Below are 50,809 nucleotides of genomic sequence, written 5' to 3'. Positions count from 1 at the left end.
CACCCTGTGCTTTGTGTTGTGTGTGTGGTGTTTTTTTTTCGTTGTTGTTTGTTTGTTTGTTTGAGACGGGCTCACTCTGTCACCCAGGCTGGAGTATAGCAGCACAGTCATAGCTCATAGCTCATTGCAGCCTCAACCTCCCCAGCTCAAGCAATCCTCCCGCCTCGGCCTCCCAAAGTGCTAGGATTACAGATGTGACCCACCAGCCTGCTTTGTTGTTATTGTGGTTTTGAGACAGGGTCTTGCTCTTTTGCCCATGCTGGAGTGCGGTGGTGCAATCTTGGCTCACTGCAGTCTCCTAGGCTGAAGCCATCCTCCCACCTCAGCCTCCTGTCTCAGCCTCCTGAGTAGCTGGGATTACAGGCGTGCACCAACCATGCCCAGCTAATTTTTTGTATTTTTTATAGAGATGGAGTTCCACCATGTTGCCCAGCTGGTCGGGTGATCTGCCCACTTCTGCCTCCAAGAGTGCTGGGATTACAGGCATGAGCTTACTTATTTTAACCCAAGATGTTCATAGGGGGCTGGAGCCTGTTTAGACAGAATTCATGGGAGGGGCTTGACCTCAGCTCAGCAGATTTGGAGAGGGATGAGAGAAGAGAATAGGATATTTAAGATTGTGCCAAACACAGTATTAGGTTCCTATATACATTCTGCATGGTAGATACTATTGAGTGAACTGGTATCGTTTTGACTACTCCAATAGTAACTCCCCTTCCTGTGGGAAGCTAGAGCTTCTGTTAGTATTTGTATGTTAACCGTCCCAATTTTTTTTTTTTTTTTTTTTTTTTTGCAGTGGGGTCTCACGTGTCACCCAGGCTGGGGTGGTGCAGTGTGTGATCTCAGCTCACTGCAGCCTCCGCCTCCCGGGTTCAAGCAATTCTCCTGTGTCAGGCTCCAGAGTAGTTGGAATCACAGGTGTGCACCACCACGCCTGGCTAATTTTTGTATTTTTAGTAGAGATGGGGTTTTGCCGTGTTGGCCAGGCTAGTCTTGAACTCCTGACCTCAGGTGATCCACCTGCCTTGGCCTCCCAAAGTGCTGGGATTACAGGTGTGAGCCACTGCGCCTGGCCCCACTGTCCCAATTTTTAAATGTTGGCATCTAATTGAAAACAAAAAAAATCATGTGGGCCAAGCAGTGCAGTTCTTGACAGCAGGTGGAAGGAGTTTCGGCAGCAGAGCTCCTGCAGTGCCAGGCTCTGTGCTAGCGTGGCTGGGGACAAAGGCACGTCGGCCAGGACTCCCTGGAGGCTTTGATCCAGGGATGAGAGCAGCCTTCTACACGGGAAAGGAGCACTATAATAGGATTTGCTGTAATGGGATTTGACCCACGTTATCCTTGAGCTCCTTAGGCGTGAAGCTGCAGAATGCGTTTTGTAGCTGAAATGGAAAAAGTAAAATAATTTGCAGCAGGCTTTTCTTCCCCCAAGGGCTTTTGAGTTTCCTGAGGGCTTTCCCTGTTTCATTTGAGTTATTCCATTAAATGAGTAATAATCCCATTTTCCTGGGGGTAGGGGTAGCCGGCGACTGAGGCTCAAGGGAAATAAGTGTCTGAGAGTCACACGGGCTGGGATGAGGGAGAGGCCAGCCTGGGACCTAGCCCTCCTGAGTTTCCCAGCTTGCTGCAGATAGGGAGGGGGAAATGGGGACAGCTCAGAGAGATGAGACGACTCATCCAAAGACACACATCCAGGAAGCTCAAGAAGGGTTCCCAGAGTGTCCACGCGCTCCTCGAGGTAATCTGAAAAATGTTTTATATTTTTCTTTTGTCTGTTTCTCAGAGTGAAAGTCCTAAAACTTTGACAGATTCTCAAAGGGGTCTGTGATTCTCAAAGAGTTAAGAGCCACTAATTTAAGCCAAGGCCTTTGTGACTCCAAAGTCTGTACTTGGGGGCACCCTTCACCAGATCCTGGTTAAGAGGCTGTTCTTTAAAATTAAACCCATATAAGATCTGGGTCTGCATCCTGAAGAAAGTGCACTCATGGTAAGTGGTCTGGCTATCTATTGCTATGCAGCAGATCATCCTAAAATTTAAGGGCTTATGACAACCACAATCAACGGATAGTCTTATGATTCCACTGTGAGGAATTCTGGAAGGGCTTGGCTGGGTGATTCTGGCTTGGGTTTCTCTTATGCTTTTATTTAGACAGTGGCTAGACCTGGAACAGTGGTGGAGCAGGCCAGCTGGGAGCTGGCTGAGCCTGTCTACCTCTTCATGTCAGCTCAGGGCCTCGCTGCATGGTTGTCTGCATGAGCAGTGAAGGCTTCTTAAGAGTGTGACTGCTCAAGGTCACTGGATCATCCACAAGCTGCTCTGGGCCACGGTGGGAGTGTCCAGGCAGCCAGGTGGAAGCTGCATCACCTTTTCCCATCACTGCCACTGTAGTCACAAGGTCTCTTAGGATTCATAGGGAGGGAACACAGACCCCCACTCCTCAATAGGAAACATGTCCAAGACACATTATAAGGAAGAACGTAAGAGCTGGGCATGGTAGTTCATATCTGTAATCCCAGAACTTTGGGAGGCTGAGGCGGGAGCATCACTTGGGTCCAGGAGTTTGAGACCAGCCTGGCCAACAGAGAGAGACCCCATCTCTACAAAAAATGAAAAAATTAGCCAGGCGTGGTGGTGCACACCTGTGGTCCCAGCTATGTGGGAGGTTGAGGTGGGAGGACTACTTGAGCCTGCGAGGGTGAGGCTACAGTGAGCCATGATTGTGCCACTGTACTCCAGCCTGGGCAACAGAGCGAGACTGTTAAGAAAAAATATATAAGAACTTAAGGGGGGCCGGGCGCGGTGGCTCAAGCCTGTAATCCCAGCACTTTGGGAGGCCGAGGTGGGTGGATCACGAGGTCAGGAGATCGAGACCATCCTGGCTAACACGGTGAAACCCCATCTCTACTAAAAAATACAAAACACAAGCTGGACATGGTGGCGGGCACCTGTAGTCCCAGCTACTCGGGAGGCTGAGGCAGGAGAATGGCATAAACCCGGGAGGCGGAGCTTGCAGTGAGCCGAGATTGCGCCATCGCACTCCAGCCTGGGCAACAGAGCCAGACTCCGTCTCAAAAAAAAAAAAAAAAAAAAGAACTTAAGGGATGGGAGGTGACAAGACTGTGTTTGGAAAGCACAGCATGCCACAGCGTGAGAGTGCAAGTGGCAGCCAGGAGTCCAGTGTGGCTGGAGTGGAGTGGGAGGAGTAGAAGTGGGTGACCTCAGAGAGGCCGTATGCAGCTCTGTCAAGTTTGGGCTAGTAAACCAAGGTGTGGGCTTTTCATTTCATTCTAAATGACATAGGAAGCTAATGATAGGCTTTAAGAAGGGGTGTGATGTGATCTTACATGTGTTTTAATAAACTTACTGGGGCTGCTGTCTCTGGAGAGAAGGATGGAAGGGGACAAAAACGGAAGCAGGGAGACCAGTAAGGAGGCCACTGCAGTCATGCTGGCCAGAGATGATGGTGACATGGACCAGGAAGGGGGCTGTGGGATGGAGAGGAGTGGATGATTGCTGATATATTTTAGAGGTAGAATTATCAGAGTTTGCTGTTGGAATTGGTGGAGGATGGGAAGGTCGAGGGAAAGTCAGCTGAAGAGTGACAGTTTGCAGGACTGTGGCTTGAGTACGTAGGTTGATGGTGGTGCCATCAACCTGATGGGGGAATAGATGTGTGTGTGGTGTGTGTGTGTGAATTAGGATTTCAGTTTGGAATGTTAGGAGACTGGATTGCTGATTAGGTCGTTGCACAGATGACAATGAGGGGAAGAGGTCTGACCTGAAGATGCCCAGTTTGGAATGTCTTCCCCTAGTTTTGCCTGAAGGCTTTAAGTTGGACATACGCCTCTGATTTTCCTACGGTAGCAGATCTCTGGACCGGTGGGAAACTGGCAGCAGATTGGATGGGGTGAGATCAAGGGCGACTCGTTTTTGGGAGCTCAGTGGCTCCATGGTGGGGTCTAAGTGGTATAAGTGAGATTCCCATCTCAATACATGGCACTGCTATTTCACATTCCCACCAGCAAGATATGAGGTTTCCATTTCTCCACGTATTCGCCAGTACTTGTTATTGTCTTTTTGATCATAGCCATACTTGTGGGTGTGAAGTGGTATCTCATTTTCTTTTTAAATTTGCATTTCCATAATAACTAATGATGTTGAGCATCTTTTCATGTACCTACTCATCATTTATATATCTTCTTTGGTAAAATGTCTATTCAAATATTGCACCCATTTTAAAATTATTGAGTTGTAAGAGTCCTTTATATATTTTGCATAAAAGTTCTTTGCCAGATACAAAATTTCCATATATCTTTCTCCTAGTCTGTATCTTGTCTTTTTACTCACTTAACAATGTCTTTTTAAATTTTTAATGAGGCTGGGTGCAGTGGGTGCTGCAAAGTAATCCCAGCACTTTGGGAGGCCTAGGTGGGTGGATAATTTGAGGACAGGAGTTCAAGACCAGCCTGGCCAACATGGTGAAATCCCTTCTCTACTAAAAATACAAAAATTAGCTGGGCATGTTAGTGCACACCTGTAATCCCAGCTACTCGCGAGGCTGAGGCAGGAGAATCACTTGAGCCCAGGAGGTGGAGGTTGCAGCGAGCTGGGATCGTGCCACTGCACTCCAGCCTGGGCGACAGAGTGAGACTTTCTCTAAGAAAATAAATAAATAAATAAATGCATTTATTTTTAATGAATCTCAGCTGTGTCAGGCTGAGAAAAAACTTTTAATGAAGCTCAGTTTCTTATGCATTGTTCTTTGGTGTCATGACTTAATTGTATGTCATAAAGATTTTCTCATTTTTTTCTGAAATTCTATAATTTTGTTTTATACTTAGATCTGTGATACATTTTGAGTTAAATTTTTTATAAGATGTGAAATTTACACTGAAGATCATTTTTGTTTGTTTCAATACCAGTTGTTAAGAGCAATGTGCTGAATTGCTTTTTTACTTTTTGTCAAAAAATAGCCACGTTTTTATGAACTTATATCTGAACTTCATGTTCTGTTCCATTAATCTATTTTTCTATCCCTTCACCAATACCACAGTATCTTGATTAGTGTAACTTTATAGTAAGCCTTAAAATCAGGTAGTGTAATTCGTACATGTTTGTTTCTCTCTTCAAAAATTCTTTTAGGTATTCTAGGTCCTTTGCCTTTCTATGTAAATCATTTTAGCTACCTAGTTTCTTTTCCTCTCTGTACAAATTTTAGAGTCAGTTGGTCTGTAGCTACAAAATACTTTGCCAGTATTTTGATTGGAATTTGTTCTATAGTAGAGGTGGGAGTAGATGTCTTTATCTTATTTCTGGTCTCAGGGGAAAAGCATTCATCTTTCACCATTTAAGAATGTTAATCTGGGCTTGGTGCAGTGTCTCACATCTGTAATCCCAGCACTTTGGCACTTTGGGAGGCCAAGGAAGGTGGATCACTTGAGGCCAGGAGTTTGAGACCAGCTTGGCCAACATGGTGAAACCTTGTTTCTACTATAAAAAAATACAAAAATTAGCTGGGCATGGTGGCACTCGCCTGTAACCCCAGCTACTTGGAAGGCTGAGCCACAAGAATCACTTGAACCCAGGAAGTGGAGGTTGCAGTATGCCGGGATCACACCACTGCACTCCAGCCTTTCAAAAGGATGAAAAAGAATGCTAGTCTGGGCAAAATGGCAAAACCCCATCTGTATCAAAAATGCAAAAATATTGGCCAGGCGTGGTGGTACATGTCTGTGGTCCCAGCTACTCAAGGGGGCTAAGGTGGGAGGATCCCTGGCACCCAGGAAGTCGAGGCTGCAGTGAGCCATGATCATGCCACTGCACTACAGCCTAGGTGATAGAGCAAGACACTGTCTCAAAAAAAAAAAAAAGTGTTAGCATACAGCTTTTTATTTTATTATTTTAATAGGTGCCCTTTATCAGTTGAGGATAAATTATTCATAGTTTGACAAAAGTTTGTACCATATGTGATGATGAATTTTGTCAAATGATTTTTCTATATCACTTGATATGATCATATTTTTTCTTTAGATTGTTATATGGTAGATTATACTGATTAATTTTGGAATATTGAACCAGTCTTATGTTATAGGGATAAACTACTTCATCTTGCATTTTTATACATTGCTGGGTTTAGTGTGCTAGTGTTTTCTTTTCTTTTCTTTTCTTTTCTTTTTTTTTTTTTTGAAACGGAGTCTTGCTGTCTCCAGGCTGGAGAGCAGTGGTGTGATCTCGGCTCACTGCAAGCTCCACCTCCTGGGTTCACGCCATTCTCCTGCCTCCGCCTCCTGAGTAGCTGGGACTACAGGTGCCCACCACCATGCCTGGCTAATTTTTTGTATTTTAAGTAAAGATGGGGTTTTGCTGTGTTAGCCAGGATGGTCTCGATCTCCTGACCTCGTGATCTGCCCACCTCGGCCTCCCAAAGTGCCGGGATTACAGGTGTGAGCCACCACTCCTGGCCGTCTGCTAGTCTGTCTTTTCTTTTCTTTTCTTTTCTTTTCTTTTCTTTTCTTTTTGAGATGGAGTTTTGCTCTTGTTGCCCAGGCCTAGGAGTACAATGGCACTATCTCCGTTCACTGCAATCTTCACCTTCTGGGTTCAAGTGATTCTCCTGCCTCAACCTCCTGAGTAGCTGGGATTACAGGCATGTGCCACCATGCCTGGCTAATTTTTGTGTGTGTGTGTGTTTTTAGTAGAGATGGAGTTTCACCACATTGACCAAACTGGTCTTGAACTCCTGACCTCAGGTGATCCACCCACCTCGGCCTCCAAAAGTGCTGGGATTACAAGAATGAGCCACAGTGTCTGGCCCTGCTAGTATTTTCTTAAGGATGTTTGCATCTTTGTTCATGATGATATTGATCTATGGTGGGTTTTTTAAACTCTTATTATTGAGTTTTGAGCGTTCTTCATATGTTCTGTATTGTAGCGAGAAGTCAGGGACCCCAAACGGAGGGACCAGCTAGAGCTGTGGCAGAGGAACACAGATTGTGAAGATTTCATCTTAATATGGACATTTATCAGTTCCCAAATAATACTTTTATAATTTCTTATACCTGTCTTTACTTTAATTTCTTAATCCTGTTATCTTCGTAAGTTGAGGATATACATCACCTCAGGACCACTGTGATAATTGTGTTAACTGTACAAATTGATTGTAAAACATGTGTGTTTGAACAATATGAAATCAGTGCACCTTGAAAAAGAACAGAATAACAGCAATTTTTGTGGAACAAGGGAAGACAACCATAAGATCTGACTGCCTGTGGGGTCGGGCAAAAAGAGCCATATTTTTGTTCTTGCAGAGAGCCTATAAACGGATGTGCAAGTAGGAAAGATATCGCTAAATCCTTTTCCTAGCAAGGAATGTTAATATTAATACTCTGGGAAAGGAATGCGTTCCTTGGGGGAGGTCTATAAACGGCCACTCTGGGAATGTCTTGTGCAGTTGAGATAAGGACTGAGATTCATCTTGGTCTCCTGGAGAACCCTCAGGCTTACTAGGATTGGGAAAACTCCACCCTGGTAAGTTTGTGGTCAGACCAGTTCTCTTCTCTGGAACCCTGTTTTCTGTTGTTTAAGATGTTTATCAAGACAATATGTGCACCGCTGAGCATAGACCCTTATCAGTGGTTCTGTTTTGTCCTTTGTCCTGTTCCCTCAGAAGCATGTGATCTTTGTTACACCCTTATTAGTGGTTCTGCTTTTTGCCCTTTGAAGCATGTGATCTTTGTACCTACTCCCTATTCTAACACCCCTACCCCTTTTGAAATCCTTAATAAAAACTTGCTGGTCTGAGACCCAGGCGGGCATCACAGTCCTACCGATATGTGATGTCACCCCTGGCGGCCCAGCTGTAAAATTCCTCTCTTTGTACTGTCTCTCTTTATTTCTCAGGGTGCTGACACTTATGGAAAATAGAAAGAGCCTATGTGGAAATATTGGGGGCGGGTTCCCCCAATACTGCATACATTTCCTCTGTTAAATATGTGGTTTTCAAATATTTTTTAATAGTCTGTGGATTATGTTTTTTATTCTCTTTTCTGTTATTTAAAAAGCTGGCAAATAATAATTGTATGTATTCATAGAGTACACAGTGATGCTTTGATACATATAATGTATAATGATGAGATCAGGGTAATTAGCATATCCATCATCTTAAACATTTATCATATCTTTGTGTTGGGAACATTCAGTATACTTCTAGCTATTCAAAGTTATGTATTATTAACTATAGTGATCCTACAGTGGTATAGAACACTGGAACTTAATCTACATATTCATTCTCTTAACAGTATGTTTTGATGACAGAAGTAATTAATTTTGATGAATTCCAGCTTGTTAAATTTTCATAGTTTTATGGATCATGCTTTTGGTATCATATCTGTAAAATCCTTGCCAAACTTAAGGTCACAAAGATTTTCTCCTATTTTTTTCCAAGAACTATTTTTTTTTAGGAGAATAGAAGTTCGCTTGTTTGTTTGCATATGAAGTAGCTCAATTTGTAAATGTTATAAAACAAAACATGTCTGTTTTGTTCCTCAACATGTCTAGGAAAGGGCTATGGGTTATCGGTTTTAATATATTAGCTTGTAGTATACTAAAAATCACAGATACGCAGCTATGTTTGACCTATAGAAACAGCAGGTTTTAAAATTGTAGACAATCAACATAGTCACATATGTCTTTGGCTCAGTACAGAATCTAACCATCTTTTTTTTTTTTTTTGGTCCAGTAAAGTCTTACCAATTAGATAAGCCATCTTTAACTCATGCCTAACTAGGGAAGCATCTTCCCCAGGGACATACAATAGACCTCCACTTAGGTGTATGGACTGTAAAGCTCAAAGTTCACGTACACTGATTTCCAAAGCAGAGGTCTCCATGGTCATTTTACTTGAATTTCGTATTTTAAATAACATTCAAGTAAGCATCATAATTAATGCAGTGTGAATCTTCAGATACATTGCATGCTAAATATTTACATTTTGGAGATGGCTAGCATAGTTTTTTTTATACCTCTAACTAGGCTGGGTAGATGCTTGACACTAAAGTTTTTCCTCCTATCTCTGTGTGATTAAAGAGGATCCTGAATACAAAATCAGTGTGCAAAAATCACAAGCATTCCGATACACCAATAACAGACAAACAGAGAGCCAAATCATGAGTGAACTCCCATTCACAATTGCTACAAAGAGAATAAAATACCTAAGAATACAACTTACAAGGGATGTGAAGGACCTCTTCAAGGAGAATTACAAACCACTGCTCAACGAAATAAAAGAGGACACAAACAAATGGAAGAACATTCTGTGCTCATGGATAGGAAGAATCAATATTGTGAAAATGGCCATACTGCCCATGGTAGTTTATAGATTCAATGCCATCCCCATCAAGCTACCAATGACTTTCTTCACAGAATTGGAAAAAACTACTTCAGAGTTCATATGGAACCAAAAAGGAGCCTGCATTGCCAAGGCAATCCTAAGCCAAAAGAACAAAGCTGGAGGCATCATGCTACCTGACTTCAAACTATAATACAAGGCCACATTAACCAAAACAGCATGGTACTGGTACCAAAACAGAGATACAGACCAATGGAACAGAATAGAGCCCCCAGAAATAATACCACACGTCTACAACCATCTGATCTTTGACAAACCTGACAAAAACCAGAAATGGGGAGAAGATTCCCTGTTTAATAAATGGTGCTGGGAAAACTGGCTAGCCATATGTAGAAAGCTGAAACTGGATCCCTTCCTTACACCTTATACAAAAATTAATTCAAGATGGATTAAAGACTTAAACGTTAGGCCTAAAACCATAAAAACCCTAGAAGAAAACCTAGGCAATACCATTCAGGCCATAGGCATGGGCAAGGACTTCATGACTAAAACACCAAAAGCAATGGCAACAAAAGCCAAAATTGACAAATGGGATCTAATTAAACTAAAGAGCTTCTGCACAGCAAAAGAAACTGTCATCAAAGTGAACAGGCAACCTGCAGAATGGGAGAAAATTTTTGCAATCTCCCCATCTGACAAAGAGCTAATATCCAGAATCTACAAAGAACTTAAACAAATTTACGAGAAAAAAATCAAACAACCCCATCAAAAAGTGGGCAAAGGATATGAACAGACACTTCTCAAAAGAAGGCATTTATGCAGCCAACAGACACATGAAAAAATGCTCATCATCACTGGCCATCAGAGAAATGCAAATCAAAACCACAATGAGATACCATCTCACACCAGTTAGAATGGCGATCATTAAAAAGTCAGGAAACAACAGGTGCTGGACAGGATGTGGAGAAATAGGAATGCTTTTACACTGTTGGTGGGACTGTAAACTAGTTCAGTCATTGTGGAAGACAGTGTGGCAATTCCTCAAGGATCTAGAACTAGAAATAACATTTGACCCAGCCATCCAATTACTAGGCATATACCCAAAGGATTATAAATCATGCTGCTATAAAGACACATGCATGTGTATGTTTATTGCGGCACTATTCACAACAGCAAAGACTTGGAACCAATCCAAATGTCCATCAATGATAGACTGAATTAAGAAAATGTGGCACATATACACCATGGAATACTATGCAGCCATAATAAAGGATGAGTTCATGTCCTTTGTAGGGACATGGATGAAGCTGGAAACCATCATTCTGAGCAAACTATCGCAAGGACAGAAAACCAAACACCAGCATGTTCTCACTCATATATGGGAATTGAACAATGAGAGCACTTGGACACAGGGTGGGGAACATCACACACTGGGGCCTGTCGTGGGGTGGGAGGAAGGAGGAGGGATAGCATTAGGAGATATACCTAGTGTAAATGACGAGTTAACGGGTGCAGCACACCAACATGGCACATGTATATGTATGTAACAAACCTGCACGTTGTGCATATGTACCCTAGAACTTAAAGTATACTACTACTAATAATAATAATAATAAAAGAGGATCCTGAAATTGCAAAGCAAGCTTTTAAGTACTGCTAGCCTTTTAAGTACTGCTATTCTTTGTGACCTGGGATTTTCATAATATTTGGAACAGCAACAAAGAAAGATTCAGTACTAAGTTCAGTACTGAAGTTTAGATGTGACTGCTTCTTTCATCCATCATATCTAGTTTCTTATTCTTTTTGATCTGTAAAACAACCTCATTATTCTCAATGAATGACCTGTTAAGTGTTGTAGAGTAAGTATACAGTACCATTTTCCTTTTCCAGCAGAGGAAGATTACATTTCCCACACTACCTTGCATTTGAATGGAAGCATGTGCCTGGATGCTGAGGGTGCCCGGGATGTGGATGGAAGTGGTGTATGTTCTTTTGGGGAAATTCCAGGGCTTTATTTTCCCTAAAGCCTGGCTCTACCCTGGGTTTCCTCCATCTCCCTAGATTCATAAGTTTGGGTAATGATTTTTGGTCATTTTTTTCTTCAAACCGTTGCTAGAAGCAATACTAGAAGATCAGGTCATTGGATATGTGAAATAACATTAACATTCATAGGAGAACTTTTTAGCCGTAGGCAAATCTCCAGCAGCCAGGAGAAAAAAAAACATTAGAAGGTCTAAAAACTCACAGTAGTGACAAAATCAGTATAGTGAAAAAAAAAAAACAGTAATAATACTGACAAAAAGAGTTGTCATTTGGAAACAGAATCCAGTTTCATCTTTGTTTTTGAGATGGAGTCTCTCTGTTGCCAAGGCTGGCAATCGTGCAGTGGTGAGATCTCGGCTCACTGAAACCTCTGCCTCCCCAGGTTCATGTGATTCTCCTGCTTCAGAAGTAACCAGGGCTACAGGAACAAATCACTATGCCTGGCTAATTTTTGTATTTTTAGTAGAGACGGAATTTCATTATATTGGCCAGGCTGCTCTCAAACTCTTGACCTCAGGTGATCCACCTGCCTTGGTCTCCCGAAGTGCTGGGATTACAGGTGTGAGCCACCATGCCCAGCCAGTAGAAGCAGAATTCAGGTTTTGAAAAGAAATTAGGACTGAGACAAGACAGATCCCAGTCCTGTAAGATTTGGATTATGAGATAGGGAACTGGGGCAAGGTCTCACACTCAGGAGAGAGAAGAATCTCAGTCACTTCCACCGGCTTGGAGACAAGAAATGTGCCAAAACCTCAGTTATTAGAACAAAATTTGCTTTAGTAGGCCCATTGATCTAGGTTAGTGGGCAATCTGAAGAGACTGGGGTGCAGCCAGGATGAGCCATAGTGCCCCTAAAGGATTATCGACTAAGGAAATTTCCAATTTCCAAAGTTTGGAAATCCACTCTCTTTATAACTGATATCTTCAGATGTACTTCGATGTAAAGGGTGAGGACAAAGATGCTGCTTGTTCCCACATGCCTGGTTACAGGGTCTCCCCAGAGGGGGTTGAAGTGAAAGGAGCTCTTGCTGGAAAACCTGGTGGAGGAGGTAGGAGATGCCAGCCCTCAGGGGAATGTGAAACGTGCAGGTGTGAGTGGTCCCTGCTCAGGAATGTTAGAACAGAGGAGGCCAACAGGGGTGCCAGCTAGAGATGAGCTCTCTGAAATGGTGTTCAGTCATGTAGAAATCACACCAGATTGGGACTTAAGATGGAGTCCGGCAATGGTAGGATAGAATACTTTAAAAGTGGAGGATGCCAGGTGAATGAATCAGGGATCCAAGGGGTGGGTCACATTTGGTAAGAGATTGATGTCATGAGACAGTGTGGGTTCAGGTGAGGCCATCCTTTTTCTTTACTCTGTTGACACTAAAAGACAAGAATGAAAGCCTGGGAATCAGTTCTCACCATCCTTTCTCTAGGCTAGAGCAGTCATTCATTATTCATGAATAATATGGTTTTTTTCATTGAATTCATGGATCTCTGTGTTCTTTTCTGTCATTCTTTTAAAGCAGATAAAAGTATTTTCTGTTGATTCTTTTTTGAAAATTCCAAATAAAGTGCCTTTGATATGTGATCCTCAGTTATCTTTCAGTCAGTTGCTCTCTGCTTAATAAGGGTGCTGATTCTCAAAACTCAAGATGCAATTTGCTCCAGCAGGTAGGATTCTGGTCTCCAAGTTCAGAGTGAGTTTTTGGCATCTGCTCAGAGAGTTTTGCAAGATCAGAATTGCTTTACAGATTAACCCTGACACAAAGGCTTGGCCTAAAGACCAAGACTCCATATGGGAAGGTAACTGAGAAAGAAGTATTGTGGGATTCTGTTCTGCTGCAAGTAGCCCGAACTTCCTTAATTATCCAATCCAGAATCTCAGAGACCAGAGATTTCCAGCCAGAGTCCTCTACACAGCCTGTAGATTTGACTGTAGGCTTTGAAACAAAGCTCTAGTTGCCATTCTAACTCCTTCCCACTCTATCCTGTTCCCCTAGAAGGGTGATGTTCTGCTGTACCTTGTGAGTTCCCCTTCAAGGCATCTCTGTAAATGATTTAGTAAAGTGGGAAGAGGAAAAGGCAACAAGAGGCAGTTCATTCTGGAGGCTACGTCTAGGGATCACTTACCCGATATCGATAGAAACAGATTCCTCTGGAGGGAGTGGAGAAATAAGAGTGTAGGAAATGAAATAAATAGCAGTTCCTCTTCAAAGAGCCTTTCTCCCAGTCTAATTAAGAATAGATAGTAACCTCTCTTAGAAGCAAAATTTACTCGAAGACCTGTGCTAATATTCTTACATTCTGCTAGCTGTAATAAAGAAATCAATATACTCTGTTCTTAGCTCTTACATTTTAGCCTAGATATTTGCCCTGGCATGCCTGAACCAGTCCAAGAAAGCATCAGGTCACAGTCTATTCCTCTTCCTCATTTGGAAGTGTTTTTGCCTCTCTCAGCATTCCACAAGTTACTTCCTGTCTTCCTTTGTTCTCCTCCGCCTTTGCCTCTTTTGGGAAGTTCTAAGTTGCTAGCCATTCGGGTTGAGTACAGAATGTGAGGTCCCGTTCCAGCCAGTGGAAACTGGACACAGCAGAAGGGTGGACGCGTCAGGTTATAAATGACCCTGTCTCCTTTGTTCGTGTATGCTCTCATGGCAAGACTGCTAGCAAGTGACATCGTTCTGCAGAAAGTAAACTAGTCTTGCTGAGAGATCCTGTGTCTCGGTGTTGATTTTTGTGACACCAAGCATTGGTTCCCAATACAGAGGATCCCCACATGACAGGTGATCTAGAAAGTAGAAAAATGTCCCATAAAGTCAAGCTTGAACTCACTCATGGGCTACTAGAGTTTCTCAAAAGAAAGAGAGAGTTCTCCATCATCTGAACCACACAGCTGCGTCAGTCACCTGGGCACTGAGAATGTTCATTAGCTGAGTTCCAGACTTGGATCACAGAGCTATTGAACAGTCACTATGGTCTCTTGAGGCTTGTGGAGGGGACACAAAGAAGAAAGAGGCTGCACCTAAAAGCACCTCTCTTACCCTCCAGCCTAGCAGATCTCACCACCCATCATGGACCATCTGCACCCCTCCACTCTTCTCTGAGCCTTGCTATTTTCTAACTCCAACCTTTCAGCACATAATACTTATTTTAGTGCAATTCTCTACTTATTCGTATAATCAGAGCTCGATTCGGCTTTAGCCCTTGAAAATTCTCAGCTTTGATCCTACTAATTCTATAGCTTTGAAAGTCTGGAGTTCTCCCAGGAATTTTTGTTAATTCCCCGGGATTTATACTCTCAGCCTGCTTTGTTTTCAACTCTGGCTTCTGTTTTTGCCTTGCATAAAGACAGACATAGAGTTCAGCCATGCCTTTCAGGTTCTCCCCAAAACAGCCACTTTTTTTTTTTTTTTTTTTTTTTTTTTTTTTTTTTTGAGACGGAGTCTCGCTTTGTCGCCCAGGCTGGAGTGCAGTGGCCGGATCTCAGCTCACTGCAAGCTCCGCCTCCCGGGTTTACGCCATTCTCCTGCCTCAGCCTCCGGAGTAGCTGGGACTACAGGCGCCCGCCACCTCGCCCGGCTAGTTTTTTGTATTTTTAGTAGAGACGGGGTTTCACCATATTAGCCAGGATGGTCTCGATCTCCTGACCTCGTGATCCACCCGTCTCGGCCTCCCAAAGTGCTGGGATTACAGGCTTGAGCCACCGCGCCCGGCCAAAACAGCCACTTTTACAAGAAAGCTTTAGTGACCAATGTGGCCTCTGTTAAAGATACTTTAAGATTGACAAAAAGGGAGAGAGGCGCCCATGGCAAATCCTTTTTTAAGAAAATTTGTTTAGATTTGTGGCAAAATATACTTAACAAAAATTTACCACCTGTGATACTGTGATTTCTAATAAAAAATACATATTTTAGTCTTTGTCCCCAGTTCCTGGCGCAGAGCTCCTAAAACCCTGGTAATTTCCTGAGCAATAGGGGTGCTAGGAGAATCTTTTGTTGCAATAGTTGGTCTTTGGCATCAGTCTCTGACAGAGCTCTTGGACATTCCTGGGTGATAGGTGTGTCTTTTGATCTAACGAGGTGACTCTTGGTGGGCTCCTATACAGAGGCTGGTCACCAGAAACATTAGGGGATGATTAGAAGCTTGGAATTTTCAGCCTCACCACCCATTCTCTGGGAAGCAGGGAGGGACTGGAGACTTAATAATGGATCATGCCTATGTGATGAAGTGAAATAGAGGGCTAGCCTGATTAAGCCCACCAAAACGTAACCTGCCTTGCTTGCTTTTCATCACTGACTTCTGGTTTACCTGAAAACCTGTACAGTTAAAAATCACATAGCCAAACAATATCTAAGTAAACTCCCACTAGCTCCTTGTGGATAACATTTCTGATGTACATGTCACTATGGTAATGGTTGCCTAAAGTTGTTTCTCAGGAACTAGGGGGAAGCTCTTGTCCAAATTGAACAAGTTGAGGCCAAAAATTCCTTCCTCGGATCATGCTAACACTGCCATTTTCTGAATATGTGTCTTCTAAACTGCCACGAACCCTGGCTATGCTTGTGCAGACCACCGATTTCCTCATTTTTCCCACCTCCAGTCACCTTTCCCCATGACTTAGACCACCCCACTTCTTTATCCCATAAATGTCCTCAAGCCCTGTATCCAGGGAGACAGATTCGAGAGCTGTTCTCCCATCCCCTCACTGGGCTGCCCTGCAAATAAATTATTTTCTCTGTGGCAAAACTTGTTGTCTCAGTGATTGGCTTACTGCACAAGGGGGAAGAGTGAGCCTGGTTCGATATCAGAAGCCTCTATAAAAATCCCTGAATTACAGAGTTCAGAGAGCTTCCAGGTTGGTGAATGTATCCACGTGCTGGGAGGGTGGTGCACCTCAGCTCCACGGGGACAGACGCTTTTGTTCTCGGGATCCTTCCAGACCTTGCCCTATGTCTCTCTTCATGTGGCTATTTATTCGTGTCCTTTATCGCATCCTTTATTATAAGATAAATGTGGGTAAATGTTTCTCTGAGTTCTGTGAGCTGTCTTAGCAAATTATTGAACCTGAGGATGGGATCGTGGAAACCCAGATTTTATAGCCAGCTGGTCAGAAGTACAGGTGACAGTGTGGGACTTGTGATTGGCATCTGAAGTGGAGCAGTCTTGTGGGACTGTGTCCTTAACCCATGGGGTTTGTGCTAACTCTGGTTAGTGTCAGAATGAAATTGAATGGTAGGTATCAGAGAATTGGTTGGTGTTAGAGAATTGATTGTTGGGGGGAACCCCCACCCCCACATATCTGCTGACAGAAATGAAGCATTGAGAGGAAAAACAGTTGATTTTTCCTTATTTACCTTTTTAGTTGTTTTATGATGCGTACAGTTTAGTGGCATTAAGTACATTCTCATTGTTGAGAAACCATGGCCACTATTCTCTCTAAAACTTTTCATTTTGCAAAAAATAAAACTTCGTACCCATTAAACAATAACTCATCTATTCCTCCTTCCCTGCAGGCCCTGGCAACTACCATTTTACTTTCTGTCTCTATGAATTTAAAGAATTATATAGTATTCATCCTTTTGGTACTGCCTTATTTCTCTTAACATAATGTCCTCAAGGTTCACTTAGCATGACAGCCTTGAGGTTGATGTTGTAGCATGTGTCAGAATTTTCTTAAGGCTGAGGAATATTCCATTGTAGGTCTATGCCACATTTGGTTTATCTGTTCATTTCTTGAACTCTTGGGTTGGTTCCACCTTTTGGCTATGGACTTGGGTGTACGAATATGTTTTTGAGACCCTGCTTTCAATTCTTTTGGGTATATCTCTTTAAGTGAAATTGCTAGATCAATGGCTGGGCATGGTGGCTCACGCCTGTAATCCCAGCACTTTGGGAGGCTGAGGCAGGTGGATTACTTGAGGTCAGAAGCTCGAGACCAGCCTGGTCAACATGGTGAAACCGTGTCCCTACTAAAAAAATAGAAAAATTAGCTAGGCGTGGTGGCAGGCGCCTATAATCCCAGTTACTCAGGAGGCTGAGGCAGGAGAATTGCTTGAGCCCGGGAGGCAGAGATTGCAATGAGTCAAAATCGCAACCCTGCACTCCAGCCTGGGCGACAGAGCAAGACTCTATCTTAAATAAATAAATAAATAAATAAATAAATAAATAAATGAAATTGGTAGATCATATGATAATTCTGTTTTGAATTTTTTGAGCGACTGCTATGCTGTTTGCCATAACAAATGCCTCATTTCACATTCCCACCAACAGGGCCCAAGGGCTCCAATTTCTCCACATCCTTGCCAACGTTTGCTTTTTTCTTTTGTTTTTCTTTTTTGATAATAGCTATCCTAATGGGTGTGAGGTAGAATCTCATTATGGTTTTGATTTGCTTTCTCATAATCATTAGTAATGTTGAACATCTTTTCATGTGTTTACTGGCCATTTGTATATCTTTTTTGGAGAAATGTCTGTTCAAGTTCTATTTTTTTATTTTTTATATTGAGATGGAGTTTCGCTTATTACCCAAGCTGGAGTGCAGTGGCACAGTCTCGGCTCACTGCAACCTCTACCTCCTGGGTTCAAGCAATTCTCCTGCCTCAGCCTCCCGAGTAGCTGGGATTACAGGCATCTGCCATCACGCCTGGCTATTTTTTTTTTTTTTTTTAATTTTTAGTAGAGATGGGATTTCACCATGTTGGCTAGGCTGGTCTTGAACTCCTGATCTCAGGTGATCCACCTGCCTCAGCCTCCCAAAGTGCTGGGATTACAGGCATGAGCCACCATGCCTGGCCTTTTTTTTTTTTGAGATGGGGTCTCGCTGTGTCGCCCAGGCTGGAGTGCAATGGTACCATCTTGGCTCACTGCATCTCTGCCTCCTGGGTTCAAGTGATTCTCCTGCCTCAGCCTCCTGAGTAGCTGGGACTACAGGTGCACACCACCACACCTGGCTTTTTTTTTTTTTTTTTTTTTGTAGTAGAGACATGTTTCACCATGTTGGCCGGGCTTGTCTTGAACTCCTGACCACAGGTGATCTACTCACCTCAGCCTCCCAAAGTGCTGGGGTTACAGGTGTGAGCCATCACTCCTGGTCTTGGTCTATTTTTTAATCAAATTTATTTTTTATTTTTTATTTTTGGTCCTTGGTGAGTTGTAGGAGTTCTACATATATTCTAGCTATTAACCCTTTATCAGATATATGATTTGCAAATATTTTCTTCTATTTTATGTGTTGCTATTTTACTCTGTTGATTTTGTTCTTGGATACCCAGAAGTTTTAAATTTTGATGTAGTCTAATCTATTTTTTTCTTTTGCTACCTGTGTTGTTGGTGTCATTCATAAGAAGTCATTGCCAAATCCAATGTCATGAAGTGTTCCTCCTATGTTTTCTTCTAAGAGTTTAAGTTTCTTCTAAGATTTACATTTAGGTCTTTGAGCTATTCTTAATTTTTGTTTATGGTATAAGGTAAGAGTCCAACTTCATTCTTTTTCATGTGGATATCCAGTTTTTCCAACACCATTGTTGAAAAGACTGCCCATTCCCCTTTGAATGGTCTTGACACTGTTGTCAAAAATCATTAGACTAAGCAATGGTTTATTTTTGGCTCCCTATTCTATTTCATTGTTCTACATGTCTGTCTTTACGCTTATACAACACTGTTTTGATTGCTGTACAATAAGTTTTGAAATCAGGAAATGTGGGATCTCCCACATTGTTATTTTTACAAGATCGTTTTGGCTATTTGGGGTCCCTTGGGATTTCCTATGAATTTTAGTATTTAAAAACAATTCTATAAAAATAGATATTGAGGTTGGGGCAGGGATTTCATTGAATTTGTGTATCACTTTGGGTGGTATTGACATCTTAACAATATTAAGTTATCCAATCCATGAACATAGGATGTCTTCCCGTTTATTGGTATCTTCTTTAACTTCTTTAAAATACATTTTGTAGTTTTCAGTGTGTCTTTTGCTTCCTTGGTTTACCTTATTCCTAAGTGTTTGAATCTTTTTGATGCTATGCAAATGGAATTGTTTTCTTAATTTCCTTTTCAAATTGTGTATTGTTGGTGGTTAGAAACCCAACTGATTTTTGTGTTTTGATTTTGTTATCCTGCAACTTTCCTCAATTTGTTTCTAACTTCTAACATTTTTAAAAATACAGTTAATAAAGTAATAGCTGTCTGTATTTTTTTAATTGGAAAATACAGAAAGGAAGAAGAAACTAATAAACATCCATTATCCAATCACAATTATGTTTTACATTTTGGTGTCTTTCCATTTAGTTGGTTTTCTATCCTTTTTAAAAACCAAGCTGCAAAGTAACATTTATATATCTGTCATATGAACCTCCCTTTACAGTTTTGAGGATCTTGATGGTTATATGATATTTAATTAAGTGGAAGTGCTATGGTTTACATAACCATTACTTTGCAATAGGACTTTTAGGTTGCTTCTAATTTATCACTGTTAACTAATACTGTAGGGAACAACTTTGTACATGAAATGTTTCTATGTTTAAAACTGTTTCCCTAATACAAGGTTTATTAATTGTAAAAACAGTTCCAGCAATTTAGAATTGTGAAAACTGAAAGTTTTCCTTTTCACTTTTTCTTTAGTGGTAACCACTGTTAACAATTTAGTATATATTTTTTTCTTAGTTTTAAAATTGTGATAAAATACAACATAAATTTTACCATCTTAACCATTTTTAAATGTATAGTTAAGTGATATTAAGTTGTGAACCCGAAGTATTTGAGACAGATCTCAATCAATGTGGAAAGTTAATTTTGCCAAGGTTAAGGATGCACCCGTGACACAGCCTCAGGAAGTCCTGACAATGATGCAGGATTTTTCTCCGCCTCCTTTGCTAGACTCACAGCAGGGGTGCCCCATCTACTTGGCCTGCCACACTAGGCTCCCTTGTGGGAGGGAGTATGTGAGTGAGTGAGTGAGTGAGTAAGTGTGGGATCCCACAGGCTGCTCTGGGTGCTGACACAGGAGCAAGCTCTATGCAGTGCCCATGCCCAGACCAGGCATGTTGCCTCGAGGGGAATGCGGTGACACCCAGACCAGGGTGCCTGTGACCCTGAAGCCCCAGAGGGGGTGTTAATGTGCTAATTAGCTCTTTTAGTTCTGCTGCCCACAGCCTGATGGACCACAGATTGTTAGCAGCTCATTCGACCCCTGGCCCTGTTGCATGGGGTGGCTGCACTCTGCCAGCGAGGGGAAAGGGCCAGTGTGACAACCTTTCTGGGTACCCACAATTGGTGGGTCCCGACCTCTTGTGCAGCGTCCAAGAAGAATGAGGTCGCACTTGCTGATTGAAGGATGGTGGGGGCGGAGAATTTTACTGAGCAATGAAAACAGCTCTCAGCAGAAAGGGGAGCTGGAGAGGGGACGGGAAGAGCAGGTCATTGTCTTCCCCTGAAGTCAGGAGGTCTTTGTCCTGAAGTCAGGCCATCTCCTCCCTGAAGTCAGGCTGTCTCCTCCCCAAAGTCAGGCCATCTCTATTCCACTGACTGAGTCTGGGGTCTTTAGAGACACAGGATGGGGGTGGCACAGGCCATAGGTAGTATAATAGTATAGGAAAAAGCAACATTTGTTTGGTTAAAAGGCATTTTTCAGAAAGATCCAATTGGGAGAGAGCAGGTAAACAGGAATAGAAGTTCTCACTCTGGTGCATGAGTTTCAGGCTGTTTTTGACTTGAAGGTGGGGTTTCACCAGGGACCCACCCTATCTGCCTATGATTTCTCTGCCTTCTGTCTCTGTTAATAATGATATGGGCCGGGCGCGGTGGCTCAAGCCTGTAATCCCAGCACTTTGGGAGGCCGAGACGGGCGGATCACAAGGTCAGGAGATCGAGACCATCCTGGCTAACATGGTGAAACCCCGTCTCTACTAAAAATACAAAAAACTAGCCGGGCGAGGTGGCGGGCGCCTGTAGTCCCAGCTACTCCGGAGGCTGAGGCAGGAGAATGGCGTGAACCCGGGAGGCGGAGCTTGCAGTGAGCTGAGACCCGGCCACTGCACTCCAGCCTGGGCGACAGAGCGAGACTCTGTCTCAAAAAAAAAAAAAAAAAAAAAAAATGATATGTGCCCAAGGTGGTTGGGACATGTGAAGGGGTGGCCTGCCCCTCCACACCTGTGGGATATCTCATCAGGTGCGATGAGAGACAGAAAAGAAGTAAGACATAGAGACAAAATATAGAGAAACAACAGTGGACCCAGGAGACTGGCACTCAGCATACCAAGGACCTGCACTGGCACTGGTCTCTGAGTTCCCTCAGTTTTTATTGATTATTATTTTCTTTATCCCAGCAGGAGGAATGTGGTAGGAGAGCAGGGTGATAATAGGGAGAAGGTCAGCAAGAAAACATGTGAGCAAAGGAATCTGTGTCACAGTTAAGTTCAAGGGGAGGTAGGTACTATGCCTGGATGTGCATGTAGGCCAGATTTATGTTTCTCTCCGCCCAAACATCTCAGTGGAGTAAAGAATAACAAAGCAGCATTGCTGCCAACATGTCTCGCCTCCTGCCATAGGGCAGTTTTTCTCCTATTTCAGAATTGAACAAATGTACAATCAGGTTTTATACCGAGACATTCAGTTCCCAGGGGCAGGCAGGAGACAGTGGCCTTCCTCTTTTACTAATCCACCTCAGCACAGACCCTTTATGGGTGCCGGTCTGGGGGACGGTCAGGTCTTTCTCATTCCACGAGGACATATTTCAGACTATCACATGGGGAGAAACCTTGGACAATACCTGGCTTTCCAAGGCAGAGGTCGCTGCAGATTTTCGCAGTGCATTGTGCCCCTGGTCTATTGAGACTAGAGAATGGCGATGACTTTTACCAAGCATACTGCCTGTAAACATTTTGTTAACAAGGCACGTCCTGCACAGCCCTAGATCTCTTAAACCTTGATGCCATACATCACATGTATTTGTGAGCTCAAGGTTGGGGCAGAGTGGCTGGGGCAAAGTCATAAATTAACAACAACATCTCAGCAAAGCAATTGTTTAAGGTACAGATCAAAATGGAATTTCTTATGTCTTCCCTTTCTACATAGACACAGTAACAGTCTGATCTCTCTTTCTTTTCCCTACATATCCCCCTTTTCTTTTTGACAAAACCTCCGTCATCATCATGGCCCGTTCTCGCTGGTCGCTGTCTCTCTGGAGCTGCTGGATATACCTGTAGACTAACAACAGAGAGAACAGACACACAAGGATTAATACAAAATTTGCAATAGTGGAATTTCCAGTGGTTTTAACCCAAGTGACGGGGTTAAGATTTGTGAGGCTATCAACAGCTTTTACCGTTGCCTCAGTTTCTGGCACCAGATTTAACTGGGCTTTTGATGCCTTAAAAATTTGTTTTTTTGATTTTGAAATACCTAAAGTAAGATTATTTTCTCTTCCTTGTAGATGGCATCTAACCATGTCCCAGTGATGTTCAGATTCATTATAGGCTCGAGGTGTAATACAAAAATCTAGCGTATTCCAGTCACACTGTAACTGAAAAAGATATTCCAAGCTCATGAGCCTATCTCCCATTGAAATGACAGTTTGTCTAAGATCATTAATTTGGTTTGCCAATTTTTGATCTATTTGGATCTGAGAATTCTACAATTTTGAGGAATTATTTTGCCAATTATTCACATATTTTGCAGTTTGAATAGAGGAGTGTAAAGCAATTCCAGCAGCCGCAGCAGTAGCTGTGACTGCAATAAGACCCATAATCACTGCAATCAAAGTAAAAATGAGTCTTTTGGATCTAGTTAGAACTCCTTTTAATACTTCTGTTAAAATATGGATGGATGGGGAAGCCTCCCACGGTTGGTTCATGGACACAGGGATCTACGCGCCCTCTCTTGCCCTCACTGGCAAAATATGGTGCTGCCAATCAAAAGTTGAATCAATGCAAGTAAACAATTTACAATTTTCACAAGTTATAGTTTGGGAATCTGGTTTAATAACTATGTTTCCTACAACTAGCATATAAGGGGGTTTTACACAACTTTGTAAAGGAATTGTCAGATTGGAATTTAGGTTAATAGTATAATATGGCTTACGATTTCTTGTTCCCATAACTTGATTTCCAGACCAAATTCTAATGTGGTGCGAGGCCACAGTAAGCTTCCATAATTCTGGATGATCAGGACCAGTAACAGGACTAACTAACTTTGGTCAAGGTGATGAAATTCCCTTTTCACCCCATTTCCATGGATAGGGTGATTCTAACCTTCTATAAACCTGGTCTAGCCTTTTAGTTAAATTACTATCATAGGCCGGATTAGAGGGCCAGACAGATGGGACCTGTGAACACGAGTAAGTCTGGCCTGTACAATCATAATATAATTGGCCTCGAGGGGCCCAGTCTATAATAATTCCAAATTTATTGTTTTGTAATACCACCGCAGTATCAGCCACACATTGTTCCCAAACTAACACTTCTGGGTCTTCTTCTGATTCTTTGGGACTTTTCTTTGGGGCAAGGTTTTCCCTTAGGCCTACATTTTAATGATCTTTGATAAGAAGAGTGCTGTAAATTATTTATTTGTGACCCGAGTGACATTCCACTTACCATGTGATAAGTAAATTTACTGGAGGCACTGACAGTAGGTACTTCAACCAACCAGTTTTGGGTTGTAGGCATTAAGCATCCTGGTGCTTTCCCCAGGCAAATAGGAGGATAATGATACCCAATGGAAATGTTTAACATCATTCCTTCTTCTTCAGGTTGGGCAGGGCTACAGTCATCTGTGGCCTGGTACCCATGCACTATTATTAACATATGCTTCAATAGGATTATCTATCCAAGTGACTGCCCGAATTAAGGGCGGGAAAGGCACACAGGCCCAGTAAGTATAATTAGCTGCAGCTGCTTCTGCAGACATAGGGAGACTTATCACTGATGATACAATCATTAAAGCTGCAAGTAGCATATTCTCTGGAGTTTGTGTTACCCTTGTGTTCTTCAGGCTTTTTTCAGCTAACCGTGTCAGGTTCTTCAGTTGGGCCCAGGTTGGCGGCTCCCGCTTCCTTGGTGGATAGCAACTTCTTCTGTAAGTCGTAGGTATCCAAACTGGAAGCTGCTTTTCTGCTGGTGAAATACAAGCCAAACCTCTCCCCCATATTATCACCTTACCTATTTCTTATGTCTTATTTTTGATGTCCTTTCACCAAATCAGTTTTCCCTCATGTGGGCTGTTCTTTTTACCTGTAAAAATGTTGTTCTGCAGAAGTAGTGGTCTGAGTTCTATAAATGTTTAAAAAATTTAAAGTATAGAGTGCTAGATTAAGTTGCATCTGGGGAGTGTTATACTCCTTACTCTCTTTTTCCCTTTTTTGTTTAACCAATTGAGCTTTGAGTGTTCTATTAGTTCTTTCAATTATGGCCTGTCCTTGGGAATTATAAGAGATTGCTGTTGTATGTGTAATTTTTCACTGATTTAAGAATTTTTGAAATGCTTTACTGCAGTATCCTGGCCCATTATCTGTTTTAATTTTTTCTGGAACTCTCATGACAGCAAAACAAGTTAATAAATGTCTTTTAACATGGGAAGTATCTTTTTCTGTCTGGCAGATTGTCCACATGAAATGTGAATAAGTATCAACCGTCACATGGACAAATGACAATTTTCCAAATGAAGGTACATGTGTGACATCCATTTGCCATAACGCATTAGGGCATAGACCTCTGGGATTAACTCCTGCCACCTGAGTGGGCAGGTGTAGGACTTCACACTGACTACAGTGTTGTACAATATTTTTTGCCTGTTTACATGTGATACCCAATTTATTTTTTAGGCCTGTTGCATTTACATGAGTCAGGGCATGAAGTTCTTGTGCTTCCATGAAGGCAGATGATACTAGCAAGTCAGCTTGTTCATTTGCCTTAGTTAAAGGCCCTGGTAAATTAGTATGTGCTCGAATATGAGTAATATAAAATGGGAAATTTCTTTTTCTTGGAGTTTGTTGTAACTAATTAAACAGCTGATTTAACTGATCATCCATACTATATTTGATTAGGGCTGTCTCAACATCCTTTGTAGCCTGTACTACATATGCAGAATCTGAAACAGTGTTAATAGGCTGATTAAAATCTTGTAACGCTGAAATGACAGCAACCAACTCTGCTCTTTGAGCTGAGTGATACTGAGTTTCAATGACTCGTTCTTTTGGCCCAGTGTCAGCTGCTTTTTCATTGCTGGAACCATCAGTAAACACCGTCAGAGCATTTTCTAAAGGTTTAAGTCTGGTAATTTTAGGTAAAATCCAAGTAGTTAATTTTAAAAACTGGATGATTTTTGTTTTTGGGTAATGATTATTAATAATTCCCACAAAATCAGCAAGACCAATCTGCCATGCAGCAGAATTGATAAAGGCTTGTCTAACCTGTTCTTTGTTTAAAGGAACAATGATTTTATTTGGGTCACTTCCACACAGTTTTACTGTTCGTAGTCTTGCCTGACCAATTAATGTAGCCATTTGATCTAAATACAATGTGAAAGTCTTAATTATACTGTGAGGAAGGAATGACCACTCCACAAGATCTATATTTTGAACAATAATGCTTGTTGGAGAATGTACAGTAGCAAAAATCAAAAGTTGGAGTGGGGCTAAATGATCTATTCTATTTACTTGTGCTGACCAAATTTTTTCTTCAGCTAATTCAATTTCTTTAGTTGCCTCTGGATTTAATGTTCTTTTACTGTTCAAGTCTGGATCCCCTCTCAAGACAGAGAACAAATTTGACATGGCATAAGTAGGGATGCCTAGAGTTGGCCAAATCCAATTAATATCTCCTAGCAATTTTTGAAAGTCATTTAATGTTCTTAATGTGTCTTGTCTTATTTCTATTTTTTTGTGGTTTAATTTTTCTTTCCTCTACCTGCATTCCCAAATACTGAAAAGGAGTGGATGTCTGAATCTTATCACATGCTATTGTCAGGCCTGCGTTTGCAACCTCTATCTGCAGAAATGTGTAACAGTCAATTAATTTGTCTCTTGTTTTTGCAGCACACAAAATATCATCAACACAATGAATGATATAACAGTCTGAAAACTTGTCTCTAACTGGTTGAAGAACCTGAGCTACAAAAGTCTGACAAATAGTTGGACTATTAAGCATTGCCTGAGACAACACTTTCCACTGAAACCTGGTGGCTCATTCTTTGTTATTTATGGCTGGTATAGTAAAAGCAAATTTTTCACAGTCCTGCTCCGCCAGAGGAATGGTAAAAAAACAATCCTTTAAATCAGTTATAATTAAAGGCCAATCTTTGGGGATTATGGCTGGAGAGAGCAGTCGGGGTTGGAGAGGCACCATAGGTTGAATTACCACATTAATGACTCCCAAGTCAGTTAGCATGCGCCATCTGCCTGATTTTTTCTGAATTACAAACACAGGAGAATTCTAAAGAGAGAAAGTGGATGAAACATGTCCTTTTTAAAATAGTTTTTTACTATTTTATGTAGCGCCCCCAACTTTTCTTAGGGAGCGGCCACTGTTTGACCCATACAGTACACTGCAGGGCGAGTCTGAATTGCTCCTTCACCATAGTGAACTGTAGGTTGGAAAATAATGAGTGCCACGAGCCAAGTTGCAGCAAGCCTAGTTTCAGGCTCCCTCCTCCAGCACTCACTCGGCTGAGGAGGAGGTGGCCATAATGGTTTTAGACCCAATGGCCCCGATGTTTCTGGACTTTTTTCCTTTTAATTTTAATGTTTCAGGATATATTACCTCCTGTAATTGATTGTAGTCAACATATTGCGTTGACCGAGCCATTACTAGCTGTGCTACATTTTTACAATGTGAATTTTCCATTCCTTTTTTGAACTCTGTCCCTGCCTCTTCTTCACAATCTATTACACAGCTTTCAGGGGCATCAGAAACTGAAACGCTATCTTCTATTTGAAATGGTTCTAAAGTTGCTTTAATAATGGCCCAATCATTTCATACTGTAAGTGGGATGATTTTACCTTCCCTACTTGCTTGTTTTAATTCCTTGCCAATTTTTTCTCAATCTTTTAAATCTAAAGTTCCCTGTTCTGGAAACCAAGGGCAGAATTGTTCTATTATTTGAAATAGCGTAATTAGATTTTCTGTAGAGGCTTTAACTCCCCTTCTTCTTAAAAGAATTTTAATGAAGCTGAGATAAGAAGAATATGTACTTTCAGTTTGCCCCACTGTTACCCTGGATTCCTCCGAGCACACAAGCTTACCGTAAGGCTGACTGTGGACATACTCGGGAATCTCTTGTCGGCTGTCCTCAGTGCTCACGTTCTTAGCGTACCTTCACCCTAGAGAAAGGCCCCACGTTGGGCGCCAGATGAAGGGGTGTCCTGCCCCTTGACACCTGTGGGATATCTTGTTAGGTGTGACGAGAGACTGAGAAAAGAAATAAGACACAGAGATGAAGTATAGAGAAACAACAGTGGGCCCAGGAGACCGGCACTCATCATACCAAGGACCTGCACTAGCACTGGTCTCTGAGTTCCCTCAGTTTTTATTGATTATTATTTTCATTATCTCAGCAAGAGGAATGTGGTAGGAGAGCAGGGTGATAATAGGGAGAAGGTCAACAAGAAAACATGTGAGCAAAGGAATCTGTGTCACAATTAAGTTCAAGGGGAGGTACTATGCCTGGATGTGCACATGGGCCAGATTTATGTTTCTCTCTGCCCAAACATCTCAGTGGAGTAAAGAATAACAAAGCAGCATTGCTGCCAACATGTCTCACCTCCCGCCATAGGGCAGTTTTTCTCCTACCTCAGAATTGAACAAATGTACAATTGGGTTTTATACCAAGACATTCAGTTCCCAGGGGCAGGCAGGAGACAGTGGCCTTCCTCCATCTCAACTGCAAGAGGCTTTCCTCTTTTACTAATCTACCTCAGCACACACCCTTTATGGGTGTCGGGCTGGAGGACGGTGAGATCTTTCTCATCCCATGAGACCATATTTCAGACTATCACATGGGGAGAAACTTTGGACAATACCCAGCTTTCCAAGGCAGAGGTCCCCGCGGCTTTTCGCAGTGCATTGTGCCCCTGGTTTATTGAGACTAGAGAATGGCAATGACTTTTACCAAGCATACTGCTTGTAAACATTTTGTTAACAAGGCACGTCCTGCACAGCCCTAGATCTCTTGAACCTTGATTCCATACAACACATGTTTTTGTGAGCTCAAGGTTGGGGCAGAGTGGCTGGGGCAAAGTCACAAATTAACAACATCTCAGCAAAGCACTTGTTTAAGGTACAGATCAAAATGGAATTTCTTATGTCTTCTCTTTCTACATAGACACAGTAACAGTCTGATCTCTTTTTCTTTTCCCCACAGGCATGGCCTAGTTTTATACATTTTAGGGAGACAGGAGATATCAATAAAGTACATGTAAGATGTACATTGGTTCAGTCTGGAAAGGCCAGACAACTTGAAGGAGGGGGTGCTTCCAGGTTATAGGTAGATTTAAACATTTTCTGATTGGCAGTTGTTTGAAAGAGTTATGTTATTATCTAAAGACCTGGAATCAGTAGAAAAGAATGTCTGGGTTGTGATGATTAGGAGTTGTGGAGACCAAAGTTTTATCATGCACATGAAGCTTCCAGGTACCAGGCTTCAGAGAGAACAGATTGTAAATGTTTTTCATCAGACTTCAAGAATCTGTTCTATCAGTAATTGTGAAAGGGAAGAGGGCATAATGAGACATGTCTGCTCCCTGCTCCCCATCATGGTCAGAACCAGTCCTCCCGGTTAGCCTTGGAATGCTCTTGCCAAGAGAAGTCCATTCCGATGGTGGGGCAGGGGGTGGTTAGAATTTTATTTTTGGTTTACAAAGTACGTTAACATTGTTGTGCAACCATCACCACCATCTGTCTCCAGAACACTTTTTATCTTGCTGAACTCGAACTCAATACCCATTAAACAGTAACTCCCTGGAATTCTCCCTTTCCCTCAGCCTCTGGCAACCACTAATCTACTTTCTGTTTCTATGACTGTTCTAGAAATCTCATATAAGTGGAATTATACAGCATTTCGGTTTTCATAACTGGCTTATTTCACTTTGCAAAATGTGTTCAAAGTTCAAACTCATGTTGTAGCATGCATCAGAATTTCCTTTCTTTTTAAAGCTGAATAATATTCTATTATATGTATTTATCACATCTTGCTTACCCATTCATCTGTCACTAAACACTTGGATTTCTTCCATCTTTTCGCCATTGTGAATAATGCTACTATGAACGTGCGTATATGCCAATCTCCTTGAGTCCCTGATTTTCAATTCTTTTTGGGTCTATACCCCAAAATAGAATTGTTTTATCATATGGTAATTCTATTTTTAACTTTTTGGGAAACAGCCATACTGTTTTCCAATGTGACTGCACCATTTTCCATTCCCACCAATAGGGCATAGTGGTTTCAATTTCTATACACCCTTGCCAACATTTTTTATTTTCTGTTTTTTTTTTTAATAGTAGCCATCATAATGGGTATGAAATAGTATCTCATTATCATTTCAATTTTAATTTTTGCTTTTTTTTTTCTTTTTTGAGACAGGGTCTCTCTCTCGTTGCCCAGGCTGGAGTGCAGTGGCGTGATCATAGTTCACTGCAGCCTTGACTTCCCAGGCTCAGGTTCTTTTCCTGCCTCAGCCTCCTGAGTAGCTAGACTTCAGACACACACCACCCCACCCAGCTACTTTTTGTACTTTTTGTACTTTTTGTGGATACCGGGTTTTACCCTGTTGCCCAGGCTGGTCTTGAACTCCTGGGCTCAAGCCAGTCTCTCACCTCGGCCTCCCGAAGTGCTGAGATTGTAGGTATGAGCCACTATGCCTGGCCTGATTTGCATTTTTGTAATGATTAGTGATTGTTCTAACATTTTTGTGTGTGTGTGTGTGGACTCTTCAGGGTTTCCTACATAAAATATGTCATCTGAGAAGAGAGATAATTTTATGTTTTTTTCCAATTTAGATGCTTTATATTTCTTTTTCTTCCCTGCTTGCTCCAGTTAGGACTTCCAGTACTATGTTGAATAGAAGTGGCAAAAGCAGGGATCTTTATTCTTGTTTGTGATCCTAGAGCTTTTAGTCTTTAACCATTTAACATGTTAGCTGTAGGATTTACATATATGGCCTTTATTATATTGAGGTAGTTCTCTTTTATTTCTAGTTTGCTGGGTACTTTTTATCATGAAAATATGTTGAATTTTGTCAAATGTTCTTTCTGAATCAATTGAGATGATCTTGTGGTTTTGTATTTAATTCTGTTTATGTGGAGAAATGCATTTTTTTTTTTTTTTTTTGATATGGCGTCTCACTCTGTCACGCAGGCTGGAGTGCATTGGCACGATCTCAGCTCACTGCAACCTCTGTCTCCTGGGTTCAGGTTGTCCTGCCTCAGCCTCCCGAGTAGCTGGGATTACAGGCACCTGCCACCACGCCCAGCTAATTTTTGTATTTTTAGTAGAGACGGGGTTTCAACATGTTGGCCAGGCTGGTCTCAAACTCCTGACCTCAGGTAATCTGCCTGCCTTGGCCTCCCAAAGTGTTGAGATTACAGGTATGAGCCACCGCACCTGGCCACATTGGTTGTTTTTTGTATGTTAAATCATCCTTGCATTACAGAAATAAATCCCACTTGGTTGTGGTATATAGTAATTTTAAAGCATTGTTGAATTCTGTTGGCTAGTATTTTGTTGAGGATTTTCACTTCAGTGTTTATCAGGGATACTGGTCTGTGGTGTTCTTTCCTTGTAGTGTATTTGTTTGACTTTGGTATTAGGGTAATGCTGGCCTTATAGAGTAAGTGGGAGGTGTCCTCTCTTCCGTCTTTTTAACAGTTTAGGAGGATTGCTGTTAATTTTTCTGTAAATGTTTGGTAGAATTTACTAATGAAACCATCTTGTTCTAGGGTTTTGTTTTATGTTTTTGTTGTTGTTGTTGTTGTTTCGGTTGTTGTTGAAAGCTTTTTGGTTATAGATTCAATCTCCTTATTAATTGTAGTCTATTCAAGTTTTTTGTTTGTCCAGATTCGCTCTTGGTAGATTGTATATTTCTAGGATTTTATTCACTTCATCTAGTTATCTAATTTTTCATCATGTAAGTATTCACATTACTATCTTATGATCCTTTTTATTTCTGTAAAAGCAGCAGCAATGTCTCCTTTCATTTCTGATTTTAGTTATTTGAGTCTTCTCTCTCATTTTCTTAGTCAGTTGGCAGTTTTGCTGATCTTATGGAAGAACCAACTCTTGTTTTATTAATTTTAAAAGTTGTTTTCTATTCTCTCTTTTGTTGATCTCTGCTCAAATCTTCATTATTTCTTTTCCTCTGCTAGGTTTCAGTTTCATTTGTTATTTTTCTGGTTCCTTAAGGTATAAAGTTACATTATTGATTTGGGTTCTTATTTTTTTATGCAAGCAATTACAGCTGTAAATTTCCTTTTTAGTACTATGTTTGCTGCAACCCACATATTTTGGTACATTTGTTTTTATTTTTATTTGTCTCCAGATATGTTATAATTTCCCTTGTGATTTTTTTCTTTTGAGCCATTGTTATTTGAGAGAGTATTGTTTTGTTCTGTCTTTTATTTTCTTTAGAGATGAGCTCTTGCTCCATCATCTAAGTTGGAGTGCAGTGGCATGATCAAAGCTCACTGCAGCCTCAAATGCCTGGGCTCAAGTGATCCTTCCACTTCAGCCTCCTGAGTATCTGGGATTAAGGAATGTGTTGTTTAATTTTTACGTATTTGTGGATTTTTCAGCACAACTTTTACTATTGGCTTCTTTCCATTGTGATTGGAAACAATATTTTGTATGATTTTAATCTTTTAAAATTCATTAAGACTGTTTTGTGGCCTAACACATCATCTATCTGGGAGAATGTTTCATGTGCACTTAAAAAAAAGTATATTCTGTTGTTGGGTGGATTGTGTTGTTTATGTCTGTTAGGGCCATTTGGTCTGTAGTGTTGTTCAAGTTCTTGTATTTCCTCATTGATCTTCTGTCTAGTTGTTCTATCTGTTATTGAAAGTGAAGTACTGAAGTCTCCTACTATTTTTTTTCAAGTTGTCTGTTTCTCTCTTCAATTCTGTCAATGTTTGCTATGTAAATTTAGGCTCTAATATTTATTGCATAAATGTTTTTAATTGTTATATCTTCTTGGTGAATTGACCCTTTCACCATTATATAATATTCTCCTCTGTTTCTTGTAACAGTTTTATTTTTACTTAAAGTCTATTTTTAGGCTATGAGTGGTGGCTCATGCCTGTAATCACACACTTTGGGAGCCCAAGGCAGGCGGATCACCTGAGGTCAGGAGTTCGAGACCAGCCTGGCCAACATGGTGAAACCCTGTCTCTACTAAAAATACAAAAAAAAAAAAAAAACCAAAAAACAAACGAAAAAAAACAACTTAGCACCTGTAGTCCCAGCTACTTCAGAAGCTGAGACACGAGAATTGCTTGAACCTGGGAGGCAGAAGCTGCAGTGAGCCAAGATTGTGCCACTGCACTGTAGTCTGGGTGACAGAGTGAAACTCCATCTTAATTAAAAAAGAAAAAAAAAGAGTCTATCTTTTTCCCTGTGTGTTTCTCTCTGTGCCTCTCTCTTCTCTTTCTGGAATTCCAAGAGCATATAATTTGGTCCACTTAATGTTGTTCCATATGCTCCGTAGGCTCTGTTCACTTTTCTTCATTGTTTTTTTCTTTTTGCTTCTCAGACTTCATAATTCCAAATGATGTTTCTTCAAATTCACTGATTCTTCTGCCCATTCAATTCTGACGTTGAACCCCTCTAGTTAATTTTCCAATTCAGTTAGCTTATTTTTCAACTCTAAGATGTCTGTTTGGTTCTTTTAAAAAATAATTTCTGTCTCTTTGCTGATATCCTATTTTGTTCATGTATTATTTTCCTGATTCCTTTAATTCAGGTAAGGTAAAGGGTAAGATGTACACAACTCACAATTTGATATGTCTTGGATTTGTGTCCCTGACAAAATCTCCAGTTGTAATCCCCAGTGTTGGAGGAGGGGCCTGGTGAGAGGTGATTGGATCATTGGAGCGAATTTCCCTCTTGCTGTTCTTGTTAGTGACTGAATTCTTATGACATCTGGTTGTTTAAAAGTGTGTAGTACCTCCCCGTCTCTCTGTTTCCTGGGGCCTGCCCAGTCATGCTTCCTTTACAGCCTATGGAACCACGAGCCAATTAAACCTCTTTTTTTGTTTTGTTTTTTTTTTGTTGTTTTTGAGACAGCGCCTGGCTCTGTAGCCCAGGCTGGAGTGCAGCAACCTCCGCCTCCCGGGTTCAAGCAATTCTCTGCCTCAGCCTTCTGAGTAGCTGGGATTATAGGCACCCACCACTACGCCTGGCTAATTTTATTGTATTTTTAGTAGAGACGAGGTTTCACCATCTTGGCCAGGCTGGCCTTGAACTCCTGACCTCATGATCCACCCGCCTTGGCCTCCCAAATTTCTGGGATTACAGGTGTGAGCCACCGCGCCTGGCCCAATTAAACCTCTTTTCTTTATAAATTACCCAGTCTCAGGTAGTTCCCTATAGCAATGTGAGAACGGACTAATGCACAATTGCCAAACATTTAGACAAAAGAGTAGTAATGTAGATGTATGTAGAGAAAGCAAATGGAGACCGGGTGCAGTGACTCATGCCTGTAATCTCAGCACTTTGGGAGGCCAGGGCAGGTGGATCACTTGAGGCCAGGAGTTTGAGACCAGCCTGGCCAACATGGAGAAACCCATCTCTACAAAACATACAAAAAATTAGTGGGTGTGGTGGTGCACACCTGTAATCCCAGCTACTCAGGTGGCTGAGACATGAGAATCACTTGAATCTGGGAAGCGGAGGTTGCAGTGAGCCAAGAGTGCGTCACTGCGTCCCAGCCTGGGCGACAGAGTAAGACTGTGTCTCAAAATAAAGAAATAAATAAAAATAAAAATAAAAAAAAGAAAAGAAATGGAACAAAATGCTAAAACTCAGTGAATCTGTGTCACAGGAATAGCAGTGCTTTTTAGTATTGTTGTAACTTTTCTGTAAGTTTGAATTTTTCCAAATAAAAAGTTTTTAAAAATGGCCCATGACTCTGTTCCCCTAAATTTTATCTCCCCTTTGAGAGAATCTGACTTCAGTCTCACCATTGCCCCAATATGTGTGGTAGTCCAACTTGAAATGTTATACCAGTTTGTCTCAGGCAAGAGCAGTGGGATATACTTCTCACAACTGATGTTCTAACATCCATGTTTACAGAATATAGAAAAGGAACACAAGGGGAAATTAAGTAAAAAATATACATTACAGGCTGGGCACGGTGGCTCACGCCTATAATCCCAGCACTTTGGGAGGCCGAGACGCATGGATCACCTGACATCAGGAGTTCGAGACCAGCCTGGCCAACATAGTGAAACCCTGTCTCAACTAAAAATACAAAAACTTAGCCGGGCATGGTGGTGGTGCGGGTAATCCCAGCTACTTGGGAGGCTGACGCGGAAGATTTGCTTGAACCTGGGAGGCAGAAGTTGCAGTGAGCCAAGATCGCACCACTGCACTCCAACCTAGGCAATAAGAGCAAAACTTCATCTCAAAATAAAATTAAAAATTAAAAATTATATATTACATACAAAACTACAAAATGAATGCAGAGATACAAAGAGTCACATTTACATGATTTCAGATACTGAAAATCAGAGTGTAGATTTTGGAGTCAGTAACATCTGAGTTCTAACCTTTCCTCTGTCACATATAGTCATGTGACCTGGAACAGGATATTTTACCTCTTTCTACTTCAGTTTTTGTATCTTGGACAGGGGCTTGTAAATCCTCAGTGTATGCAGCAAAAAAAAAAAAAAAAAAAAAAAAAGAAAAGAAAAAGAAATATAGGAAGAAGTAGAAAATGAAGGAAAAAATCTAAAAATATATATTATATATGAAGAAGATTCCTGAAAAATAGGGGTAAGGAAGAAAACTAGACACCAAATAGTTTCCTACTTCAAGATTTTAGAGACTTCACTGGTATCCTTGGAGTCTGAAAAGCTTTGTCGTTTCCAAGAATTTCTGGTTGCAATGGGGTAGGGAAAAGATTGGGGAAAGATAGGGATCTTATCTCCTACGGTCCTTCTGAGAGCCACATGCTTTATATGTGTACTTATTTAGTACCTAGGACCTTCTGACACTTCCTTATGTTGCTGGTGGAAGTATAGATTATTAAACCTCTTCATAGGTGTTTTGGCAATACATATCCAAATAAAAAAGTACAGATGTGCACAATGAAGGTTGTATAGGGATATTCACTGCAATATTGTTCTAAAAGCAAATTCATGAAAGGATCAGTTGAATAAACTATTATAGATTCATATAAAGACTGCAACCATTAAGAAGAATGAGACGTCTGCATATTCTGACAAATGATTTCCTATACATATTTACCATAGAAAGCAAGTTGTGTAAGGAATGCTACCTTTTTGGCAGTGGTTTGGGGGAAGTTATGCACACACCTATCTACCTCATCAGGGTGCTTACTTACACTGTCTCTGGAAGGCCACACAAGAAATTCAAGTTTTTCAGAAGAGAAGTTTGGGGACACAGGATGGAGGGAAACTTTTCAATCTATTCCCTTTTATACTTTTTACATTTGTTGCCAAGTGCACGTGTTGCCTTTTAAAAATTGGATTTTTAAACAAATTTACCACTACTACTTACCACCAAAACCTTCCCCCATTCCTCAGCTCTACTCCAGGGCCTTGACTGGCGCTGACAGCTCACCACCCCTTTTTTCTCCAGCAAGAAGCCACTGGTTTAAGGGAGATATGAAAGGTGGGCTGGATACACAGGTGGACATTTACTTTTCACTCTGTATCTTTTATTTTTATATTTACAATCATGTGCATGTACTACTGTTACAGGAAAAGGGTCCCAATCCAGACCCCAAGAGTAGGTTCTTGGATCTCACTCAAGAAAGAATTCAGGGCGAGTCTGTAGGGCAAAGTGAAAGCAAGTTTATTAAGAAAGTAAAGGGAATAAAAGAATGGCCACTCCATAGAGCAGCCCCCAGGGCTGCTGGTTGCGCATTTTTATGGTTTTTCCTGATGATCTGCTAAACAAGTGTGGTGGATTATTCACGCCTCCCTTTTTTAGACCATATAGGGTAACTTCCTGACATTGCCATGGCGTTTATAAACTATCCTGGCACTGGTGGGAGTGTAGCAGTGAGGATGACCAGAGGTCACTCTCGTCGCCATTTTGGTTTTGGTGGGTTTCAGCCGGCCCCGTTACTGCAACCTGTTTTATCGTCAAGGTCTTTATGACCTGTATTTTGTGCTGACCTCCTATTTCATCCTGTGATTAGAATGCCTTAACAGTCTGGGAATGCAACCCAGTAGGTTTCAGCCTCATTATACCCAGTTCCTATTTAAGATGGAGTTGCTGCGGTTCACACGCTTCCGCCATTACCTTTTAAAAACAAAAAATTCATTTTTATTAAAAAACAAACAAACAAAAAACCCTTCCAGACCCCTTCTTAACACCTCTTCCCTCACTCCACACCCGCTAGCCCTTTTCACGGGACAAGCTCACCAGCTAGTCCTTCTCCAGTAAAAAGCCCAGTAAAAAGTCTTTCTCTAGTAAAAAAGCTTTCTCTTAAGGGAGGAGACTAGGGGTTAGGGAACAACTCCAGAAGAAAGGTGATGGGTGAACTGTTTAGAAGGTTAGTGTTGGTTCTTTTATTTGATTAAACAGGGATACACATATATCTACCAAGTAATAGGTAAGGGAGAAATAAGAACACTAAAAAAACTCGGAATCGTTAAGTGTGAAGCATATTTGGAGTTAACTCCAAATATTACTAAGAAAGAGGCGGGGACGCGCTGCATACCGGGATTTGTAGTCCCTTCCGGGGCGGGGTACAGCGCGCCTGCGTAGAGAAGCCGTCGCTCTTCCGGGCGCATGCGTGCGGCAGCGGCGCCAGGACTGATTGCACCCTGGCGGCTGCTGGCGTGTTGTGAGCTGGGAGCTCGGCATGGCGGTGCCCACTGCAGCCATGGGGCCCTCGGCGTTGGGCCAGAGCGGCCCCGGCTCGATGGCCCCGTGGTGCTCAGTGAGCAGCGGCCCGTCGCGCTACGTGCTTGGGATGCAGGAGCTGTTCCGGGGCCACAGCAAGACGCGCGAGTTCCTGGCGCACAGCGCCAAGGTGCACTCGGTGGCCTGGAGTTGCGACGGGCGTCGCCTAGCCTCGGGGTCCTTCGACAAGACGGCCAGTGTCTTCTTGCTGGAGAAGGACCGGTTGGTGAGCTGCCGGGGCTCGGCCCAGGCTAGGGGGAGGGGTCGTGGTGAAGTGAGGTGTGGTAGAGGGAGAGCGAATGGGGGGCGAACGGGACCGTGGGGTTGAAAGGAGAGTGGACTTGAGGGAGGGGGAAAGGGGGAGTATGGAGATGAGGGGGGAGTGTGGAGATGAGGGGGGAGTGTGGAGATGAGGAGGGAGTGGGGAGAAGGTGGAGTGTGGGGGTGACGGGGTCGTGAGGGGTGAGGAGAGGAAGATTGGGGGCGTGTGGAGAGTGTGGAAGTAAGGAGGTTGGCGATGGCGGGTGAAGGTGAGGAGAGGGTGGATGGGACCGGGCTGCGGTGGGAGCCTTACTCGTTTGGAATCGATTCGTGTGCTGGTAAGGAGTGGCTAGGGGCTGTGGTGGTGGTGGTGAGGAGGGCCCCTTTGAAAGTGATAGGGCGTCCCGTGGGAATGAGCGGCTGGGTTAGGAACGTTGATGGTACAGTAAGGGTGCAAAATCAGGAAGGAGGAGGAGGCCAGGGAGGGCACAAAAATAAGGGCATAGATGTGGAAGCTGAGAACAACAGGTCAGAAGGACTGCGGAGAAGAGAAGGGAGAAAGGGCTTAGAAGAACTGGATTCTGAATTACCCAGATCTTTACTCGTACCAGCATACCTTGGTTTGAATAAGGTTAGAAAGTTACATGGGGAGGCAGCTACATCTATGTGAAGTGACATCTGGATTCTGTTCTTTCAGGTCAAGGAAAACAATTATCGGGGACATGGGGATAGTGTGGACCAGCTTTGTTGGCATCCAAGTAATCCTGACCTATTCGTTACCGCGTCCGGAGATAAAACCATTCGCATCTGGGATGTCAGGACTACAAAATGCATTGCCACTGTGAACACTAAAGGTGACTATTCAGAGAGAGAGGGTAATAGGAAGATAAGCTGTTTGAATTCATTCAACAACCATTTTCCGAGTATCTTTTCTGTGCCTGGCACTCAGCAGTGTATGAGACATCCTGAGCTGAATAAGAGTTTCCAGCTCCAAGGACCTCCCCAGCGGGGAGGGGACATGTATATACAAATAACATAGCAAGGTATGGTTCATTTAATAATGGAGAGGTCTGCAAGATGGATACCCAGAATAGAAGTGAAAACAAAAGTCTGCCTAGGGGAGCCAGGGAAGGCCTCACCAAATTTGAGCAAACTTTTAGGATAGCCATAGAAATTGAGTGTGATCAATGTGCAGTGGGTGGGGAATGGGGCATTTCCAGGAGGGAACAGCGTGTGCAAAGGCATGGAGAATGTGGAAAATTCTGATTAGTTAGAATGGTTGAAATTTGGATGGTCTTGGTGAACTGCGAGAAAGTGACCAGAAAGTTGTGCGGTACATTTATAGGCTCTGTTGTAAGTATTGAGGCCGGTACTGTACGGGAATCTTGAGTTTTCATTTATCATAAGATGTTCCATTAGGAAAGAAAGTTGGTAAATAACTGTGATACACCCAAAATTTTGAAATGCTTTCTGATACATTTTAAGATACAGTATAGATACTAAAATGTGAAAAAATTATACATTTTAGAATGGAAAAGGTTGATGAGATTTTTAATTGATGTGTTCAGTGTGGGCCACTAGACTTTGTTGACAAGACTTACCTCTGGAGGCAGAATGGTGTGGTTTTTCCCCAGGTATACAGCTGCTGATCCATGAGTGATTCAGGTGATGTGTGGGTGAACATTAAAAACCAGTTTTGCAGATATTTTAATGTCTACTAGAAGAACTAGCTCATAGAATTTATTACTCAATTAAGGCTAAATTTATTTTTATTTTTATTTTTGAGACAGAGTCTTGCCCTGTTACCCAGGATGGAGTACAGTGACACAGTATTGGCTGTCTGCAGCCTCCACCTCCTGGGCTCAAGCCATCCTCCTACCTCAACCTCCTGAGTAGCTGGGACTACAGGCACATGCCACCATGCCTGGCTAATTTTTTGTAGAGCCGATTTTTGCCATTTTGCCGAGGCTGATCTTGAACTCCTGGACTCAAGTGATTTGCACACCTTGGCTTCCCAAAGTGCTGGGATAACAGGCTGGAGCCACCGCGCCCGGCTGCTAAATTTATTTAAGTAAAATTTTTTGGATCAATTTTAAGAAAAATCATGAATAAAGAAAAATACAGTGTTTAATGGACAGGACAAAAATTGTGATGTTGGCATGCGAGTGACTAGAGTTGAGAAATGCTGGTGTAAGAGAAAAGGGGGCTTTGGGGTCAAATCTGGGTTTAAATTCTTGGCTCTGTGACTTCATAGTTTTGACACTTTGGCTCATCTTCTTATCTCCTATTTCCTTTGTCTATAAAATGGGGATAATAAATGTGTCTTAGAGGAGTATTGTGAAGACCAAATCAGGAAATGTGTAGATGAATGTTCTGGACTCATTGTTGAATTATAAATGGTAGCTCCCTCCCATTGTCTAGGACTTTAATGAGTAAGCCCTGAAGAAAGCTCTGGTCTTCTTTCTAGGATAGCACAATAAACTTGTGGCGGATTATGAGCAAACAGATTATCTTGCTGTTTATATCTGGGTTCCTAGGGGAGAACATTAATATCTGCTGGAGTCCTGATGGGCAGACCATTGCTGTAGGCAACAAAGATGATGTGGTGACCTTTATTGATGCCAAGACACACCGTTCCAAAGCAGAAGAGCAGTTCAAGTTCGAGGTCAACGAAATCTCCTGGAACAATGACAACAACATGTTCTTCCTGACAAATGGCAATGGTTGTATCAACATCCTCAGGTGAGGGGGTCTAGCTTAGGGGACTGTCATATCTTTGTGCTGGGTGCTGTGCCATATACGGAGATGAATTAGATGTGAGCCTATCCTGAAGGACCTTAAAACACAAATAGAATCCTAACCTGTTTTAAGTACATTTGAGCTGTATATTTTATATACTTTATATTTTACTGAGTCCTTACAGAAATTCTAGGAGTTGATGGTTTGCTTCTCATTTGACAGATGAGGATCTGAGGGTGAGAGGTTACATCAGTAGTCAGCTAGTGTTTGCTGGAACTGGATGCACCTTGAATTATGACTAATTCATACCCTCTTTTTTTTGAGGTGGAGTTTTGCTCTTGTTGCCCAGGCTGGAGTGCAATGGCGCGATCTCGGCTCACTGCAACTTTCGCCTCCTGGATTCAAGCTATTCTTCTGCCTTAGCCTCCCGAGTAGCTGGGATTAGAGGCGTGCCCCACCACACCCGTCTAATTTTGTATTTTTTGTAGTTTAGAGTTTCTCCATGTTGGTCAGGCTGGTCTCCAACTCCCAACCTCAGGTGATCCACCCACCTCGGCTCCCAAAGTGCTGGGATTACAGGCGTGAACCACCGCACCCAACTGGCTAATTCGTACTCTTAAAGTTTCAACTTAAATATCACTTTCCCTTCAGGGGAAGCTCTCCCGCTACCCCAAGGTTAGAGGTAGGTTAGAGGCTTACTTTATGTACTTTCTGTAGGAAGCACTTTCCTTCTGGTTGTAATTGCATGGTTATTTGCCCATGTCTCCTGTTAGACTGTGAATTCCATGATGGTGGGGATGGTGTTTGCCTTGTTTAGTGTTGAATCCCTAATGTCTAGTCCTGCACCTGCTCCACATAGAAGGATCTTAGTGAATGTTTGTTCTCTAAATGAATGAAATTGTGGAGCTGAAATTCAGATCTGTTTAATTCTAGCCTTCCACTATCCCAGGTGATCAATGTGAGGCCAAGTGAGATATGTTCCGTGGGGAGTTGAAGGAGGGAGCTTGTGAACTTTATCTTGAAAGATAAGCAGAATTTGAAGAATAAGCAAAAGGGAACCACATAAGTGAAAAAGCAGGCATGAGTGAGCATGACTTATTTGCAGAGTAGTTCGTTCAGGGTTGTTGGGGGCATGCTGGCAGATAAGGGAAATAAGAGAGGGCATGATAATGGGAAGATGAAGTCTGATTTGGGACCAGATTATAAAAGGCCTTTATTTTATGCCTAGTATCTTGGATTTTATTTTGTAGGCAATGGGGATTCTATAATTTTTTAAGAAAAACCTTTTTATTATAAAACACAGATATTGAAAACCACATAACACAAATGTGTAGCTTAACGAACTCTTATAGGCTTAACTCTTGTGCAGCCCTGCTCAAGTCGAGGAGTAGTTCTTTCCAGCCACCCTAGAAGTCCATCCAGGTGTTTTGTCCTAATTACAACTCCCTTCCACAAAAGCGAACACTATCCTGACTTTTATGGTGATTCTTCATAGTTTTTCTACCACATGTGCAGCCCCTAGATACCCTAGTTTTGCTCATTTAAAAAAAAAAATTGATACGTCTTTTGTGTCTCTTAAATTACTCAAAAGAAACTTGCTAAAACATAGCTGCTGAAAAACCAGACTGGTAACCTGTGGAGATTCTCCCAGTTTGGCTTTTGCTGATTCCATGTGCTGTGTATATGTTGGACTGTTGTATAAAGAGATGCTGCTTCTTGTCTGCAATTTGGTTACCCAGTAGTGCAGTTCATCTAGGGAAGGCAGGATAAAATTTTGATTCTGTTTGTCAGATGATGATTTCGTTTCCTGCTGCCTCCAAAGATGACCAGTTAGGTTTGTTTTTTGTTTTTTTTAAATCATTATGGGCTCGTGTTTTTAAACATAGTTGATGTGTTTCCATGTCTTGTAATTGTTACGCCTATTGAAGCTCAAATTATCCCATCTTTGGCCAATAAAAACGTCTTCAAGTTGGTTCTTAAGCCCTTTTTTGACATAATCCCAGTCGTCTTCTGTTTTTTGCTCTCTGGTTTGATAAGATGTTTCAAGTTCATCTTGTACAATCTTGCCCCAGACCTTTAATCAGAAAATTCTCCAAGAAGCCTTAACATTCTGGCTGGGTGTCGTGGCTCACACCTGTAATCCCAGCACTTTGGCACTTTGGGAGGCCGAGGTGAGTGGATCACTTGAGGCCTGGCAATCATGGAGAAACCCCGTCTCTACTCAAAATACAAAAATTAGCTGGGCGTGGTGATGCAGGTCTGTAATCCCAGCTACTTGGAAGGCTGAGGCAGGAGAATCGCTTGAACCTGGGAGGTGGAGGTTGTAGTAAGCTTAGATTGTGCCACTGCACTCCAGCATCCTGGGTGACTGAGTGAGATTCCACCTCAAAAAAAAAAAAAAAGGAGGCCTTACATTCTTTCACTGAGAAATCATACTGAAGTTAGGAATGTTCATTACCGTTGGGTTGGCCTAGGAATTACGTGTGTGTGTGTGTGTATGTATATAAAGATAAAATACCTTGTGAACTCACATTGATAACTTCCAATTAAAATTGAGGACTCCGGGGATTTTATTAAACCTCATCTATATTACAAATATATTTCTTCCCTTCCAAATTGAGTATTCTGGTTCTCAAGGGCACAAGGGATCATAGAATTAGAATATCCGATGGTTACTTATTACCTGTATCCCGTGGTAAACATACAGATGTCTCTGAATAACAATATTACTGCCACTACCACCAATGTGATGACTTGAAACAAAAAATGTTTTTGCTTTTTGCATACACTCTTTGCATTCTTCCCCCATTAAAAAAAATAGTACTATATGTTGTAGGAGTGTGCAGCTGTTACATATTATACCCTCCCTTTAAACCATGTATAGTTTTTGCAAGAAACTCTATATTCAGTGTTCAGCACCAGTCCTTATAAGTCTTGAGTCATTTTTTTTATTGAAGCTCATTCTCTAGTTAAGATTCCTCGGGAAGCGTTCATGGGAACATTATTCCTGGAGTTTTTATTACAACTTATTTATGTACTTATAAAGCTTATAGATTTAATAAAACATTATTGTGCTTATTGTTTGTATCGTTATATTTCAAATTCAGTTTTGCTGGATGTAAAAATCCTTGACTCATTTTCTTGCTTGTGTATCTTTCTTAAATATGGTACTCCATTTTCTTTTGGCAGTAAGTGTTGCTGTCAGAAAGCCTGATAATCTAATTTTCTTTTTCTTTAAAGTCCACTAATTTTACTAGTCTGTGTCTCGATGTTGGTTGCTTTGGTTCTGTAGTCTCATGTATGTGTTGTGCTTTTTAAATAATGTAGTTCAAAATCTTTTTTTATTTCAGGAATATTATCTTGAATGACAGTTCTTGGTGGTGGTGCATTATCTTTGCTTTTCTTCTTCATTGTCTCCTATTATTATTTTAGCACCACAGTCCTCTTCTGCAGTTTGATCACTGTCTGTCTTGTTTCTCAGCTACCCAGAACTGAAGCCTGTGCAGTCCATCAACGCCCATCCTTCCAACTGCATCTGTATCAAGTTTGACCCGATGGGGAAGTACTTTGCCACAGGAAGTGCAGATGCTTTGGTTAGCCTCTGGGATGTGGATGAGTTAGTGTGTGTTCGGTGCTTTTCCAGGTAAGTAACTCTATCAGCACTTTCCTTGTTGGGTACATGAATTTTATTTTATTGTGAGTGACATTGTTCCCTCCTCTTATTTGGTAATTCTCATGTCTCTTCTGTCCACTCTGTATCATAGGCTGGATTGGCCTGTAAGGACCCTCAGTTTCAGCCATGATGGGAAAATGCTGGCGTCAGCATCGGAAGACCATTTTATTGACATTGCTGAAGTGGAGACAGGTAACCTCATGAGAATCTACTGTCTTTCACCTTTGGCATTCAGGACTTCTCTTGTGATCTCATCTCTGCACGTGACTGCTTCATCAGCATTATCATGAATGAATTTGTCTCCTTTAGACAAGTGTGTTTATGTTTTGACTGTCACTGCTGGGTAGTGAGGAAGCAAAGAGTTAAGAAATAAACAGGCAGGTCTGAGGAAACTGATTTAGAAAAATATTTTGATTTATTTAAACTTTAAACTACAGAGTAAGAGGAAGAAAAAAGCATCACTTGTGGTCCCACTATCTGAATACCACCTTTTTAAAAATGCTGTGGTATATTTCTCTTTATCTGTTGCCTGTATATGAACTTGAAAAAATATTTTTTTAAATTTAAGGAATTATCAAGTTTTTGCTTTAAAAACAACAACAGAAGCTGGAAATAGAAAAATGGGAGGAGAGTATTCATTTTACAAAAGAATTTCCTCAGATTTGTTTTTTAATGTTGCTGTATTGTTTTCGGAAATCTGTGACACTCTTCGTAAAAAGGTTAAAACTACATAGAAAACTTTGAAGAGGAAAGTAAAGAACTTGAAATTCCAGTATGTAAAGAATGTCTGTGTTAGTCACGTTGTGGTGAACATTGTCCAGCATCCAGCCATGCAGATCCTTCATGTAATTGCGTGTCCCTGTGACTCGGTGACACTTTTCCTGCTCAGCGACCTGCTCTTGAGTTAACCCACCTGTGCTCAGAGCCTGCTCTGCCCCCTGCTGGCTTGTGGGCTCTCTGTGCCTGGGGGTTCTCTGTAAAATGAGGTAGTAGTTGTATCTATCTTATGGGATTAGTAGGTGAATTAAACGAGTTAATACAGGTAAGTACTTAATGAATGTGTCCTTCGTTATGAACGTATTGATTGGTTTCTCTCTATTGTTTTCTATAGGGGACAAACTATGGGAGGTACAGTGTGAGTCTCCGACCTTCACAGTGGCGTGGCACCCCAAAAGGCCTCTGCTGGCATTTGCCTGTGATGACAAAGACGGCAAATATGACAGCAGCCGGGAAGCCGGAACTGTGAAGCTGTTTGGGCTTCCTAATGATTCTTGAGAGGGGATTGTAGGTAGAGGAGGCCCTGGCAGAGGTCTTCCTTCATGTGGTTAGTTTGGTCTGTTCTCTTGGAGTTGGTGGGCACCCTAAATATTTGTAAATTGGTATAAATTGTAAATGTCTATGGTCAGGCTGCCCATTCCAGTTCTTTTGCTTTTTCTGTGTATTAGCTCTTTCCATTCTTTGCCCCCAGCGTGAGTTAACTCGTGTGGACTCTGCAGTGTAGGTAGTGACCCCAGCATACCTTGTCCTCTGGATCTCCTGTCTTCTCTGCTTTTGGGTACATGGTAGACTTTGTGGCGTTTGATACAACTTGGACAATACTTAGTTTGGAGGGAGGGGAATGGAAAGGTATGGAAAATTTTTTAAATAATTAAAAATATATATATATAATTTTGAGAATTGAGCATTTAATAAACTGACTTTTTTTATTATGGCACTTCTAAGACTTTAAAAATTATGTCCTTATGTTGCAGTTTTGTATTTTTTTTTTTAATTTGAGAAAGATAATTTAAATGTTATAATTCTGTCATTTAAATTCCCAACCAATAACCCTCTGAAATATAGGGACAAAGCTAATTGAATGACTGAACTAAAATTTTGGCTCTGAGCTTCCTGGTGGCAAAGTAAAGAGGGGAGTAAGTCAGTTAGCTTTCTTATTGAAAAGAAAAACACTTAGTGGTTCCTCATGGAGAGCAAAGCTTTATTAGTTCTTCCCTTTAAAAAAAAGGGCTTGTGTTGGGGAGGTTGTTACCTAAGAGCAGTAGTTTTTCATTATATTGTAATTTTTTTTGGTGTTAAAGCAAATACTGAGGCATACAGAAATACGTTGGTAGAATATTTTGGAAAAAGGTAAGCAAAAAGAAAAATTACATTCCTAGCACCAAGAGGTAACTACTATTAGAATTTTGATGTATATCCTTCCAGAAGTTTTCTTGTGTCCATGTTTATGTATAAAAACATGTTTATCTTCATACACGAAGGGTAGACAAACCAAGTATGGCAAGATAAGTTAGGCAAGGGGCACAGCACCGTGTTGGGGAGTATTATAAACACTCAACAAGTCTTGACAGATATTTGTAGTTACTGGGCATTCTCTACATGCCTGCTACCATAAAGAACACTTTTGTCAGCTGTTACTCAGTGTTTGCAGCAGCCTTCTGAGGTGGGTGTTATCACCATTTTACTACCTCAGGGAGTTTAAGTAACTCAGTGTTACTCATCAACTGACTGTATTCAGATCTGGGTTTGTTTAAAGGCCCACGTGCCTTTGTTTGCAATGGGCTACTCTGTTTCTGCAAGTGTTGCCATTCCCACTTCACAGATGAGTAAACCATGGCCATGAGAAGTCAGCTGTTGGGCCATCTCAGTGAGTGATGCGTTGAGCAGGTGCAGTAGTGTGCACAGTAGTGTTTGCAGTAGCGTGCTCACCTTCCCTGGTGAAGGGTCTTTTTAGTTGCAAACCAACTTGCCACCTCAGCGGCAGAAGTGGAATGTTGTTCATGTCACTGTGAGTAAATTTTGATGCATTATTTCTTGTTTTTGCAACCATCTGTCATTCCTGTGGTCTCTGCCATGTTTATATATTCCCTCTAGAACTGGAACCAGATGTTGAGGGTTTGGGTTACATCTTAATATTTGATTGATTCCCTCTTCCATCCTTGTGGATTTTTTTCTGCTCTGGGTTTATGTAAATTACTGATCCACACTGCCTGTCACTTAAACAAGATGAAACTTTGCATTTAACTAGTGGGACACTTACAGCAACAGGAAAACACATATCCATGAGCAAAGAGTCCCAGTGTATGTGAGTTTTTGCAGACTTTCAACGTCTTGACACCATCTCTGTGCCTTGACTTTGAAGTACTGGAGGAGTTCAAAGGTGGGTCCATCCTGGGGAAATGACATGCATCTCAGACCCGGGGCCCCTTTGGTTTGAGTGCATTTTCTAGTTCTGCAGAGCTGGAAGGATGCCGTTCAGAGTCACAGCTGGCCATTTATTATTTGGTCTGTCGAGGCATTTTCTGCAGTTTCTGCTATACACATCAGCAAGTCGGGTGAGTGGGGAGGTCAGCTGTGAGCTAGATTTTAGTTGGCAGGGCAAGTCTAGGATTCGCTCCACATGTTCACACACACACTTACTCATCACGTGCTCAAACAGACTGCAGTATCCACATACCAATGACCCACTGCTGTGTTGGCTGGAATGACAAGTCAGACTGATAGGTAGTTAAGTTTACAGTATCATCTCTTTTGCTGAGATCCAGATATTTGGATGGCATGAGATACAGAGTAGGATGAGCCACACCACATGGGAAGCTTGTGAAGTGTATGTGCCTTGTTGTTCCCCACACCTTAACCTGTGTGGGTGGGAGGCTAAGCAGCTGGAGTCCTGGGAGAGGGCCCTGTGTGGGGATGGGAGGCTGGTGCAGGGAGTCCTGGCCAGAGGCACGTGGATCCAAGGAACAGGTAAGCCCAGAGCAGGCTCCTAGGAGGTCTTGCAGGGGTTGGGGGGTAGGGGCTGGGAGAGGGAAGACAGAATCTGGTTGGGGTGTGATGTGATGTGTGGGTTGGCCCAGTTTAGAGTGGCCAGCAATGGGGTAGAAATGCCCTTGAGCGTTTTCCTGTTTCTACTCCCTAAGGGTTTTAGTTACACAAAGCACCATGAAATGCCTTCTGGCTTTGGAAGAAAAAGAGCCCATAGACAGAATTAAAAGGTAGGTCCTGTTTTAAGGAAGAGAGTAGAGGTTGAATAGAGTGTGTTGCAAACTCAGAGATACCTAGGTGTATTGTCTTCTTTTCTCTCTCTGACACTGGTGCAGTGGAAATAATGCTGGCTTCATACTTGGGCAGAATCAGATTTGAATCTGGCTCCAGCAGTGATTTATCTGAACCCACTTTGCTCATCCATTAACCCGGGATGATGAATCCCCTTCTCCTTGGGCCGTTAGGAAGATTAAACAAGATACAGTCTGTAAAGTGTCCAGCACAGCACCTGGCAGGAGGGAGGTGCTTAATAAGCCTTCCCCTTGCTTGAGGTGGAGCAGCTCCCAGGGAGAGCACAGGGACCTGTTACGGGTCCGTCAGCCTTCTCAGCTCCAATGCCGCCGCTGCCGAGTGAGCCACGTTCATCATTCCAGAGTAAGTGCTGTGAAGGGAGGTTATGGATCCATCACACCCCGGGTGCAGTGGGAGGTTCAGAGGAGAAATATGAGATCTGCTTTCCATTTGCAGTCTGTTTGGGCGCATGATGGATAAGTGTGTGTGAACAAGTGGAGCATAACTCAGACTGCACAGAACAGGTGGAGGAGGAGGAGGAGGGCGAAGCTCCTGCTAGCTGAGCCTGCTGGGAAAGGGTTGACTGGGGAGGGGGTGGCCTCAGTGCAGGCATTGGGTAGAGCAGAGGTGAGTGCAGGGCAGGGGACAGGTGAGGGGCGGTGCTGCAGCTTGGAGCCAAGCCAAGGAGGTGGCCGTCAGTGTCCTGGATGTGAAGATGGTCAAGGCCAGTAGGAGATGGCACTGGAGGGAAGAGGGAGGGAGGGGTGTCTGGTTCTGGGTGGTTTCAGTTTGGACTGGCTGGTAGCGTGGCTGGCTGAATAGGTAAGAGACGGATGTACCTGGGTTCAGATCCTTTCCTGCCATTGCTAACAGGGAGACTTTAGCCAAATTACTTCACCTCCATGATTTTGCTTGTCTTTAAGATGTGCCTGATGGTCGTGTGACTTAGGAGGGTTACATGAGTTGCTGCGTGTAAATGCCTGGCACACTGTGGGGGTGCAGGAAACAGCAGCTCTTGTTATAGAGGTGCTAATACCATATGTGTGTGCTGTATAACCTTCCTACCTTAGGAAGGGCCTTTCGCTGTCCCCTGGGCTCAACACATTGTGTCTAAAAGGGAGGGATATAGGGTTGTAAAGAAGATATTGTAGCCTTGAAGAGGGGATGGGATTTGGAGAAAATGAACATTTGACACTTATTTTTTATTATTTGTAGAGCTAAGGCCATTTAACTTTCAGGAACACTAAAATGGAAACTATTTAGCCAGTGTTTATATAGATTTACTAACAGTTTACATGTTTGGGATGGTTAGTGATGAAGAGCCATAAGTTGTTGAATTTTAAGACATCCGGCAAGAGGCATAAGTCATTGAATTTTAAGACATCTAGTATCTCACTCTTTTACCACTTACAAGAAGCAGACCTGCGTGTGAAAACATGCCCACCTGACCAGCAGTGTCAGTGGCAGAGTCACCGGGTACCACTTGCCCGCTGTCAGGGACCACTGGGGCACCATGGGTCTAGCAAGAACAAGTTGACAAATTCCCATTTCCTGTTACCTTCCTGATAAGGTTACTAGAATACAGGTCGGGGAGTGGGGCAGATGCAGCAAGGACTCTGTCCAGTCATCTCGGGATGTCCTTGAGGACCAAAGGAAATCTGGGCTGACACAGGTTGATCTGTAGCTAGTCATCAACTGTACCCTGAAGGGGGATTACAGTCAGATTCGAGAATAGCTTCTCTCCTGAAGTATCACGGTCGAGCTCAGGTTGAGGGTGATCAGGCCTGTGATTGTTTATTGAACGTTTATGATGGGCTGTGTCTCCTCCAAAATGGCGGCCAAAGTGCTTTGCTCAACACATGGGAGGCCCTCTCACGCTCTGTTGGGTTGACCACAAACTGAATTCGTCTGGATAGGACTGTACAAGGGAGAGGGATAAACCAGACCACTGTACCTCGGACCTACTCTTCAGGTAAAAACTCGTTCAACGAGGTTAGAGAACTTGTTCAGGGTCAAACGGTCTGTATATGAGTTTGAAGCCTGTGTTCCTTTCATCCCAGCTGTTTAAATTCAGCCTAGTCTAGACGTGGCTTCACAGTAACACAGATGTAAAGGCTTAGGGTCTTAGGAGTTTGACCATCAACATGGGATTCACCTGGTTCTTTGTGGGAAAGTTGTCACATTGCTGATGGGCAGAAACCAAGGGACAGAGAAGCTTTAGCTTGGAGACCTGGAGACAACGCATTAAGGGGAAGAGGGTTCATTTATTCAGCCAGTCACTCAGCCCCTCTCCTGTGCCAGGCCTGACTGGAGCACTGAGGGTACAGAGGTGAAGGTCCCACAGCCTGGTGTGCAGATGGTGACAATTCATGTGAGTGGTTTCATTAAAAAGCAAAACAGATCCCACCTCTCCCTTGCCTAGAACACTCCATTGGCTTCTCACGGCACCTTCCTCAGATCTGATCTTCCCAGGCTGCTTTCTCAGCATTTAGATCTTAATTTAGAATGCCTCTCTAAGCTTTCAAGTAGAGCAGTCCTCTCTAACCTGAATTTTAATGTAGCCTCCCTTTGCCCCATTGCTGGATCTCTTGCCACTGATTTTAATTTTATTCAGCATACTTATCATCGG

At 42.2% G+C, this 50,809-nt stretch overlaps 1 protein-coding gene across 1 annotated transcript; it reads left to right on the top strand.

Annotated features, from left to right (window-relative positions):
• Positions 1-37,379: 37,379 nt before the first annotated feature.
• THOC3 (THO complex subunit 3) lies at positions 37,380-45,810 on the top strand. Its single transcript, NM_001257489.1, is given in 6 exon segments — positions 37,380-37,680; positions 38,413-38,569; positions 40,253-40,457; positions 43,936-44,097; positions 44,219-44,319; positions 45,239-45,810. Coding segments are annotated over 6 exon segments (1,056 nt in total). The 5' UTR covers positions 37,380-37,413; the 3' UTR covers positions 45,403-45,810.
• Positions 45,811-50,809: the final 4,999 nt, after the last annotated feature.

The sequence above is a fragment of the Macaca mulatta genome, chromosome 6, assembly GCF_049350105.2.
Source record: "Macaca mulatta isolate MMU2019108-1 chromosome 6, T2T-MMU8v2.0, whole genome shotgun sequence".
Classification (NCBI taxonomy): Eukaryota; Metazoa; Chordata; class Mammalia; order Primates; family Cercopithecidae; genus Macaca; species Macaca mulatta.
Note: the sequence above shows the minus strand (reverse complement) of the source record. Positions and strands in the feature narration are given on the sequence as shown.